Genomic DNA, 72,089 nt, shown 5'->3' with positions numbered 1-72,089 from the left:
ATATCATACGGTGCTCGTTATATCTTGCATGTTGAAAACTTGAACTTTATGTTCTTCGTGATTAGATACTTGGATCACGTACATTACACCTTTTAAAGAGAGATTGCCGCTTACCATAATTCACTGTAATTAGCAGGGATCCATTAGCCACATATATGTAAGTTTATACTTATTGACATGGAAACGTAGATATATGTGGAATGTAAAACGTCATACTGCTTAAATTTGAATTGGTAATCATCGGTAGATTTCTGTTGCAAGAAAGATGTCCGTTGAATTCTGTTTTTCTTTAAATGATTAATAGAAGTTCAACGTCAATATACATACACATACACGCGCGCACGTGCGCGCGCGCGCACACACACACAGTAAATATAATGTATATAGTAAAATAAATATAATGGTAATATTAAATGAGTAATACTTAAGATACGTATGTTAAATAATTGATTTTACGTCTCTAAGAATGAATCCTAAGCAGTTGTCACAAAAGCTGTCAAGGATGCAGACATATTTATAGAGGCTGAAACAAATGCGTACATGTTTGATGGATTGTCAAAGTAGCGATAGATAAGCGTATTTCCATTTTCTTGGACGGGCAACGATGTCTTGTGCAATTTCAATATAAAACTGTGAATAATGCATGCCGAGAGATTTTAAGCCGCCGACATCGTCATGCAGCTCACATCCTCTTGCGATGTACAACTAAGATAGATGAAACGCGGTAAGTTTGAATAATGAGCACTTGTAACGATAATATGTTTGCTCTAAACGCTTTCTAGCGTTTGGTGCGTCGAGTCGAATTGTTCCATTAGCTAGTAGAAAATCCAATAATCTGGAATAATTCATTAAGTCAAATCGGCTGATTTTCTAATCAGTTACATTAATGAAACTCATCTATCATTCAACAACTGATAACGTTCTACGGCGATAGATATTTCTAGATATTACGTCGCTTGTCTAATAGTACCTAATGCTTTAAAACATTTATGTACAGACTAATGAATTTTTTTTATTATTTTTAATTAAGCTAGTAATAATTTAAATGTTTTTGATTTAAAAGATATAAACTGACTGTTATATATTTTAAGCGTACCATTTTAATATTGGCAATGTTTTGTAAAAATATTAATTTGTCAGTTGGCAGACCTTGGAATTATCATTTATTTCCGGAACGTGTACAAATTTCCGATTCTGCTTATTTCGAAGGATTTTCTTATTATGTATAGGTATTGCGATCAAATCTTCGACTTTATTTGACATTTAAAAGAATATTTAGGTCGTAGATGCATATGTATATCGGTAATTAAGTAATATTTTTATTGGAAAATATGCAGATCGAGAGTAAGTAAGTCGAGAATAGAATTTGTAAAAGACGAAATATTTCGAGATTGTCGTGGTTTAGCGTGTGCATGCTTCGAAGATTTTCAGAGGATAAGCAAAGTGAATATTCCATGCACCGTTTCGCGAAAGTAGCCGGCAGCTTATACTAAATATTGAGAGGATAGTCAACAGAGAGACGGAACAAGCACAATGGGTTCGCGCCTTCCTAATCCTATGGAATCTGGCCATATGTAAGGATTACGTTGGTCCGACTCAACATGGTCGCGTTGTCGCGCTAAAGCCGCGGACCAGCCATTAGCCACTGACGCGCACTGGGTAGCCAGGTCCGCAAGCTTAGAGACGCTATCAGCAATGGCTTAGTTGGCTTTCTTTCTATCTCATCTCGTGATCCGACTAGGTGGTACTCGGTCGTAGTTACAACACGGTGTACCCTCGCCACGTTGCCCGAAAGATGTAACGAGCTGATAGTTATCTTCATCGTACTTGGTTGAAAGCGATAGGACAGATCCGAATGAGGATAGCTAGGTAGGTAGACTGCTCTTCAGGCAAGGTAAGATGGTACCATGGAATAGCGTTCAAGTAATAACAAATGCTGTGCACGATTTCACGTCCGTATTCGTTATGAAGGATCTTTGGAAAATCTACTTCTCGCGGTAGAGGAAATCATTTCGCCATTTTATACGATTTAAGTTGTAATTTTCTCAGTATACGTACATAAGTATCAGAAAGTAATAAAGAAAATTTTTCTAAAAATTTGTGATATATTGTTCGGTTTGTGAAATATTGTTGTTCAAATGAGAATGTTCGTGATGTTCGTCTTCGTAAAATTTATTGCTCGTGCGGATTTAATATTGGGAATATTGGAAACATACAGTTCAAAAGTTACAGGCGAATATTAAGATTTTCTGTTGATATCTGTTTCGTTACACATTGTCACTTATATAATTATATGTACGTACAATCTACAAATGTAGATACAAACATATATCGATTAGATAGTATGTGTTCCTTTTCTTGTCTTGGTGGTTGAAGGTCAATTTGAAACGGTAAAGGTAAATTGCTGTAAGATTCAGCATGCTAAGAGGCGAAGTAGCACGTATATATATATATATATATATATATATATATATATATATATATATATATACGTTAATTTGATTTTCTTCGGTGCATTTCGGGGTTGCTAGCTCCACCTATATATTCGAGGTCGCGACGTCGAGCGTTACGTGTCTGCGGAAGACGGGATCGGGCAATTTATCAATCCACAAGCGAGAGAACGACTTCTGGCCGGGCGGGTAATTTAACAAGATTGATGCGAAGCCGACATGCCACAGTTTCGCAGCTCGCGAGAAGGGGTCGGTTGGTGTTGGTGATGTCGGCGGTATGGGGTGACGTCGGAGGGCTCTGAGAGGATGAGAGAGGTAAAACTAGACGTGTGAGCGACTGGTTATTAGGAAGCCTCATCACGCAGACCGGTACAGAATCACGCAGAACATTAAAACAATGCCGGGAGTGATGGAGGTTGCTAACATCACCGTGTCTACTAGTTTCACCACCGTGTAACGTAGAATTTGACAAACATTAGTACAATTGAGTTCGTCGATTGTAATCAGTTTTTCAAAGATATTCAGCTCTCTAGTTATTTTAATTATCAAATTTAAAGCTAGCTTATTCGTTACATCTTAAAGTTAATTTATCCGTTAACATGAAAATATCTACTTAGTACTTTCTTTGTTTTATTCGCTATAGTAAAATACTGTGCTATTTCGAGGAAAACTTTGAATCGATGAAAATTGAAAATTGAAATTTTATACAACATTGCGATAATGTAAGTACCTAAAAACGTGTTTGTTATGGATATGTAAAATATATTAAGTCAACTAATTAATACCTCTTGCATAGAATTCTCGATCCTTAAACTTAAATTAATTTGTTATTGCAAATGTTCGACCATTTAATTGGTTGATCTTGAAGTGAAATATTCTCAAAATGAAAACTTAGTGCATCTTAGTGCATTCAGTGCCTGTCTTGGGGGCGAATTGTGTGAAAATACAGAAATATATTATTGAACTTTCTTTATGAGATTTATTTGCTTGTAATTTATATCTTAATATCTGTTGGTATCTGATAATATAGCTTAAATAGTTAAATCGCTTTTGTGTCCCTCTCCTTCTCTAAATCCATCACTGAGTGCATTATACTTTCTTTACAAATATGTTAGAAAAGGTGTATTTCTATTATTGTCAATTGATAAAGAAAACTTTCTTTTCCACATAACTTAAAAGAAATTCGATCTCGAAAGGGTTAGATAATTTATATTTGTAAAATTAGCAAAGTAGCGTACCGTGTAAATAGTAAGTATTTGGGGGAGATCGTTTATTTTTAACAATTCTCCAACAACTATTTGTGAGTTTGCATAATCGGTAATGACGGTTAACCGTGATCTTTCATCTAGAACGTTCCTCCAATTATTCACATACGCGCAGGGATGATCCAACAAGGCGTGAAGGGCAGTAGCAAGTACAAGAGGGAAGCAATATTAATTGGCTCGTTCATAGCGATGTGGGCGGCCGTAAGTGTCAGATTCTCCGACAACTTTCCGTTAGGGTTAGGTGCTGTAAGGGTTGCAGGGGTAATCTGACAGGCGACACGTCCGGTGCCAATAAATCACCGCTATTTTACTACTTCGCACTATGCAATCCCCCTTTTTAAATCATTTTTAGGTTTACGTAAACTTAAATATAAACATAATCGATACATTTATCAATAAAAGTGTGACAAGTTTTATCTAGTACTTTATTGCATGTATATACGATTATTAATTCATATTAATTGATATATATTATATATATGTCGGAGGCAGGTTGGCACTTGGGCGTTCGACGAACCTTTACTTACTTTACCGTCGCGAACGTAGCCAATCTCTATCAGTACGAATGTGGACACTACCAGAGGCTACGAGTAATGGTAATAGGCTGGTCGGGATGATGGTGACAGCGAATTCAGGTTCGACAACGAATCCACGGTCCACGGGAGGACTCGTATCAACGTGCTACTCGATTCGGGTAACTTCCCGATAACTCAATCGTCCAACGACTCACTAACTAACTGACTAACTCTAACTCTCACTCTGACTCCTTCAATCCAAAAGAGGCTGCCCTTATATACTCCCGTCCCCGCTTCTCAGGTTAATCTTTGTTTTAAGGAGAGCCATATAATCATTTCATACCTCTGTCAGGTACATGTCCCTCCCGTGACCGTGGCTACGTCCGGTGACCTGCCATGTCACTTCGAGCCCAAACCCATCGTCATAAAGTTAGATTGAAACATTAAGACTATTTCTTATTTTTATTACTTAAGGGCGGCTATAGTAAAAGTCTGGACTAGTGTATTGGGGTTTGTCCCAACATTCCGGACGGGAAATCCCGCTGTCTTTCCTTCTCCGACATATACAATTAATGTAAACATAAGAAATTGTTCGGAAAACTTATAAATTCATAAATATTTACTACATATAAACATGAACCAATGAAAACTTTTTCTCTTTAGTTATACCTACTTAAGATTTGAGGTTTGAAAACAATCTCATTGTGATAAATAAATAATAACTTATTTTTAAAGTATGAGTTACGTAAGTGTGAGTTATTAATTTCCTAATTTCATTATATAGATACATAATTAATATTCAATTTTCAAGAACCAAGTGACTTATTTTGACATGTTCATTCGCAAATAATGGTAAATTCTAAGATAAATGATAGAAATAACGTTTATAATATCACAGATGAGGTACAGGTAGTTGATGGTAATACCGTTATCTCTTTATAACTATTTTCGGAAAGCTGCTTGAAATTTATGCGGAGTAAGCATTACATCATTACACAAGTAAAGTGCAAGCGTTGATAGGTTATCTGGAATATTTTCGTTTGTTAAATTGAACTTTCTCCGTGCAACGGCATAAAGAGAACGCATAAAGGAGGTTCGGAAACAGTTGTGCAAAGAGGTGCATCGCTACCGTAGCTACATCTTAAACGTATTCAGGAAATTGGCCGCGATATCGACGCCAATTTATCGCCGTGGGATACTCGAAAGTTGCGGCAATGCCATCCGCGGATGACTCCGCAAACGCGCCAGTTGTCGTCGCCACGGTAACGCAGAACCACTTGCAACCGCGAACATTTGAATAATTCGGCCGTTTGCAAGCGAACTTACAACGCCATGCGCATACAGCCGGATCATGGCCGCTACTTACTGTGCTGTACACCGATCTCCGGGTAGTTTTCGAGCCCGTTTTCGTGTCCCGTGAAAGTGGACATGTTTTTGAAGGCACATCGCCTCACTGCGTCGCTTCTTTCCACCGTTTTATGACGATCGTGCACCCAGCAAATGGCCTAGAAACAGGATCGATTGTTACCGTTTGGTGAACTCTAGTGATTGAAACACGATAGACTAAGAACTGTCTGTTCGGCAATCGTTTCCTCATATCGATTTTAAGTTTCTTCAATTATTTTCAATATAGGCTTTTATCAGGTAGTAATACTATTGTTTATTTGCATGTTTCGGAAATATTCGCTTACACTCATGGAAAATTACGAAAAAAATTTTATCATTCGCAAATCTTTGCTTAATGAATGTATTTATCTGAAACTATGTGCGTCGCAAACAAATATTATGACTGTTATATATACCGTTATGTGAGTATATTTAAGTCACGTGTTTCAATATTACATATCAGTGTAAATTTTTAACATTTTAACTCGAGATATATAATCTTGTGTGGCTCAAAGACGCGATGCTAAGGAATCCAAAATTCCTTTGTTAGAGAAATTTATATTTACGTTTTAAAATTTTCAACAACGAAATTTATTAATCATTTGTGCAAATTTAGTATTATGTCCTAACTTTAAAAAATTTTGCAAATAAACTGTAAAAATTACTTGGCTTATTTATATCATTAATCAAACTTAATCCTCAGTGTAATTTAAACAAAACAATACTTACGTTATTTCATGAATGTTCACATAATGTTTGGTTTACCAACAAATCTGTTAAATACTCAATTCGTAAAAGGACGCAGATAAACAAAAGCTGTGTGATAAACTGATTGCAGATTGTACGGATGTTTGATATATAATTGCTTATTATGTGTATTCTGTATATTTTTGCATCTTTAAATTTCCCAATGAATGCATACAAATTCTCCATTTAGCTGTAAGTTGAGTTGTTTCCAATATTAAGTTGTCTTTTTACAGAAAGAATTATTTAAAAATTATCTCCTCGACATTTTATGCACAAATTAATAGATACGTATAAAAAAATAAGGGGGAAAAGTATGTAATTTTAGAAGATATTATTTTAAGTGAAAGATGGTCAGATCATTAAATGAATGAAAAACATATAGAAATAGGTTTAAGTCGCCGTTGGCTAAATAGATCAGGGGTGCAGTCCAAAAGTATTTATCTTATGTAAATGATGCGCACTGGCGTAAAGTCTGAAGCATAAAAGGCTGAAACTCCATTATAAACGGAAAATAAAGTTTTGTCCAGTAACCGTAGCTGGCACAGTTTTGTCAGGATGAATTTACATTCAGATGGCGCTATCTAATCCACAGTAAGTTAAAAAATTTACGACTTTCGGTAAATCATGACTCTAGCCTGCTTACCCCGCAAGCGAATGGTGCCGTGCGTCTGAATTGTTTATGGTTCCGCCATAAAACAATGATATGAGAGATTATAACTCAGCGAGTAGTGAAGTTCTTTGTGCGTGAGGCATTACCTGCACGATTTCACCTACGTAGAGTTATGACACCTCCGTTTATCAAATATGATTTGCAATCATTCTTCGTCTGGGAAAGTTGAAATGTTACAATTTTAAACCACTAACCTATAAAATTATTAACGAATGTTTTTACATAAGTTTTGCAATCTGTATGGTTAATATTTACAATTTCAGTTACTACGTCAGTTATTAATAATAAAAAATTAATTAAATAATAAATTTAGAAATCTTTAGAGATAATTTTTTAGTCAGCTTCATCCTGTTTGTTTCTCTAGATTTCTCTATAAATATTTAACTTTGTGTTTGCAGATATTTTCTTTAACGGCAACTGTGTATGAATACGTAAAGCTAAATACGGGATCAATAACAGATATTGTCACAAAGTTCATACGCGTATAAATGATAGCTGTCCACGCGATAGGTATTCAATTTCCTACATCGTATCCAATATTACATCAAACGTTCAGTCAATAAACAATGTGTTCGTAACAACGCGAGGCTATTTCCAAAGTTTTGTAAAAGAAATAATTTATGTTGCGTTATACATATTAATCTTTTTAAGTCATTTCGTCTTTTCATATTTTTACCTCCAAACGGTATTAAATATTAAATAACGAAAGATAACGTTTAAGATTACGGTATTATGGAATGTACCGTTGGTTGATTTAATATTTTCCAAACGTTTAAAGCACCAACATGTTTAAGTTTATCCGGCGAGCGTTCTTCCTTTCCAGCGTTGTTACGCCACTGAGTCGTAATTTAACCGGAGCGTTTATGGCATTGTTGTGAAGCAGTGCTTGGCGTCGTCTTATAAAACCAATTTCGCGGGTATTATGCAAGCTGTCACTCCCATAAGTGAGTTATGGCAAACGTAGCCTACAGCACAAACACGTATTACCGTGTGCCAGCATTTTTTATATTTACAACAATGCTCGTTATGACGCGAAATTAATAGCTCTTGTTTATGCCGTATCGTATACGTGATCAATTTATTTTTGTTAAACATTTATGAAGAGTTAGGATACCTATTATCTTATACGTAGATATTTCACTCATATAACACCGCTTTGTAGCATAACAACATCGCTATATAGAAATATTTTACATTTACGAGTATTAAACAATTGTTTTTTGATTAAATACGTAATCATAATATTTATACGGATAACCAGTGTACAATATTTCGTACGGGAATATCGTAGGGAATTAGTCGTAATGATTTGATATTTAAAAACTATTTCAAACTCGCTAATTATAACATTTACGTAGTTGCGTTGAATGAAAATATTTGAGACTACATATCGGTAGATAATTTACTTTTCTATGTTATGGATCTCTGCTATATTATGCTGGTTTTCTATGAAATGATCTTCTCGAAAGATACGTGAATATCGAAATTTATTAATCGCCCATGCGTAAATATTGTTCACTGCTACATGTCTTTTATTGCAAAAGACATACGTTATGGGTTATATCGTTTTGCGAAAGAATTCATGAATACGTATAAAACAGGTCTGTCGATGGGATACTGCCATTTCTCGGATGTATTGAACAATAAAGCAGCATGTACACTCTTCACAGCAGCGAGTAGAAAACTAGTATCTGAACGTCGTGTTTAACTCCATTGGAATATACTGCGCTGTATCCGGAATTTCGTTCCAGACCGTTAAGACACTAGATTCCACTTTATCGGCACCGTAATGGTTATATAGCTGTTAAAGTTGCCCCTCATACAACTTTTCCAATCTTATCTTCACGTATGGCTTCTTCCTCCCTGTCCTTTCCTGTCCTACACATCCTTCTCGCTTACGCCCGTTCCCTCGTCGAGGAAAAGCGGAAAGGATTTAGTTAAATTGGACTGCATGCGAGGAGTTGTCTGTGAGATTTGTTCGGGCATCAGAGAGCGCTGACCGTTGTAAAAGCGTTCATACGGGGTTTGCTAAAGAAGAAAAGAGTAGAGAAGAGAAAGGGAAAGAAGAAATCAAGAGGCTGCGAGTCAGGATACGGAGAAGGTAACGTCTTTCTCCTTTCTTTCTATTTGGGGTTGCCATTGAACGCGTTGGTGACCAGCTTGTCGATACGTGCTTGGCATCCCCATTCGATTTTCTCGTCCTATTCCACGGTAAAACTCGAAATTATATGCTATTTCCTATTGGATCGCTAGAATCTGCCTAACTCGATTCCTTTTTCTCTTTTCTAAAATCGCTTTTTGATTTCGGGTTTTATCGGTGTTGTCGTATTTATCGACAAGCCTGTCGAATACAGCTAGATAAAGATTAATAATGCTAGTTTACTATTTGATGCCTTTTTCAGGAATTCATTTTTATCTATTAATTTATTGTTTAGAATGCCGCAATATCAGCGAATCAAATATTATTTGAACAATAAAGCGTAATCCAAAATGAATTTTCTCGAAATACCTGTGCCGAGTTAAATAATAATTTATTTACTGACTTAGTTAGAAATGAAACGGAAATAAATATATGGGAACATGTATGTATAAAATGGATAACAGATTAAATACTGGTTTGTTGAAATAAATAGTGGATAATAAAATTTAATTATCCAAAACTGAGTATTGTGTTTCTCATTAGTCGCTGTACATTATCTTTTCAAGCATGAAATCAGTAAAAAATCAGAAGGATTAAGTATATCATGATAGAAATCAGTAATCTAAGGCGATATAATGCGTAAATGAGACATCTAATTCTAGCCCATGAACAAAGTTGAAGTGAGATATTGAAACAAATAATCCCAATCGAGTTCAACATGACAAGATAATGCGAATGTCGCTAGCAATAACGTACCGACTTATGCTGTTTCTAGTCGGTAAATTTGATAAATATATACAAGTACAAGAAATTAATACAAGTTTTTATTTATTACATTTGGTTATTAATTAATTTAGGTCACTTGTATTTACGCATCTCTTACATTGTCCGATATTATGTGCCCTACATTAATACAATGCAAAATGGGACGTTACAACATCTAAAATAATGAAAATAAACGGTTTCTGAACCAAGACACTAAATTCAAAAAGTGTCAGAATATTACAAACGATATGTTTGTCATTGTACATGGTATTTGAAATGTTTTGCGCAATCTTAAATAACACAATAACGTGAAAAAGAGTTTTGACTGATTTATAAGATAAAATGAAACGTTGGACGGTTTGCATAAACCAGTAATGTTGCCAAATACCCACGATCGTAGGTCTATGCCAATAAGGTTGGCAATAATTTCACGAAGTTGATTAAAACTAGTCGACGTATCTAATTGCCTGTCATACAATCACTTTGCAATTTATTTTCTCTACGTTGAAAACTGCAATCGTGATAGTCGATAATTTTTCACGTGTCAAGAACTCAGTCCACTAACATAAGGTAAATTAGCATGAATAATGTCTAGCTTAAGACAACGTATTTTAAATGAACCAAAACATGATCTCGGAGAAAAATATTCAGAAGTTACATGCATATGTTAAGAAAATAAAGTGTACCTATTTAATAAATGCTAATAGTCGAAATCAGCAAGTATTTAAGATCGTATGTAGTAAGCTATTAATTTTGATTGAAATTATATTCAGCTTCATTTTCTATGGAACGGTTGCACATTTGTGTTTTGTTATTAATACTTCATTAGTGCTGAATGTAGTATTAATATTAGGTAGCAATTAATTTCCTTTATGTCAGTTATGATTGGAACACGATAGCATCCATAAATTAATTGCCTTTTATACTTGCATTACAGGTTTTAACTATGAACGTAATCAGCATCAGTTTATTTCTCTCCGATTTGGATTTTTGATTAACTTTTTGAGATCTCAAATTAGTCAGATTTTTTAATTTCAAGTTTTCGAATATTGTAATGATAGGAAGAGGGAAAAAGAGTGAAATTAATTTGCAAGGTGGAATAACGTGTTTTAGTTAATGGAGTGAAAATGACATAAACTTTTATAGGTATAACCTCTGTATACGATACACAATATCTGATCAAGGATAACGATAGAACGGCTGAATTACTGTGATTGCTTCAACGGAGTCAGATAATGGGTAATACAATTCATATTAAAATAAAATGATACTTTCTTCGTAGTCACAGAAAATGTGGTTAATAGTTCAGGAAATATACGAGTATGCAGTTTAGGGGTTTGAACAAATTGCGCAATCCGTATAGGTAGAAAGTTATTATCACAGGAATGACGAATAACGGTGGATAACAGCAGTTAATAGCCGAGAGAAATATCGGCAGCGTTGTGATTTCGGTGCGCTGGCAAAGACAGTTAAAAGATCAGCTAATGGGGCGAAAATCACTTAACCCCTGGTCGATGCGAGGCGAATGCGCGTTATTCAATTCGCGCTTAAGCCAACGATAATAACATCAGCCAACGGCCAGGCAGCAGGAGGCAGGAGGTAGAGGCAAGCGGTAGGCGGCAAGCGGCAAGCGGTGAACGGCGAGCGGCGTGCAAAGTCAAGGGCTGACGTAGCGGTGAAGATTTACGGGCACGGGCCGGGGCATGCATCCTGTATGAATGTCGGGGCAGCTTGTAATAATTCAACTCCGCGGCCACACCTCGGCCACTTCCCGTCTGCAGTCTGGCAGGGCACGACCACCGAGCGGACTGCTGCTCCGCTGCGGAGGGGTTTCCGGTAACTGCGCGGTCGACATCTCTCCTCTTCTCTTCTCTCCTCTCTTTCTCTATCTACTCTTCTCTCTTTCTCTCTGTCTCCGAATCTATTCTTCTCTGTCCGTCAGCTTCTTCCTTCCTCTCACTTCTCCACACCCACGCCCCGGACAACCACCCTTATCCGAGAGAGCCCGACCCGAGAGAGCGAAGAGCTCTGATATATCGGCCGCACACATTGCACTGGATGGAACGCAATATGTCCGCCGAGAAAGGCAATAACCATTAGGTCCCGAGAAAACTGCCCCATTTCAAACGACACGAACGGTCGAATATCAGGAAATTTATATCTGGTAGCCTTCGCTCTCTTCCGCCCTCCTACCCTCTCTCTTTGCTCCTGTCGACCCACCACCTTCTTCGTCCCATTCGTCGAACCCAAGCGCGAGTCCTGGAGATCGAGCCGACTAGGAGCCTCTGAGACATATCGTGCAAAGTGGAAAAGGTTATAAACGTGGAAGCAACTCGCTGGGTAGGTCGGGCAAACTTTTCGTGAAGGACCTTATAATAGTGAAACTGTAGGTTATGTTCGCGTTCTGCTTTATACGATCGGATATGAAGTGGTGGTCACGTGCTCGCGGCCAACCGGCGCTGTTACCTACTCGATTACACCAATTTGTTCGGTTACGTTCAAAAGTCATCACTTTCGTTTCTCTCGTTCTTTGTCTTTCTTATTTTTTTCTCTCTACTTATTTTATTAGAAATTCCGTTCTATTTTCAAACATAATGGGACATTGTTTCTTTTTTAACATTTCGAAGGAACAGCTTTATTTTGTTGATAGAAGTAACGTACGCGTATATACAATGTTTGAGGTATTTAATTTGTTTTCTATTGAGATTTATTCTTTATCAATATGAATATATTTCTTACAACGATAACGAGATTTTTTTAACAAATTTGTCTACTTTTATTTTTAATGAACTTGCGATTGGGAGGTTTTCGTTGCATTGAAAGGCAATGAGTTGCATCTGCAAAATTTGAATATTTATATTGTCGATAAAAGATAAACACATTATCTACACGATATAAACGACAAATTTATGGCGGAAACCAAAGCGTAGGCGTCGTACCGTCGACTGCAAGAGAAATATTACGCATTGCTCTTTCCGTGCGACGACGGCCGAGAGCTGTCGCGTAACAAATGTTTGTATGGACACTCGTAAACTAGACTCACGCTAAAAGCTTTCGTCGTCTTTCTGCGCCCTTTCTTTCCTATTGAAGGGTACCAGATTTATTTCACGTTTCACCGGTGCCAAGTCACTTTTTCGGCTACATCGACGGTAATCGAATTTCAAGAAGCATGCCTCATACTGTTTGAGGGGTAGGGCCTTACTCGATAATAAAATCGGGGGCACGTGTCGAACGCGTTAAATATGTTTGCAGCTTTCTTTTTTAGATAACAGACCACTAATCGCTAGATGGCCACAAAATTGGAGAAAGAGGAACTGGCTGGAATATTAGACGTTCCGTTAAGAGGTGAGAATCGACGTATCCGCGGCATGTCGTAACGTACATCGAGCACGAAGCTTGAGGCAAGCGGGCACAGCACAGGTCTGCAGGCAGAAATTGCTTTTCCCCTATAAGGCGCCATTATCACGCACCATCTTGTTCGAATGGCTTCGTAAAATGCCAAACTGGGAACTCGGTATTGCTGTGTCCAGCGCTGCGGTCAGCTTTGGCCGTCGCAAAAACTCTCCCTCCCCCTCCTCTAGGACGTTCCTACCTCCTCTTCTGCCGCAGTAACACGATTGTGCGGCGAAATTGTGGTTGCTCTTTCTCCTCGTGTCCTCTTTACATCGACTATGCCCGGCACCTTCGTCTTTTCTTTTTCTAACGCCAAGTAGAAGCACTTTTCTTCGAGGGTGTTGGAGTACATATATGGCGAACATCGTTTGGCGAATACGGGGCAGCAGTTGGTGGTGGAACAGAGAAAGACCGGATAGCTCGACGTAATATCACCAGACTACCTTACACATGCCGGCCAAACGTAACGGTACAACTTTTGCCAAATGATGCCATTCGTTTAATTTCTTGGAACGACTGAGCGGACATTTTCCGGCCGAAATATTAATAACGTACCACGCCCACGGCAAAATTCCACGACTGCTATTCTACGAAACTTTGTAATACTTTTACATGACTTTGTCTGAGAATCTGTGAACGCTATTTCGAAAGCCACTTTTCACTAGATCGTATTGAAATGAAATCCTCATTTTGGTTATTATAGAATTAATTACAATGCCATTGTATTGATAATAGAAGTTATAAAATATCGTCTTTCGATTTTTCATGCTGCTCAAGATTTGAACCCTGAACATTGAACATTATCTTAACTATTAACCGTTCTATGAAAATTTAGTTTGTTAAGAATTGTCATACTCCCACGTGAAATGTTATATTGTTAATTCTTAGTACTTTGTTCTTGTCAAATGTTTTGCGAAATGTTGACGATATTTTTCTTTCTCCTCATGTCCTTCCTGCCCGCGAAATGTTCAACTGGAATAAAAATTATATTATTTACTTGTTAATACGACGTAACTTCTATTAATAACTGTTGTTTTTAAAAAGATTCGATGTTATGTTATATGTTCCTAAATAAGATTTGATATTTTTATAATAAATCATAATATTATAAACAATTAATATACATATATATTCCATTTTGTTTATTTTATATATATTGTTACACCGAGTATGATTTATCTAATTATTTTAATAATTATATAATGTATGATAAGTATGTATGATAAGTTACTTATAGTATAGTTAAACTTACAATGTATGATAAGTTGTTAACTTACCTCAATGCTTTTTCTTTGTAACTTTATTTTATGAATGATGATAATAAAACGTAATTTGTTATAATAAAAGATATATAATTCTTGCTGTTATGTAGGAAACTATTTAGTGTCTGCAACTCTAATTTCAGGTTACATTGTTAATAGAGCAGATATTTAAGAAGTATGATGTTCTACATTAATAATTGAAACCAGAAAAATCAAAGTCAGCATTCGTTGCATTAATCTATAGTAGAATCATTCTAAGCAATATTATTTTACAATTATATTATCGTATTGTATGCGTATAGTAATAATCATATTGTAGAACTGGAATATGCCTTTGTATGTACGTATGTATATCAACTAATATGTTTTCGGAAAACAAATTATATTAAATCATTATACAATATGTATGAAAGATCCCCAAAGCATTATATGAAAAACAAAACACTTTTTTCGCACATTTAAGGAAAAAAAAAATACGAAATAAATAAGAGGGTAGGATGAAACGGTGCTATTAATGATAGGGTTGGGATTATGTGCGAGGAAACACAAATATTTGTTTCTTCTTTAGGCGTAACTGGTAGCACATGGACCACATAAATCCATTCATCTTTTCAGCTATGCTTTACGGATACCGAAGTGTCATTGTCGTTGCAGGGGATGCGTTCAATACATATTGTCTTTCACCCTACGTCAAGACTTATCTAACTAAAATTAATTATCCGCCCAGTAGGTCTGTCGTTGTTATATGAAACCTTTGCCCTACACGTGAGTTCATAATCCTTTAGGAGATTAGGTACACGAATTCTACTATAACCTATTCTAGTGCAGTGAGATCCTTTATGCGACTTTTACCATATTTCTTTTCTACCATTTTGATTTTAAAGCAGAAAATGATATACGAGATTTAGAAAGCTCATTCTGTATAAAAAGATATATACACACACATATATATATGCTTCATACACGTAATGTAATAAAAAGAGGATTGATTTACGCCATCGTTGTATATCGTTAAAGACTCTCTGAACAATATTTTGCGACATTTATCTTAAAGGTCAAAGGAATTAGAAATTTTACATTATTAATAACTATATTTAAAATATATTAAAAGTAATTTTAAAAGTATACGATCAAAGTAATAATACGTAATAGAAGCCATTTGTCTATTACGTCCATTTACATAGTCTGCGACACAAGTATTCTTAATGTTTCTTAATGTTTTCATCATGGTACTTATAATTATTAAATGTATTATCTACAAAATGCAAAATTTTACAAATACTTGTCCAATAATATTTATAATTAAGTGTAATACAACTTTCAATAAATGGAAGATTACGATTATAACTAAAAGTTGTGTAATTTTTTTTTCTTCCAACTTCTTCTTTCTAGTTCACATATCTCCGAAAGATTCCGAATATATATTTTCTTCCGTTGTTGTACCGAGCCAAGAAGCAATATCGCCTATGATGGTACATCCGAACGAAATCGAAAAACTTTCAATCCTCGAAGGAGCTATTGTAACAAACGTGGGCAATAAACGCCACGTATGCCGCTAGACATGGTATCGCAGTAGAAACGCACCCTTGAGATGCACTCTAGCGTTGAAACTTAAGGGATGGTAGTATCCTTGCTCTTTTGCTTTTATTGTTGAGTATCGTCAATCCTGAATACCTAGGCTGGATGAAACTACTTTTCTTTTTAAATTATTTACATGTATAATACAAATAGTTAATTCCTAATACATACATATATATATATATATATATATATATAATAATATAATAATATAAAAGTATATAATCAGAATGTGGTGCATATTTTATGTAAAAAGATATATATTTAAATAATTTTAATATTAAGAAATTTTGTGACAGATAATTTACAGTTGGTAATCTAATGAAATTTCATACGCTTCTTCTTAAATGTAACTATTATAGAAGTTTGAAAATAGTAAACAACTGACAAAGTTTGAAATTACTATTCAACTATTCAACTCGTTACCGTTTTATGCTAATCATTCATAGTACGAATCTTTTTCGAACATCGGTTTAAGAGTATAATGAAGCAAAATTTATCATAGCAATGATCGTTCATAAACATGAAATAAACATGATCGTTCGAACGAAGAGAGACCGTAAAAGAAAGAAGTTAAAATGAGAGCGATGACAGGGTCTAAAAATGATTAACCACCGCACGTTACACGGTACTAAACTAGACTGATGTTCATGGGGTGCGTGGTTCGAAAGATGGAGGTGCTCAGCATGGGTATTGAGACGTTCATTAGCGGCGGGTATGCTCTCAGCGTGAGTCAATAGGGACGATGGCGTTACGTGTGGTCATGTGAGAGAACGGGGAAGAGAACCACCATTGATGGTTGATGAAAGGTTGTCCCCTGTGGTGACTTTACGTACACATGGTATCGTTCCACCAAGTGATATTCAAGCTTGTTGAATCTTACCAAAGGTCAAGTTTATTTTCTCTTATATTACGTGCGACGTTTCTCTTTTTATTCTATAGTTTTGTCTTATTTGTAGATTGAGTACGTACAACTTTCATTATTCATATAAATCATGTTTGTTCGAATAATCGAATGATTTTCTTTTCATATGACAAATAGTTATTTAGTTCGATCTGTTTATTAATATTAACAGTAAATAGAAATAAAAATATTTGAATAAGGATGTAATAATTCTTCGTTTCTGTTCCTCTTTCAGAATTCTTTTTTTATAAGAGGATACATAAAATTTTTCGTTAATCGATGTTCCAATGAAATCGATACTTTTATTAATCGCTGGTCTAATAATTAAAATACTGATATACTTGCAATTAACTTATTTAACCACTTGGGTTGGAATTATTTACAGTCCACGATTGTACAAGCCATAGACGCCTATTCAATTTTTCAGTAATTAATGGAAGAAAATATTGAATAAAATAATAAAATTAAATGTTTGTTGTTTTTGTTATTATAATAGCATAAAAGCGAACATTTTATTACTTAGAATTAATCGTTCACATTACATAAGATAGAAATCCGTGGCTCACACAAATTATTTGAATAAATTGAAAGGAATACAAAATATAAAAGTCTACTATTTAAATAATAAAAAATATTTATTTAAGACAAATTATCACAATAAAAAAGTATTCATTCGATCGACATTTGAGTATCATTATCAAACAAATATGGTTTACTGAAATTCAACACTATATAATGTGTAAGTATTTATACTAGAAGAACAAATACGAATAGAAAAAAAGTTTAGATGCTTTAGTAGGTATTTTGGTAGGTATTTTTTAGTGTTAAGGTATTTTTTCTGGCGTTCGGAAATATGTAAGGCCAGTAACTAAAGTACTCTAAAGTAAAAGGGTCATACCACGAGGGGGACACGTCTGAATTAGTTATTACGTGCAAGAAACATTATTTCAAATCTAATGATTATTTAACCAGTTAATAATGATTATAATTGGATTTAATTTTAGTCTTTTTAATTTCACGCGATTGCTCTTTATGTCCAAGATTTTGTTCCTCTATTTTTTGCTTTATTGTTGCATGTTATTTTGGAATCCTTCGCATTGACCGAAAATTTCGATTCTATTTGTCCACCATGGCATATACATATATCTTTTTCTGGGACTTAAGTACAAGAGTCTTTACTTTATCAAAGTTACAAGTCGACATTTCCTTATCAACGATCATTAAGTATGTCTTTCATTTATGCGGTTAATACGACGTTAAGCTGTACATTTTTGCGTGTTCATCGAACTTGATCCGGTGTTGTTTTGTCTGGGTGTTAAGCCGCGACACGTTGTCTGTTCGGTTTCCTCGTTGGTCGCACCGCATCGCTTCGAGTCGACTTGAGTCGCGTCGATCCCCGTTCGACTTGGTGGTTCATCCGTCTTCGTCCATAGTGGCTCGGTCTCTTTTTGCGGTTCCATCGGAGTCGTTGTGTGTTCGGTCGGTCGCTCCACATACCGGCGTCGAGGCATCATTAGCCGGCATTGTACTCGCAACACGCATACCCACTTGAGGTAAGAGTTACCGCGACACCCGCTGCGCCACGGAGATCTGCGATAGAGTTAATGATGCTGGGACCGCGGCGATTTAACAATAAGCCGCATTATTTACAGTCGGCTCTTGGCTCCATTACCACCGGTTGTCCGACTCACCTGGTCGTGCTTCGTGCTCCTTTCTTTTTTCCTTCTCATTCTTTCTCTCCTCCTCTCTTAGTCGTTTGTTCACCATCTATCTTTCCCATTCTCGCGGTCAGCCTCGTACGTCTTACGCGGCGGCTTGCATTACTTTACTGCAAATGCCCGAGGAGCAATATTAAACCTTTATAATCAGTCGGCACCTACGCCGCGTAAACATATTTATGTTCAAGCCTGTATACGTCTAGGTCATTATAGTACCGGATGGACCTCTGTATAGATATGCTTCCACATCCGACGAATTAAAATCCGGATATTCTAACTTTCAGCATTTTGCCGTTTTCAACATTTTCTTCTATTTCAGCCTTATATAACGCGTTACGTTAAAGGAACTCGTTTCATTTACAACGCAAATTATGTAATTGTAAGATACATATCATACACAAAAACTTTATTTATATCTCTTATTTCATATATATACATATACACAGATAAATTAAGTTGTTTCAAATAAATAAATTATGTAGTTATTATTAATAATATATACATATATGTATAATCTTTTGTATATATATATATATATATATATATATATATATATACAATATGTATAATGGGATATGTATATTTATTGCTAGCATGAAGGTATATTAGAGCTTAACATATTCAGAACTTATAATTTTTATTTAACTTGGCTTCGAAAAATATGGAAAATATATATGGTTACTTTACTGAACGGCAGTCAGAATTTATAAAAAACAAAAAGGAAAATAAATAATCGAAAAATGCCATTACACTCACTCGTTTAATCGTTATTCTGTTAAATATTTATCCCTAATTGGGGTTTATGATAGAAAATAACGTGTTAATAACACACTAATATTTAACTTTATATAAAGATACCGAGGAAAGGAATAATGTGAAAATCCTTGGAGTTTGGTATTTTTTATGGTTTTTAATTAATTATTTATTATATTTACGATTAGATCTTCACGTTATTTATTTATCTTTTGCTTTGCATCTCTTAAATTTACAAAATCTTTAAAAACAGTTCTAGGTAGTTCAATATTAATTCAAGTGTTACTTCAAGTTAATCAGTTAATGTAACTGTTCGTCTCAGTGTCTTGACTTGAATGACAAATTGTAAAATATCTTCAAATGTAGTGAAGGTAATTAAGAGAAATCAACGATAAGTTCTCCTTGAACGATTCATTAACTGTCAGCAATAATTGTTGGGCGGAGCATTTGTGAAAGTGGCAACTTTAAGGAAAGCCTCTGGGGGGCGCGGAAACACTCGAAGTGAAAGGGGCGTGTTGAAATCTTCAGGAAGAACGTAAATCTTATTGTTTTAACCTATATTATCGCTTTTTACAATTATCCATTATGAACTTCTGTAAACATTAAAAATATAATGCAAAACGTAGCTATTAACGTAGAGATTTTAAGTATTGTAGTTATCAATTTTGTATTTTAAAATATGTATTGTATTTTTTTTTATATAAAACAGAAAATTGTGACATCATGAATACCAATTTTCCGACGTGCACTTTGGGATATTTTAATAATCTTTTAACCTTTGTAGTATTATTTTATGAGAAATGTACAGGGCATGATGAAAGTCTACTATAAAATGAATTATTAATTGAATAAACATTCAGCAGGCGTTTTAAATGGAAGAAGCAAATTATTTAGTGTAAGCAGACTTATAGTACATACGAACTTAGTAAGAGCAACGGTGCGATAATAACTGTTGGGGTTTCAAGTTCAGTAAGGTTTAATTTTGGGTAAAGCTTGATAGTCGCTAAGGGAGGTTGCTCGTTACACCTTCAGCAAACCGGTGGCTAAAACGGTACACGCGACAACACACTTGGGAAATATGTGCCCGAGTTTCAATCAAAACCGCAATCCTAAGGATTTCTCGATTTCTCATTGTACCCATGTAACTCCGTCTATACCACTACAACTTTCCTTCCTTCCATGAAGTGAGATTAAATCGGAGTTATGCTCAATCAATTTTGTATCCTCTACATTAATCTAATTGACAGCCATGCAATTAAATTCTTTTTCCTGTTTTAAAAGTAAACAGTTCCATGAACATGTGTTGTTTCTAAAGAATAAGATAGTTAGATCGGGAAAATCATATAAAATTTCCCGTATAGGATAGACACAAGTCACTGAAGGCCCAGCAGCTGTTTCTGACAAAAACCATGCGGCATTACAGTGCTTGGAACAGCAACCATTGCTAACCGGATCTAAACTTATCTGTTAGCATTGGCATTTAAGATAAATCCATCTGAAGTCGCGCAGCGTGCAAAAGTATACCATAAATTTTAACTAATTACCAACAGGATCTCGTAAACACACGAAAACTTCTGACTTTTCATCGAAATTCTAAGAAGGTAGGAACTCGGTAATAGTTAATGAAAGCTAATCGTTTTTTCTAGAAGTTGCTATAAGATTTTTGTTGCGATTTAATCTTTCCGATAAATAGTATTAAAATGTAGTATTTAAATTTACGGACGTAGTCACGGTATATCACTACATTAAATGCATTTTAAATACTTTTTACTTTAAATATGATTGTTTCTTAACATGTTTTGTTTTTTAACATTATTTCATAGCAAAATGTGATAATTAGAAAAATTTAACAAGGATACGAGAGACAGATTGATGATTCATAATCCAAACTTTCTATGTAGAAAAAAATTAGTTTTTAATATTGTATCACTGTTTTTATTCGTTTCATACACAAATATCTCGAAATATTTGATTTTTGTGTAACTTACTAGAGAAATTAATATTTATTTTGAACCTAGAAATCGTTTTGTAAAACACATTTTTTATTGTTGTTTATGTTTCGTTTTCCCGCTTTCAAATATAAAAACAGAAAAAAGATGGTAAGATTATAATATCAGATAAAATTCCAGTTCGTTAAAAATATCGCAATCAAAAATTCTATTTCTTCTTTTTTTTTTTTTAAGATATGTGCTATAACTGTTATATAATTATCTTATTCAATTTGTTTAAAAGGACGAAATATAGTGATTGTTTTTTTATTTAAATTCGAAGTCGATGCAGCAAGTGGAATAAATTTCCAATAAAATTATTTAAATTCTAATATTAAGCAAGTAACAGCAGGATGACTGGTGAATTTAATTGACACAAGAAATCTGACTCGACATCGCCAGCTATGACTTAGCTGGCAGACATTCGCTGGACAGATTAAAATACAGCCATTTGCTGGCGTCGAATTCGATTTAATAAATACGTTGCATCTGTCCCCTCCCTTAATGAATTCCTGATTTATCATCCATTAAGGTGTCAGGACGCGCTCGGGTTTCGTTGCTCGGCTCGGACTGGCGGAAATTTATGTGGATAGGTGTGATTAATGCGATGTTCGCGGAAACACACGGACATCTGTGTTAATGGTGACGGATGGCTGCGCTAATGGTGTCAGCCAGCGTCAGGCGTTCTCGTCGCGTTCTCCTCCGCTGACTATAGACTCCTGACCGGCTCTTTCGCTAGATTGAAACTACACTTACATCGCGTCCATCCACTTTCCTCGGGATTAGAAGATTTCACGGATTAATCACACGCTTCGTTGCATCGCTCCGTTACTTTGACAGTTCGTGCAGAGCTTTCGAGAACACTGTCAATCAAAGAAACTTTCTTCGATAATTTCAAACATATGTCTATGAAAAATACCAGGAAATAATGAATCAAAAGTTTTATAATACCCGTTTTTAGCAGTAATACGTACGTAACAGTATATATTTCGTTCGATAACACCTATCTATGAAATTCCTCTTTGTACAGCATTAACAATTACATGAATTAATCACGTATAATTATTCATTTGAATGTATGTATAAATTTAAATAGGTAAAGCCGTTTTTCGAGTTACAGGGTTTAGGGTATAGTGTACGTATATAAGTGTTCAAACGTAAGTAAAGGTGTTGGAAGAAAGATCTATCTGATTTAATGCTTGGTGATTATGTTAGCGGCAAGTTGAGCTTACAATCATTGACATAGACAGTGGTTAATGGTAATTAATGTTAATGAGTGCTAGATTGGAGATTTCATTGATTAATTGCTTGTGTTCTGTTGTATCCGTTGAATAACATTAGACATATCTGAAAGTAATAAGTTAATTTGTCCGATGTTAAGTACAAGCCTATTACAAACAACCAACGATCGTACGTGTAAAAATGAGTGATAATAGGAATCAATAGTACGTTAATAACATATATAGATACACGTAGTTCGTGTTATAGTGCTGATAAACGAATCTAATCTATAATAAACTAAGTGAATGTTCGTCCATATATGACAATAACGACGCACCTAAAAGAAAAAAAATTGCAATATTTTATTACAGAAAACACGGAGCTATAATTTGAAACGTTCCTGACATTTGTCGATGCTTTTTGGTAGGAACGATTTCTTTTATAACTTTACGAATAGTAAGAGGTGTAGAAAGGAACATAACAAAGACACGGAGTACATGGGAACGGAAGGTTGAACTGCGCAATAGGCGTAACAACGATCTTAAGAAAGAAAAAATTATATCTTCCGGGACATAGGATGGAAAAAGAAGTAAATTTCATAACACGTCAAAGTTGCTTCGCAACGAGGGGTGTCGAGAAAGTAAAAATAATTTTTCCAGGCAAGATATGCGATTACCAACGAGCTGAACGAAAACTACCCCGACATACACCGACACCGACACCGACACCGACACCGACACCGACACCGACACCGACACCGACACCGACATCGACATCGGATGGTCCTTGAATGGAAAGGGAAGGAAAGCTGCGGAACGCGTTGGGTAGGCAGGTAGGCAGGCAGGCAGGCAGATATTGAGCTCTATATTTCCATAAGCTGATATTTACGCGGCAATATACGCGGCCGTGCCCGCTACTTTATGGTCCTCGTAAATATAGCGGGCCGCCGGGAATTGGCTGGCAAGGCGGCCGCGTTCTCTCTCTCGTTCTCTATCCTGTCTCCCTATCACCCTCTCCCTTCCCCTCTCTTTCTTCCTGTCTCTTGGTCACTCTCTTTCTCTCTTTCTACATTCCCCATGCCTGCTTGCCTGCCCTCATCCGGCGCAAAGACATAAATCGCCGCCAATTGTAAATAATACGCGACATATGCTGATCTCCGTTTCTACGTACCAACGCCGCGGCGCGGTGCGGCACGATGTACGTACGCGCGTACAGCCGGCGTGTAGACGTTAAGAATTCAGCCCTGCAGAAGATCGGTAAATTCAGTTGCTGCCATCCAAGAAATGAGTACTTCATCCAATCGGCCACGTTACATCAACTTTGCGCTTTCTAATGTTTATACCTTTCCAAAATTGTTGCCCGCTATTTTTACCTTATTATCGTAGTCATAAAATTGGACAAGGTGCAGGAAAGCCTCTTGTCAGAAGAACCAATCTGCAGTTAAACGTTAAACGCTCTGAACCAAGCTGGTTTGACTTGGTATTTAAAATGTGCAATTACTGCGTACTAAGGTAATTGTTAGAACGCAGGAAAATTATTATAAAAGAATCGTATAACTTTAGAAGGTGTCACGGCGAAAACAAAAACTTGGTTTGTACATACGTACGTATATACGTTGAGATAAAAATTGGTGTTTGTATGCGAGTAACATTTTTATGGAAATTTTGCCGGATCAGACGTACAACTCGATGTTGCAGCAATGTCAGATATGAAATTTTTCTATCTTTTACCCTCTACGACCAGGTGACATACGACCATAAGTTATAACCAAGATTAAAAAAAGCTGCAGTATAAGAATTAGTACGGTTCTTCTACGGATCGAGTGTCAGTAATATTAATGAAAGTTGACAGTGATCAAAAGTAACCAAAATGACAATCCGAAATGTCTCATCATCGACAATGGTTATCAGTGTCGCAAAAAAATTCTGTTGTTAACAACAGCTATCGGCAACTAAAAGAATTTCAATATTGATAATTGTTGTTAGTAACAAGAAAATGAATGGTTATTTAAAATCAGAATATCAAAAAATTAATACTCTTTAATCATTTAATTATCTGAAATATTTCTTTAAGGTTTAGTGATCATTGTCTTCCATTTAGACAAAAATTACTTTCTTCTCAATGACCTTTCTCATAAAATTTCTACAAATAACTGTTATTTTTGGTTCCTGCATATTGCCGTGGTGTTGAAAGCATTTGGATTTCACGTACATACCATAACGGTATACGTTCCCCACTTTCCCCACGCGATCGTATACTCTAAGCACAAGCGAATGCACACCTTCGAGGATGATGGATGACACTGCATCTGTGTTCAGATACAATCCGATCGCTTCTATGTACCAATACATTTCCAAAACGTAGCATATATTTTATTTTATATGTAGATAAGTCATACAGATATTTATGACAAGATAACTTAATAAAAAAGATTAACTTTTTGATATGAAAGTGGCTTGCAGAAAACAAATATTTTAATTCTTTATTTTAGTATCTAATATTTTAATGGAATATCTTGATAGAGTTGGATGATAGGGTTTTAAAACTGTAAACACTTTCTATATGTTATACTTGTAAAATAATTTCATTTATCTACGTTCCTAAAATATTACTTGTTATTTGTGAGATAGTAGAAATTCTTTTGATTCGATCTCCTATTTTTCTTACGCGATAACATCTTCGATACAACACGATGTAATCTTTTTAGATCGGCCAAAGTAGACTTAGATCACGCTGTAAGATCTTACTTGTAGTCTGACTTTGGTTGGCAGCCGGTGATTATCCGTGAAGTGGAAAGGGGCTGATAGATGGGGGTGCTTCCCGTCGATATGCTCTACCACACGCTACTACTTTATCATCCCTCGGCACCCGACCGTCCATCATTCGCAATCACTTCCTTGCGCATTTACTCTCCGTGAGGTGAGGCGATCAATTCAAATTTCGTTTCGCTGCACATCTTCCAAGTTGCAACCATTTTCAATTTTCTGAAAGCTCCTTGACAATCAGAATCGCGTAACATCCTTATTGAAATCTAACAATAATTATTGAAGTTTAGATTTACAATACTCAAATGAAACGTACGTTTGCAAAATATATGTACAATTTTGAAAATAATGTTTACAAGATTGATACAACTGTCATATTTATAATCTACATAAAGATTTGATTGTTATAATGATTTATGTAAACAAACTATTTTTGGATAACTAATGCAAATAAAGTTGATCATATACAGAGTGAGACGTAGAAATCTGACGAATAATTTAATAAACGAATGTCGAATAAATCTAAAAAATTTTTGAGGTTTAGATTTGTTTTCGTTAAAGGATGCAGAGAATTGTGTAGCAGTAGTTATAAATAAAATATATTTTGTAGTAGTCTACCTATGAAATGATATAGATGTTTTAAATCAATACGCATATTTTATTAGCATATAAAGAAACTTAGAGCATATATACGTTACATTGTCTATATTTCAACTTTTATCTTATATATTTTTGAAACTTTGAATATATAAATGCTTATTTATAATGTTTAGTTCAGTAGTTTCACCATTAAATTTTATAGATGGTGTTCTTAACTAAAATATGCTAAGACAAATGAAATTCATTTACATCAGATTGATAAATTCTGACTGCGTTGGTGACGTCTCTGTGGGAAATTATGTATATCGCTGCTAACTGACACATTAATTAACTCGGATCATTTTCTATGCTATTATTTCCTCTATTTAAGACTTCTGACACGTAAAGTGTTGTTTCAGAAATAGATACGATGTAACTTTTACGTTTGATACCTTTATAGATTTATTCACTGCATAGTTTTGTTTAAGTATCTTCTTTATATAAGAAAGTTAAGAATAGATTAAACAGTATTACTACTATTATTATTAAGCTTACAAAGAAGTATTTATATTGCAGCTTACATAAGTATCTTCTCTCTGATATATTTAAATCATTACAGTTAACATGATGCAGTAATAACATTAAAATGTAGCTAATTAAGTAAGAGAAACGTCTTGCGATAATTTACTGAAGGTAAATATATAAGTATTTTATTAATAATTAATTTTAATTCTTTAGCATATGCAATAAAGTCGCAAAGATAAAAACATATCCGTGTATATTTCAATTTTCCATGGAATATAATTTTACTATTAGTTGCTAAATTATATAAATACTTTCTTTAAATAATATGCACTTAAAGACATATTACTTAATAATTATATAGATATTAGCGTCAAACATTAAGAGAAAAAAGCAATATGTTAAATATTAACATATGTTAAATAATAAAATATAATAATTAAATAATAATATAATAATAAATAAAATATAATAATTATCTTATGTTGAATTGCTGTAATTGATAACTATTTGATATTTCGTAAACAATGTAATCAGTTGTAATCAATTTTTATACAAATAAACAAGCATGCATTAAAATTTGCTACGTAATGTGCTATGTTATGAAAGTAATAAAATATCAATTACTTATCAATAGTAATATATGTTAACAGTTAAAATTATATTGTTAACAGTAATGAATATACATATATATAAATGTAATCAATGTTTTACTTCTTCTTTAAAGAAACCTCAATTTGTTGGTTCGGAGAAATGATTAAATGATAATTTGAAATCTTTCAACAAACCTGATTCGTCAAGCTTTTGTAAAAGGCAATACCATTCTTCGACAAACCAAGCATCATTTATCTCACAGTTTCTTGTCTTCTTTCTACTCCATTTACCGTTACGTCCGGAACATTAATTTCCTCTTATAGCCGCGAAGAGTCGTGTTTATCATTAGTTCCCCGCCACTTAGTCCTGGAAAATGTACATATATAAGGCTTCCTCTGACAGCAGGTTATACCTATATCGTAAGTGTAAAGCCTACATGGTACATAATAATTTTGAGCCTGGAAACCAAATGATCGAAAAAAGCGCGCAGCTGCTTGCCATAATTTCATCGAGTAAAGTATCTTCAAACGTTGCAATAACTGTCAAGAGGGGACATGGTGGAAAGCCTGATATAAGAGGTATAAGAGGTACGTCTGTTTCGATTTGTCTTGAAAATCTCTTGTTTTTATAAAAAAGTGTATAAGTAATTACCAATTTTTCAGTTACAATTAATTCGATTTCTATTTCTACTACGTATTATAGTAACTGCAAATGGTAAATGCAAAGCTTTAAAGTATTATGGTTTGTAATATTCCTGAAGATATATAAAATATACTTATATTGTTTTAAACTTATGGTCGAACGGTGATTTATATATATAAATGTTTTGCTTGCATGTTTTTATAGTATACCACTACAAATTGTTAGATCGTTGTAAATCTTATGGTTGCTAAGGATGACAATTTATTATGCTACATGCTACATATTTCTAGTCTTCGCTATACTTCCTGTCAGATTTTCTTTCCCTTTTCAACTTAGTTGATACGTGACCTCGTGGTGTATTAACGGTACTAAATAAATTCCACGATATAATCTACGGCAAGCCAAAGTTAATAACCCAGAGAGTTTACGATGAAGTACATCGTTAGCTTAATTTTATTCGCTGTAAGTAACGATGCGTGACTGGCTGATGGTTAGAGTTAGAAACGAGAATGTATTTAGTTGACACAGAAGTATCTAGATACATAATAGAATTTATTTCCTCCTTTGTCTTATTTAATACCGATGGTGAGCGCCAATTAATTTAAAAATAACGAGGAATAATGTAATGCAATATGTTAACAGTTTTGTGCGTGACCTGTTGAAACTCCTTGCGTTGACTAAAATTTTTAATTTTACGTTTTATTATTGTCCTGTGTTCAATTTTACTTGCGACTACTTTCAAATGTTATAGTCATGTGAATATCTTTCGCAACATAGTTTTTGGAAGAAAATGAAATTCAATTACTATGGCAAATTATGTCTCAGCTCACTTCCTGTACATTAATTAACGGAAAATGTTCAAATTCATGGTTCTTCTTCGTAAATACAATTAGTCTAATTGTCTCAAATTATACAGGGTGTCACAGGAATCGTATGATTGGTAATAAGGTGATTCTACGTGAAGAAATAAGTCAAAAATATGGGATAGAATTTTTCGCTTTCGATAAAATCGAGTTTGTAGTCAAATAGACTTAAACTTGGCCAATTCTGAATTGAACAGAAATAAATAATAGACAATAATGTAGAATTTGTGAGATGTTGTGTATTTGATAAAAATAAATTTGAGAACTTATCGTGCCTGCATACCAGGGCAGTTCTCAATCGAAATGTGTAAGCTTTATTTTCTTATAAATGAAGCCCTAAACAGAGAAATTTGTTTCAAACTCGATTTTCTCGAAAATGAAGCGAGGTATGAAAATATTTTATTCTATATTCTGAACTTGTTTTTTCACGAACAATTATGCCTGTTAAACACCCTGCATATATTACGTGTATTTTTAAAAGTAAGCGAACTAAATATGAAATCGTGACTCTAGTCTTCAAATATAATTTAAATATATAGTATTCGGAAACGCGTACTTCCTAATGAAAGTAGTAAATATTGTACATCTACAACGATATGAATTATCATTAAATAATGAAAATATGCTGCATCGCATCCGTTTGAATGGTTGAAACGATGCGTACGGTTGCCTCGAAGGAAGGCAGCTGGTAATCCCTTGGAATAAACGTAGTAGCCGATAGCTGGATATGCCGCAACACTTTTCGTCCGCGTGGAAGATATTTTCGTGGTGCTCTAACGATGTGTCACGAGATCTACGAGGCTGTTTGTCGGTGAGCACAAAAATAGGCCTCACTCTGCACTCACTTCATCACTCGAACGAGCCGCGATAGCAGCAATGCGCCTCCCCTTCTTCTTGTCGTTAGACAGAACGGATGCTCGACGACTGGTTGGCTGAAAATGTTGGCGACGTCGTGCATGCCATTAGCCCGGCGTCGCGACGTTACCGTCGGATTAACCCCAGTCGAGGGTTACGCACGTGAACTTTGCGATTTCATCGAAGCTATGCGTTTTCAAAATTTTATGGTATCTTGGCGTCGCGTCGTTAGGTTCTCGCTATTTGACTACAGGAATGTTTCTCGCGGATAGATACGTCTGTGTATTTTATTTACTGATTCACTACAATTGATGTCAAGTTTTTTTATATGTATACATATATTATCATGTTTAGAATTTATACTTAATTTTCGGTTATCATTGAATTCGTATAAAGTTCCGAAATATTATATACGTATTATAATAAATAACGAGCTAAAAGGATAACCATTTATTTTATTACATGTCTATCTAGTAGCAAAGAATTTCTGTAGGACGCTATACGAGTACGTTATTCGAACCGGTAGAATCGTTTTACATTGGTGATATTTGTTAAATCGTATGTATAAATGTCGTAATTATTCAATCTTTTGAGTCACAGCTTGGAACGATGATAAATGTCACTGGATGCCGAATAAGCGAACCAGCGACGAAGATCTAGCGCTAACTATATTCACCTTGTCAAGTCATTCTGACTTAGTAAACACCACGACAAGTAATGCCCAAGATTTTACGGTGACTTGACTTACGACAGAAGCGGCTGTTTATCACGGTGTCAGAGTGACGCTCGTGCCGTTCAAGACGATAAAACGAATGAGCTATGCGAGGAACACTCTGAGAAATGGTGTGCCGCTTTCGAGGACCTTTTGTTGCGACACTGATTTTAAATTAGAATTTATAGGGTGCCTGAAAACGTTTCGACGAGGCCACTGTATTTACTTGGAGAATCCGTTTATCAAGATAATCTCTTAGCTCTCTGCTTTCGTCAACCAAACGATATGTATAATGCTTTTCAGTATACTGTAAAGACACATTATTACCTTTTTTATCGAATAGATAATAGGGATAATCGTTGTAGAACAACAGAGACAACGGAAATGTTAATGTGATCAACGTTAATATGTATTTTATAGCAGTTAAACTCTGCAGAATGTCAAATATTAATATGTTTCGAGGTATGTTCGATGCAAAATGTGAATTCCGTGATGTATTCATTTTATCGATTACGTTCTATCGTTTTTGATAGGTAATTTCTGTAAAAGAACTATTCTCTGCTAGATATAAATAAATCTTAATTCAATTATTCAACGCGTTTTCCAGAGTTTTGCTATTCAGCGCGAGCTCTGAATAGAATTTACGGAGTCGTTGCGTTGGAGCTTTATTTTTGTCCACGCATATCACTCGACGATAACACAACGATCGAAACAACTGGCAGCCGTTTGGCAGCGATTTGGGTCGTGAAAATTTCAATCATGCTACACATTAGGGGCATTCAAATCATCCAGATCAGTCGTCGACGTGTTTTAAGCCGCGCATCAATCTGTTCGGTTCAATCGAGGTGCGTCGCGATGAAAAGACGAATGCTTACGCGGATAGGTGCTTTGGCGATCCGCCAACCTATGATCACTACGTTTATTCCGGCCAACTGGTTTGTGCAACGCATCGTATCGAGGATCCGCTTTAGTCGCAGCTAGCATACGTCTCCGGCTTTTATTCTCAAACGGTTTCAGGTTTATATGTATCGTATAAAAGCTGGTTGCGTCTCAAACGAATCGTTTCTAACAAAGCGCATTTCGCATTATACCCATCGATTTGATTTGTACTAGTACGATCAGTGAAAATCCGATCGCTTCCTTTCGTCTGTATTTAATGTTGCAGTCTAGCGTATTACGTGTCGATGAACATTGGGAAAGTAATATATTTCGAAATATCGTGATTAAAATAATTATAATAGAGATTAATATAATAAATAATTATTATAATACTATAATTAATGTATTATCAAATTGATAAAATGTGAAAATGTGCCACATTTTTACAATTATGTAATTGTTATATTAGAAAGATTGAGTGGGTATTTCGATTTCAGAGACCAATAATGCACTTAATTCAAAATTGACAACCTTGTAGTTGTGCTATTATTCTTTCGGCCCGCGATGTGTATTGTACATTGTATATGAAAGGTAATTATTACAAAGCACAACGTTTAATACTCTGTAAAACAATACTTAGCTGTGCGGAGAAAACAGCGAATGTACAAAATGTAGAGCTTCCGAAAATCCGTATCACTTATTTTAAAAATAATTAAAACAATATGAGAGGAATTTGAATGTTGAAAAACTGACGGATTTGTCTTCCTTTGAATATCGGCAAAGTAATTTCAAGCTATCTTTTGTTACCACGTAATTCTACTGGTCATGGTGAAATATGAGATGAAATTTGTAGGACGTATTAATGTAAACGACCTAAATATGACAGTTAACTGTTTATAGGACACAATAAATAATGGTCATTTGTTAACGCGACAACATGAACATTATATGCAAGGATCGATGTTCAGTTAGCTTAGCGTTCATTTCTCTCCATTAATCACATTCATGAAATCCAAGTGTGCCTATGTAATGGCCTATTAATAGGATATAATAGCCATTACGTTCGCTGACATGCCACTTATTGTCGGCGACTGAGTAATGCATTGATGTAGAATGTAGAACCAAACAGTTCGAAGTATCACTTTTGCATATTATTGATAAAAAATGCGCTATTACGAAGTTATGAATAATACAGTAGGAATGTATGCAGGTCATTAACAATAAGATTAAATTAAAAATGAACTGACACACTCTATACTTTCCGACTGCAGCAAGATACTGGTAAATATTCACAAAAAGGGAGCCACCTCCGATTTCAATAATTTTTTCATATGGTCAAGGTCATTACTATGTTAAAGTTATTACCAAAAAAGTTTTATGATAAAATTATTTTAATACCTACTAACTAAAGAAACACACTAAATATACATACACACACATACCACATACGAAGTACAAACCCGACTGTGCACATATTTGTATTATTCCAATACCCACGACTCACTATTCATTTAAAGTGCGATAAAATGGCGCTAAAAAATCGTACATTAACTTTTGAGAGGTCGTTGTAAAATGGAAACTTCCCTTTAAAAGGTCATCTTTATACGAATCCCAAAAATAATTTTTTAAATTCCGTAGAATTGTTTGAATTTGTAAAACTTGAAAAGAGGGAAAGTAACTTCAGTTTCCTACTTCGTATTGCAGCAGAAAAGGATCTTTGGAAAAACTAAGTTGAAAGGTGTTAAACTAGAGGCTTCATCCTTTAAAATGAACCTAAGTAGAAAGTCGTACGATTTTTTTTCACGAAGTTACAGCAGTTTAAATATGGACGATTTTTCGGTCAAAATTTAGTAGTCCTTTAATTTTATGACGTAATGTATAAACTGTTTATCTCCTGACAAATTCAGACAAATGAAATTCTATTATATTATGATATCAAAGAATGTAAATGTAAGCAAGTATACCAGTATGTATATACTTTGCAATACTGAATATACAATATTACTTAAATTAATGATTCTTGTCATAAATGGCCTAGCATCCTATTAAGAACATATGATTTCGGTTGAGAAAACAAAGTTAATTTGCGTATAGTCTGTAGCATGCTGTACGGGATCATCTATCAGAACCCTAACCATACTAAATTGTGTACTCTTTGAAACTATTTCTGAAAGATATTTCATCAATAGATTCATAGATCATCGAGGAGACTGAGTCAGATAGGACATCTGTATAATTAATAGTCAATTCTAAGTTCCTAATCATTGGATATAGACAAGCATCTGTCACTCTGTATTATCACGGAAACGACATAGAACACGACAAGGTGCGACACGAATTTATGTTTATGAAGTACTCAACGTATAATTTTCGAAACAAAATTCATATAAATGACGCAAGTAAAATATTAATGAAACGAGAACGAATAGGTAATATCGATTAGTTTATAGATTAGGTAAAATATTTAAATATTTAAATCGACACATACCGGGTGCGTTACGTAATTGGACAAGGTTATATCTTGAAATCGTTAAGAGATGGAAAAAAGTTGCAGAGGGAAGAATTGAGTGATATGATAAGATGTATAATTTTGCAGGTATTCATTTTTTTAATATGCAACGATGCACAGAATGGAAAGTACAATTGCTCTCTTTTCTTGATATGGGACTCTATAAGTTTCTGTTAATCATTAGATGAATTTTTCAATTTCCCACGAAAAAGTATTAAAGATACTTCAATTTTAAATTTGTACAATTTTGGTATATAGATAACTTAAAACATATAAGAAACAAGCATATTTGCTTTATCTTTTATGCACTAAATTTGATGAAATTGAAATTTAAATATGTTTTGAGCCAAGCAGTTTTCGACTCAAGTACCTTAATACATTTTTGTAGAGAATTAAGAAATGTATCAAATAGTTAATAGGAACCTACAGAACAGCTATTATAAACTTCTATTTAATAAAAGAGTGCAATTACACTTGCCGTTGCATTGTTACGTAGTGAAAAAAAGTGAGCACTTACGAATATAGATTTTGTCATACCATTCAACCTTTTCCTCTATAGCCTCTTTTGGGTTTCTTATCGGCTTTGAGATATAACCCGGCTCAAATATGTATCGCAACCTGTATAATGCTTATCGCGAAATATCGTTTTTTTCGTTTGCTTCATCGTAAAATCTAAATGCACCTGAGAATGATAGAATGACACGACACATCTTTGAAGTTTCTTCTTGTGGCCTTATCGGGTCTCCGCTTTTCTCAGTGCTTCTATTCCAGCGTCAAAAATAACTTTAGCCAACAAACTGCAAACACGTTATGCAGTCGAAATGCAGTATCGAGATCGCGATACATTTTTTCGGCTAGTAGATGCCGCTGAGGGTGGCGGGTGTATCTTCTTTCAGAAAATTGTACGGCCGCTCGTAAAGATAAGTACTTAATTCCCTGTTTTACACGAAATTGTTTTTCTCCACAAAGGAGTCCATTTCGCCTTATGAATCACTCAACGAACTATATGCAACGCGTAGGTAAAACTCAACACCATCGTAAAAAGCTGTTTGTTGCTCACTAACACTAGGTTGTGAAATTCGACGAGCTCTATGATCTGTCTTTTCTCCGTCCAAGGCTACATTTTTAAATGTTTAATATTTTATTTGAGAAATTTCTGCACTTACTCAGAAACGATCAATTTTATGTAATCAGTTCCATAACTTATCGTGCAAATGTTTCTCTTAATTTTTAATATATTAAGTAAAAAGTTAAAATATATATGTTATACTATCGAAATTAATAGTATTTTCACAAATAATGCATATTGAAGATACAGATATATATCAGCTGTAAGTCTTAAATAATATTCTATAGTCTTGAGGAATATTCTACTCGCTTGTATATGTATACCGATTGGGGTATTAGCTTTTATCTTGAATATTTCTGTTACTCTCAGAGATATAGAGAAATTTTACTTGTGAATGTTGTAGTCGGAGGGTCCATAATATGGTAGTAATAATTTTCGTGGAGGTGAAGAATTTTCGAAGATTTCACGGTCACTTACATGTTTTTAAATTGCCTGTCGTACTGTTTTATTACTGGTAGAATAGAGAATATTTAGATCATTTCAACGACCCCTAATACATATTATGCTGTTTATATCTATTTACATTATTGTAGTTAGGTGAAATTTGAGTTTAACAACGTCATATTTCTACTGACAATAGCATCTATATTTAAGTTTAAAAATTGTTATATGTATACTCTTAACATATATGTCAGCATTAGTTCATTAAAATTGAAATTCCGTACAAATTTCAAATTGTAGTCTGCTTCATATTCTCTTTGACTTATTTCATATTCTTCACATTCTGTTTCACTTACAGTGTATTGGTTAGCAGAAGTTGCTAGTTGTTGAGAGGAAAAAATGTTGAAACTTGAAAAATGTTAATTTCTTATGCGTTAATGAGAATACTGTAGAGTGGTGAGACTGTAAGAAAGCGTGCAGAATATTTCTACACAGGTTATTTCCCGCAGGGTTTTGAAATGCTTCCCCGTAAAACCGGCAATCAGTCAGTGACTAATGCTACAAGACTACGGTAGAAAGGCCTCAGTTCTTTGACGCGAGTACGCATAGAAATAAAGTGTCGATGGAAACGATGCTTGGCGTTGCACCGAGACATTAATAGCCTTTAGACACGGAGTATTTTATTGCCGGTAACCTTTCAGTACATGCAATCCAGCAGTTCTGCAGCGTTGGCAACCGTTACCGTCAGAAGGTGCACAGTTCCTTAGAGGGAAACGTCGGACGATGCATACTTAATGAGCGGTTCAATACCACGGTTTCTTAATGCATGTCGATTGGAGCAATTAATTATTATGCTCGACACACGTGAAATAAATGTTTGACGTCGGTATAAAATTCATCTAAATCACTCACGATTGATTTCTATGCGTCACGCATCGCCAATGATACTACATCATTTGAGATTTACCACTTTCGGTATATAGAAATTAAATGTTTATTCGATTACTAGATGCAAACCATTCTTTCCTCGTGTTTGTCCTCCATTAAAATATGCAAAATACCAATGTATCAGGTATGATGAAACTTGTATAATTACTTACACTTTTATAAATATTATTATAATTTTGTAGAAAATGCCGTTTTAATTCTACGTTACTTTATACTGTATATTCAACAAATTGATAATCTGTAAAATTTATATTTTTTAGTTCTATAAATATTTTAAAGCAACATACATATAAACGAAAATATAATCAAAATAATGATATCGTATTAAAAATTGTATGTAAATGATACATAACTAAATAGAGTAAAGAGGAACAATATAGTGAATTTTGAAACTTAAAATAAAGGTAATCATACCGTATTTTTATTCAACGTTTGTATCAATTGAATCATTTAAGGTATAATAATTATCATGTATATATTTACTTAGTGAAATGATTGAAAGTAAAGAAAGAACCTACACATTGTCGATGCAATCTCTTTACATTAAATCCTGATTTTCTATATCATTTCTTTATTTTTATTATACGATGTGTAAAATTCCAGTTGTGGAGTTGAACTTTGGAAATGATATAATAGTGATCGATATTTCTTAAAATGAACTCAAGTTTATCTAGCACAATATCTTCTGGCATCTGTTGCAATAGGAAAGGCAGTGAGCGAATATTCTTGCAAATATGTACATATATCATTCATTGAATTATAGACTCTATTCATAAATAAATATAAAGTGATATCTTGCATCAAGCCATCGATTTAACGTCTTTTTCCATTTATCAGCTTTAAAGGATTAAAAAAATATATGATCGTTTGACATAAAGGTAAATTTTATCTGCGCCAATTAATTTGTAAAATCAGTGCAGATGGTTCTTCACAATATATTTTGATATAGCTGTATAACATTATATAAAGAATACATTACGACATCTTACATTATTAACAAGGCAGCAATTACTATGATACGTGTGGAATTAACAATGTATTCTGTCCATTAAGGTAACAATAATTTATGTTCGCTTGTTCACGTAAAGATTGAAAATATGATCTACATGAAATCGTTACTCGCAGCATAGAGGCGTTACAAAGCGATAATTATATGTCAGATGGTAAGTAACTCTAGTTTTATAACCAACGATAAGGTATTCCATGATAGCGATAAGTTAAACACATGGAAGGCAAGGTAATCGGTGTAGATTTGATTTTTTCTGTTTCTATGTTCTTTTTCTTTCTTGAATATTTTTCAAATTACAAGAAATAGTCATATTTATGTTGTAAACTTGAATTAAATCGCGTTTCCGATGCTTGTTTGAAAACAAAATTCCTAACTATGTATAAAATGGCACGGGACTTTCCGATTTCCTTTGTTACATGCTGAAGAAGACACCTACATATTTCTATATTTTAACTTTTTCCATAAATTTAGATACTCTACATATTACGCAATATTTGATACTTAAGAGATATTAAGATATTACGAACATCGGCAAGTTAAAACCAGTAACGTAATTGCAAGGCTTGAATTGGTGATCAATGATAAAATCATCTTTTTTCGTTCTGTATAAATATTTAATTAGAAATGTTTGCACTATGTCGAAATAATAAAAATTTACATGCAGTAGTGTAGAGTGATGTTTTGTTGTTGCTTCAAATGTAAGGAAGAAATACTTAATTACATGTTCGCAAGTATATTACATATATACGTATAGCATATAGTATCTTTAATTAAAACCTGTCTTTGCAGCTTGTTATTTGCTATTATCATTTTGTATTGTTGTAAAATATTTTATGTGACGTGTCTTATATTTTACACTCTATTAATTCTGAAAAGATAGCTTGTCTTGTATTACATGACTCATAATGATATATCTGCCCGATATGTGCTAAAAGCAGTAATTCATTTCCACAATTGTTTTTTTCTCTTGAAAATCTTCATTAAGCACACCAGTTTTCTCGTATACGAGAACTATAAATAAATAGATCATCATACATTTATGCTGCCAACCATGACAGGAATTATGAATAAATTTTAAAATAACCTGTTATTAACTACTATTAATCACTGGCTTCCGTGACGTCGATTCATTCGTACTAACATAATTGCACAAGGAATACATTTAACGGAAAGATAAAGATCGAGAAACATTACATAATGTTCATTATTTTCACCATAATTCCTTTATATTATTAGAATTCTATTCTTCTTTGTGATCAAAAAGTTAAAACGCGAAGAATTCCTTCTGTGAATTTGTTATTATTTATCGTGATTGGGGTTATTGTAATACTCATATATATGTTATTGTAATTTATATTGTTATATCAATAAATTAAATACAAAAAGGAACAGTTTCAATAGTCGCATGCAAAACAAATAAAATAATCGCATAGAGGAAAACAGAATTGTTTCTTTTGTTTATAAATCATTATAATAGAAAGGAAAACATATATGCATAAATAATTAGATGGTATTATAACGTAAAAACGAAGATAAAATCATATTAGACGGTAGTGCATATATAAGATGTTCAAGTTGTATGTTCATTTCTAATAACATCATATAACACACTTTTACAAATACGATTCGTAAATGAAATAACCTTCACATATTTCTGTAAACTACGTTACAACATCATATCGTACGTGGTTTGTAGTATAAGCTGGAGATTATCACACGCATGAAGTTAGTGCTAAACTCTGGGTAACAACTAATCTACAGTCTGGGATAATGTGCCAGGTTAGACCTGCATACAAGTTGCTTCATGAAACAGATACATGTATATACAAGGTCTAATCCAGTTCATACATATAACGGATACCATGCTTTGAAAAACTAATTTTTCAATATTACTCGTAGGAATATTCAACTTCGTTCAAGGTCTATTTAATTTTATTTTATCTGCGTATATATCAAACACATGTACCTCTCTGTCTTTTTAATGTTTCCTCAAGAAAACGATTTCATTATAGAATTGCAAATGTACACGTATAAAATTAATACAACTTACATAATTATTATGATATCGAATTATGAACAATAATCAGTGTAGTTTTTAATTATATGTAGATATTTATACACAAGTTATATGTTAATTAATAGGAATTTAGAAATTTAGACACAATATATTTATAACATTTAATTATAATATTTAGAAACAATAAACACAATACAATAAAAAAATAAAGCTTACAAAATCCTCAAAATTTAACATAATAAAATGTGCATACTGCCATTTATTGTTGCTTATTCATATGCATACCGTATCCTAAATTTTATAAAAAGAGTTTTCATGTAACAATCCATAAATATCTTTGAACCAAATGTAACATTGCGAATTAATATTTGTACAAATATTTAAGAACGTAAATAAATTGGATATAGTAATTCGAAGCATTATTTGTAATATTTTCATTGACAACTTTTACTGTTCCTAAAACTATGATTTCAAAATTCACAGAAGCATGTAATTAATATTAGATGCTATAGTAATTACTAAAGATAAGAAATAGAAGCTATATTAATTATAAATTATGAAAGATTACTACTGTTAAAAACCTAATTGATTTCACAATAGATACCTTGACAGAATTTTATTTTCTAAACAATACTCTTCTAGATACAGTGTATTTGTTCTTGCCAACATTGATGTATTACATATGGCCATTAATGGTGAAAATGTCACAAAGAGATTTATCGAACGTTATTTACCATTATTGTTTGATATAGTTGTCGTGGACAGATAGTGTCGATGGTATCACGACGAAAACCTCGTGGCTCCATCACTCATTTCGTGCTATGCGTCATACGTGTTACAAAATCTTTCGTAAACATTTATCCTCGTAACATGGCGGTTTTTCCGATTGGAAATTTTATTACTATTAATTAGAAATGCCTGTTACTGATTAAAAATACCCATATCTAAAGAGATAGAAATTTCAGTATGAATATATTACAATAATTAGACATGCAACAACTACATTGGTGTGTTGCTATTACCAAGAATGACTTAGTAATATAAAAGCAGTTTTGAGGAATCTGTGGTATGGTATTATGCCCAAATATAATAATCTTTATGTTTTCATAATACAATACTTTTGCATATTAATCATATTTTGCAATTTATTATAAATTATCATAAAATTCTTACGGATTCAATAATTATAATTTCTTAGCATTGAAAAAAGATATACAAATACAAAAATAAAAAATACAAAAATTGTATTTCAGATTACATATGTAGGAAGACTCAGGATTTATATACCAAACGATGCCAACATAATCTACAAGTAGGAACAGCAAAGAATATTATATTAAATATAGCTGCATAAATGATCTATGAAATCGCATCAGTAGAAATAGGAAATAATAACGAAGTAGTATTTCGACCGATACAATGGTTAACTAATTATGTGTTTTGATCTCTTCGATCTATAAGTCATTAAAGAGCAATTTTTGGGGCCACAAAGTCATATATTGTGACACTGAATTTTTACTTCTAGGGCATTATATAAGAAAAGTCTTGACGTGGCGAGCGAGGATTAACCCTACAGGACACACGTTGAGCTTAACAGGCCTATGCCCCTATGTTTTATGTTGTCAAATATACATTTCTTTAATTACACCCTTTTACTACAGTACTTTGAATTGTTAATATTAATACAAATATACACATCTTTGAATCTTGATGATTATTTTCCACATGAAAGCTGATGAAATAATAATTATACTGAGGAGAAAGGGAAATAGGCCTGCCAGGTCCAAGGTACACACTGTAGGATTAAAGAGTACGGCCACTGGAATGGTAGAACATCAAACATAGTCCGATAGATTCAACATTTTATCGATATCAATCAGTGTTCGTAAAAATTCTGAAATAACATTAGAGTGAGCGTGATTAATCTATTTCCATGATGTATCGAATGAAAAAGGAGTATATTACTATCTCGTTTTCCTATTATAACTTTTTAATAATATATATAGCATTATTTATATATTATATACATACTATATTTATATATAATATATATTATTTTAATAATATACAATAAGGCATTTATGAACTTGCATACTTACACAATATTTTCTTTTTTGTTTTTATTTATAGGATATGTTAACACGGTTTAACGAGAAAGACTTGAGACATCCTATGTATAACAATTACTTATTCATAATAATATTAAATATGTTAGTCATATCAGAACACTAGATCAGAGGATTCGTTCATTATCTTTGTTGTGTTGCTTCAAAATCATAATTTATTAAAATATCAATTAAAGTTTCTCCTGAATCAATTCTCTTTTGGCATGGACGACTTGATATTTTTCTGTATGAATAATGAGATGAACATATAAGGAAATGTGATTCTATTTTTAAAAAACATACTTTATTTAGTGAGTATTCTATGTATCCACTTGCAAAAAGTCTAATGGCATCAAGTCGTATCTTCGATGCCGTTCAATTTTTGTTTGGAAAGTTACACCATATAGTAAGTAATTTTGTAATATTTTGAAATCATGAAGTTAATTGCTTCATTATTGTATTTGGGGTAAACTACCTCGTGTGCTAAGGAATAATTTGCTGCGTTCTCATTAATATCATGGTATTTACTTTTCATCTGGCTGCAAAATGTAAACATATTGCAAATACATAATGTCAATGTAAAAGGCAATAGAACTTTAGCACCATTTGAGGAGAATGGTAGAATTACAACTCATAGTTCCTTTGACAAGTTTGGTCTTCGTGATGAGTAAAATAGAATGCAAGCAAACAAATTGGATCTTGAATTTTAATGTCAAGAACAATTTTGCGACAACTTTTTAAACAGATTTCTATTAATTTAAAAGCGTAGAATTCTGCTACGGTGATCGTGACACTACCTGTCCTTGCATCTAGTATTTACATTTGTCTAATTAATTCATTTAACTAGCAAACAAATTAAATACGCATTTAATTTTCCTTATAAACAATTTGCATTACAGCATTGAAAATGCATAATAAGATATTTACAAGTAGGTAGCTGAGGTGTAATGATTGCAGGACTCAACGAATGATAAAGCTCTTCTATCGATAGAGTGTAAATTCATTTGAAACTCATACAAATTGGTGTTCATTAATAAATATCGAAGGAACAAAAAGGAAAAAGGGAATAATGAAACTCGCGAGAGTCGAACGATAATCTGATGTTGTGTAGATGGAGAAAGAGAAAGGTTCGGTGTCTCCATTTAGGCGTGTAATAAAACACGTACAACGAGAAAAGGTACAACGAAAATGGCATCAACACGAAAAACTCGTTGACGGGAGCCCTAGTTTCGTCGTGTTGCGCCGTGCGATAAATTAATGGTCGGTCATCATTGCGCTCATACGTGCTTGTACAGGCATGCGGACACATCGTAACGCATCATTTGTCTTCTCATTATAAATGTGAGCCACCGCTCTACCGCACCGTGACAGTCGGCCAAAATAAATTGCCATGCGTTACGTTTGTACTTTCATTTTATATTTAAAATGACTACACCGGAGAAGGCTCGTGCGGCCCTACCGCCCAGAGACAAATTGCTCATTTGCATAATGCCGTTATTTATTAATGATTGCGATACAGGTACTTCTGATGCTGTATAAATATCCACCTGCGGCGTCCGCCAATCGACAACCTTCTAATTCGACACTTGTTTGCCGTTCTCCACAGAACGATTTATATATGCTTCGTATCTGATATTATTTTAAGCCGTAAAACGAGTATGTATTATCAACCCTTTTGAAATTAATTCTTGTGTTCGAAATTCCGTGTAACGAATTTGCCCGGACATTTTGACAAACATCATTTTGCAATTATTTACTTTATCGCTACATTAAATTGACAGATTAATAATATACCTATTTGGTATATTATTGTAACTTTAAATCTGCGATTTAGATAAGAGATATAAAAGAAGAGCGCTACTTTTTTATTATCTTCGCATACTATAACAATATTTTACTGAAAAAATTGTCAATTTTTATATTTAATAAATTTTGTTATCTTTATATGAATATTGTATTATTAATTGCTAAAAAATACGTATTTTTATTGTACATTTTTGTGTTGACAATTATAATTCTCTTATTGCTACTTACACATATGATTCTTAATTAGGAACTCCGTACCCACACATATTATTAGCTACTACTTATAATCAACAAAAAGTTGATTGGCTTGGCATTTAGTTGTAATTATTTATTTTTAATGCGGTGCATATGATTTCATTGGAAACGCAGTTAGACTATTACAACATGGTGAAGAAAGTTTTTTTAATATCTGTATATGAATCGTCACATTTTGCACTTTATGCACGAATGCTTGCAATTAAAAAAATGAATAGTCATGCTTGGCAGTTAAATAGCAATCGTGGTCAACTTAATGCGACAAATTTACCATATAACTAATTGTAATTTGCAAATCCCGTATGATGCCTTAAGATTATAGTAGGTACTTTATATGCAAAGCAGAGGATTCATGTTAATTTTCAGTAAGTGTTTAAAGAAGTAATTTTTATATTCGTTTTGGCAAATAAAAGTTATTATTTTGTATACTACGCTATTTAGCGCTAGAATATTTTATAGTCATACGAAAATTTAAAAACACCATTTAGAATAGAAACAAATTCTTTCAAACTCAATGAATAAAATTGCGGTAAAAATTACAATTTCATTGAATAAAATTGTTGTAAAAATTGAAATTTGAGACAGATCATATGTGTACATAGAATACATTTTCACTTGTAATAAAAATGGTATCTATGAAATATTTTAGTCCATACATTCTTTTATTTCTATTTTTTCTAATGCTCCTATTTCTTATATGATAAATGATTTTTCCATTTTTTCCATTATGTATTACGAAACGATATATGTCAACGAGTTTAATATGTATACGGGTTTTCGCACGAATATCGTGCATCAGCTTCCTGGTTACGCAAATTATATATCGATATCAGAAACAGCCATTTATCTTAGTACATGGAAAAGGAAGATTGCAACTATAAACACGAAAACCTGTTCATGAATATAACGTATCGCGTGTCACTTTATCTGTGAGATTCCTTATTTGTGAACAGCGTACAGAAACTGGGTAAGCCATGAATCATTGGATCAAGCAAGAAATATCGAAATCGGATATTGGATATTTATATTAAGCATAATGTATGGTTAATGTATCTCAAGAGACAAAAGAGCGACGTTACGGTAAAAAGATCATGGGATGACAAGCGTTACACCTTTTAACGGTGCCACAGATCGTTCTAGCCGCTAAGGAACAACGAAACGGTGGTTCCAAAACGGTACAGCGTAAAGCCTAAATCAAACCGAGAGCCGAGCAAATCCAAAGAGGAACGGCGAATATAAAATATCGGAGAAAGATACAGCAAGAGTCGGAATTGCTGGTACGAGTGTGCCAGGCGTTGGAGTTCGCGCGACTTGGTGGCGTAACCAAGATATATGAGCGCTTTTCCCCAAAAAAGTGTTAAGGAATTATGCTTCGCAGAGTAAATGAGATGTGTCTGCGCCGAGACATAGATCACGGGAACGCTATCCATTCTCACCACCGTGGAAATAAATACGATCTTCTTGGCGAAAGAGACTGCTGAGCAACGCGTTGGAGAAAGAAGACGAAGAGAAGGAATAGGTGGTAGAGGGGCGAGAGGAAAAGGTGACGGCAGTAGGAACGGAAGAAGAAGATGCTGAGAAGTGAGGGTCGGAAAGAGATAGGAAAATCGTCTCCTAGCGGCCCGCATCCCGCAGCACATCTTTCTACCCGACACACGGGGGATCCAACGTAGCCATTTCTCTGGCCTGTTATACGCCGCCTATATACGTATCTACTACCCCCGGTAGGTACCTACAGCCAGCAAATAAATTGATCCATTACTCAACCGAGCAGTCATCTTCCTTCCTTTGCTTCTGTTCACTCGCCTCACCCGCTGCCGCGTCCTTCCGCGAGCCTTTTTCCTTCAGACTTTTCCGGGAATGCTGCCAGAGATTCGGTAAAGCCCCTTTCACGCCCTGTTGCAGAGACGATGATACGCTGCGATTTACTCAGCCGAGTTCGTCTACCTAGCTACCGGGAAACCGAGAAATTGATGGCACTTCGAAGGGATTCGCTGCATCCTACCGTATAAGTATGCCGAAAGTGTCTGCACTTGACTTCTTGACAGTCAATGCTTGCCTTTCGGTTCATAGAGGACATCCATTTTCTATTTTGAGCAACATCACAATAATGCGTCCAACGATAAATATGTAGGTATATTCCATATTAGTCAATATCAATTTCATATCTATTCAAGCTAAGATAATAATCCATGTATTACCATAGATATCAGCTTTTTAAGCAAGCTTAAAAATCAACAATATACGATATGTTTCACACATACAGAAACTGTTAACTTATTTTAATAATTATGTACTTTTTAATATCAATAACAATATAAAACAATAGTTTGTATCATAATTAATTATTTCCGAACAATTTACTAATTTTCGATATATGAAGATTCTATGTTATTTCAAATTATCTTTAATCAAATATTATTCAAATAAAGTTATTACATTGATTAAAAACATAAAATTAATTTTGTCCTTTGCGAAAATCGATTTATTACTCAACTAAGTAGTTATTTTACTTTCTTGGTATTACTCGACCACTTTACTGCTTTCAAGGTTGTACTACTACGGATCATTCTCCTTCAGACTTCCTTGGGAATTCTGCCAGAGATTTGGTAAAGCTCTTTTCACGCCCTGTTGCAGCGATGGTGATATGTATTTCGCGATCTCTCACTGATTTACTCTGCCATGTCTGCTTCCTTTATTGAAGCTAAAAGCATTTACTATACGTATACTGTTGATCTAAATATGTAATAAATATTCTCTTTTCGTTTGTTGTATATTGAATTTTTTAAATCATTCAATTCAGTTATTTGAAAGAAGAAATGGAAGAAACTTTAATAGGGGTATATTATAGGGGACACTATTATACAAATAGTAGGAAAATGAAAATAGTATTATGTTTCCAAATGTATAAACTCTATTCTTAATCAGTTTTCAAATATTTAACAGAAGATTCAATAAAACATTTTTTGGCAGAAACAAGAAAGAGGTTATGAAGCATTTCTGAAAAATATGAACTCGTTAAAACTGATAATTACGCAAGACTGATAAATAATTCTGTCAAATCTTACAAAAAAATTAGTGTACTCAACGCCTAGGCCATTAAGAACTACAGTCAGATTTAATTATTCTACTAAATTTTAACATAATATTAATCTAGCGATCATTATTCTATCAAATTTTATGTTTAACAATTTTTACTTGGGACTGTAAGTTATTTAATTTGTAGGTAGACAAATGTTTTGTGTATGATTATTCCAATGTTATGATGTAAGTCATTAAATTTTATGAACGATTTCTCTTTTATAAGAATTACATATTCCTGTGGAGTATTTCCTCATTCTACATTAATAAAATTAATGAAAATCTATTTTCTTATGTAGATACTTTTTATTGACATTTTGTATACGGATTTTTTTTATTTATATGCGTAGATCTAATTACGATAATTAGGTAAACAAATTATAGATAATTAAACTTTTTTTTCAAAACTGATGAAACTCATGAAGCAATCTAATCAAAGATTGCGTCATTTGCCCCTTATACAAAAATTATGTCAACTTTACGTCTACTTTAATATAGTTTGCTTCATGTTATTTTATGTCATTTATAACGGTGGTAATAAACATAGCTACAGCATCGAAAACAAAGATAATAACCATTATCAAGTAATAATATACGAGACATAAATTAAACCTCTTAAGTTCTATTTAAAATCATGTACAAAGAGAGAAGTAAGGAACAATCTAAAGATAAACAGTTTGTCGTGTAAGTACGTGTCAAAGATTCAGCAGGCACTGAAAATGGTTGATTTTTGTGCTGTAATGAAGGTTATAAAAGAAAATGGACGGAATCGTTAGTCGTTACGAGTTCCGCTTCTTCGCATCTTTTTCTTTGTAGCGTCTGTTTCCAGCTATCATTGAGACTTCGTCAATGTCCTCAAATGCACCGTGTTTTATTATCTACAATATATGTATTTTTAAGTCCTGTGCATTCAACATCCGGATCATGTTTTAATGACTATTTCGCGTGTGTAAATTGGTATAATTCAGTTTCGCTACATGATTTTCCTTGTGCTGAAATGACTTACTGCTCTCATTGTTAGATACCTCCATCCGCGTTGGTTAATTAAACAAGAGATTAATTAACGCGCCTGAGATTTCCTGTTTTATACAATTACGAATTTGTACAGTACCAAGCTGAAACTCATTACCTCTTCTATAACATGCTCCCAACACTGTTATTAGAAATATAATAACATAGTACAAATATAATAAAAAAGTACAGACTTTGTTGAAAGAAGATTTGGTTAAACGAAGATATTCCTAATAAAATAATTATTTATAGTGATTTATTGGTTTTCGTTCTTTCAATATTGTTTTTATGATATGTAATATGATACATTGTGTACGATTTTATGGTTATGCCTTTTCTTACAATATGTTTTTATCTCATTGAATATAATTTTCTTCGTATCTTTTACTCTCACTTTAGAGTTTCACAAAGAGCACAAATGTATATTTGCATATTGATTTATATATTCAAATATCAAGCAAATTTAATTATTTCCTCGCGAAACCAATTATCAGTATTTTTTGTTTTTCTGGAATTCCACAATCTCATATTGTGTATACTTGGTTTGGAATAATTTAATAATAAGTAGAAAGCGAATGATGTAGAATAATAATTTTTGCATCAATTCGTGTGTAAAATTACTTTTTTTATCGAGCACTATCGAACGATTAAACCTGTAGTTGTTTGCATATCCGGTTTATGTTTCAATCTGGTTCCATCAATATGAATAAACACCCGTATGTGAGGTAGTTTGCTGCTGCATTAATATGTATTGGCAATAAATCGATATCGATAATTAAAATCTGTGCCTGCCATAAGGCCTTTGGACGTGAGCGCGTTTATATAAAAGTTCAATTTGTTATATGTAACTGTGCGAGATGACTATAAATATTGCGTTACCCTTTTTAACTGAGGCCGTAAATCCGCGTGATTTATATCCAAACCGTCTGTAAGTGTGTGAAGGGGTCGAGATTCTGTGTATCGTTGCATTGTGTCGCAAAATTTTCATATTTCTTCCTGCTAGACAAAAGCCAGTTCCGTTTTCCGTTTAATTTACGTAATCGATGATGACGAACGTCCAGATACATTTACCACTGCAATAAATATTGAGAAATGTAATTACGATATTAATTCATATGTTATTGTGCCTTCATATGTTCTAAATTGAAAAATAATTACATTCAAATGACTTGTATAACCTAAAAATCGACAAGAATTACGGACGTAGTATCAACTAAATCAGGATCAGAATTAGGAAGTGTTAACTGTTTAATTTAATTACATCTGTTCTCCTTGATCTCTTTTGATAAAAATTCCAACTCTTACTTTAACGAAAATGATCCCGTTTTTTTTTTTTTCGATACGAACTACAAATAAATGAATAAGGAACGAAAAATTCGATTAATTCGTTTAAATACTAAATCCTGAAAATCTTTTACAATTTTGTGACCGATTTTATTTCATCTTATTGATCTTTTAAAAATATTCAATGCTAATTAATATGACAGGATGATTATTGGTTTGGCAGAGTAGCGAAAACAATTTCGGACCACAGTGAGTGCGTCGCGCATCTGGAATGAATTTTTCGCAGGACAACGCGGCTGGATATCGTTGGAGGTTGGCTTAGCACGAGCCGAAAAAATATTTTCGCAGGCAGATGCGTACGGGCGGCGTTGTAACGGGGCCAACGAGTTTGAACATCAGTCACGAAAAAGAGAGATTAAAAAAAAGAGGTAGGAGAACGCCAAAAAAGTCCGGGAGATGGGTTGTCCGAATGAGTGGGTTGAGTGAGTGAATGACAGATAGACAGCAACCAGACAGGAGACTGACAGCACGGCGGCGGGCTGACAGCTTGCCACTCTGCCGGGCGTTCGCAACATCGAGTATTACCGACTACCGTACGTGTTGATCCTTGTCCCATTCATCGACAAAAAGCGAACGAACCCCCGATTTTGTTCTATCTCAACTGACAGGATCGATGATCATTTTTGAAAGAACAAGAGTCACTGGTCCTTACCCTTTCACTTTAGTTTTATCAATAATAGTCGCTCTAGCCAATTTTCTTTTCTTTCTTCTTCCCACTTCCTCTGTTTTCTTTCTTTCTTCTTTTTTTATGTCAGCATTTGTTTACGAATTTTCGAAAATATCTATCATTCTAATGTTTGTTTCCAGTGACATTTCACCGTTTATGTGTTATAAGCGATTTATATATGTACATATCTGTTTGAAACAAAATTGATTGTATCGTCCTTCAAATAAAATATCGTCTTATTTTTGTTGAGTAGTGATGCATCATTGATCAAATTCTATAAAACAAATTGAAATTATAAATGCTAACCTTTTCGTTTTGTACACTAATTTTAATCGTCTTAAAATGGAAGTCGTTTCATAGTTTCATAATTTTGTAAATACGAGAGAAGTATATTTAACACTAAAATGACGCAAATATGTGAATAATATGTTTCTTTCCTGAATTCATGGAAAACAAGAGTGACACTGAATTCAATACTTTCCCTAAAATGCGTAATTAAAATTAGTTCATTACCCAGTTATATGTCAATGTCATCAAATTATTGTGTATGATTTTGCTATTCGTCGTTACAAACACTTTAAAAAAGTAATATTTTTGTTTGAGTTTTTATTTACTTACGTTACCGAATTTAATACTTCAAGATATTTAGTAATTGAAGGGTAATTCTCTTATTTGTAAAAAAAGACAGCCAAAAGAATAAAGTTAAGTTTTCAAATTCTACCTATAGGATTCGAAGCATTATAGTCTACGAGACAAGCGGTAAAAGTTCTTGACGCAATCGTACGAAATGAATTACCGGATTCTTAGGGAGGCGTCATTGTTCAGAATAGGAGCGGCAGTTCCAAGAAAGTACGAATTACTGTCAAAAGTAAACCAAAGTAGGGTATACTTATGACTACAAATTAAGTATAATTCCAGCGGCCGTAATAACGTAACAACGGACCGCTACATAATTATTCTACGTAATCACCAGGACCTTGAAGCACTGTACTGCCTTTTAAAATTGCACTTAAATTACAGTCATACAATATTTGAGGAATATCATTCACGTGTATGGCGTTGAATAAACTCTTAGGCAAGAGATGTTCGGGATATCGATGAAAACGTAATATGTATTGTACAGTTAAAAATTAAATGCGAAGTATTTAAATATTTACAAAATGGATTCGGATTGCTACATTTTGTATAATTCTTGCAATTTTCTGTACTTACGAATAATATAATCTGTATTATAAGCAAGCCGTTTATAAGTTACAAATGTTATTTCTTTCATTTTGAATTATATAGATAAGTTATGAGTAATCTCATACCATTGCAAATTAATATTACGAAAAATTTCTGAGATTATTCGTAATATCTGCTAATGTCATTAAAAAATAAGATCTCATAATTCCACAAATTTAACGGAGTAGAATGTTTGCGCAAACTTTTTTAGTGACTCTGACGGAAGTTCCCTTAATGACGCGAGTGAGAATAATTAATCAATGTTCACTAAAAAGTTATATAATTACGTACGTGGGCAAAGCGTCACACGATTTAATCAGTCCGTGATCACGCTTGTTAGAATTACAAGGAAACGGAAGTACAAAAAACTCGCATATTATAGAGATAAACATGCAGGCCATACGAAACGATACCATCTTTCCTTCCACTCGTGTTTTGGTTTTCGTTAAAAATAGATTTATACTTTCTTTTAGGTATTATGCGAGATTACTATTAGATATCGTAATTTACTCAGTTATTTTTTACTTTATGTAGTTATGTGTTTTAGTATGATAAATATCCTTCCGATCTTTATGTAGATAAAACAAATTTAATACTCATCACGTTCATTAAACAAAAAGAAACTAAAAAATAGTTCATCTTATATTAATTAAAGTGTTAAACACGAACATATGATATATACTTAAAGCCATAATTTAGTTGGATAAACTAGAAGATATACGATTTAGTATAATTTTATATTACACAAGTTATCTATTACCATTTTGACGTGAGTAAAATATTGTAATTAGTTTACAATGATTTGTTTGCATTATTAACATTTTTTACCTTTAACTAATTTTATAGGAGAAGAAAACGATATGTTTATTCTAATTTTTTACCAAGTTCTATTATAAAGTAACAAACATATTGTTTGCAAGCTACTCCTTGTTGAATTTTTCTGAAATTTTATAAAAGATTTATATATGTGAAATAATATAGATGTATATATATAATACGATGTATCAGTGGCGAAAGCAGAAAGTCTTTTTCCGTTAACGGTAGGACTTCAATCTTATCTTATATAAAATAAACGAACGCAGATGACGTATTTCCACTTCGTAGAACATATTCGCGAGCAATAATTCAAATTGAAAAAAGGTCGAGCGTTATGTAGATTGATCGTCAGCTCGGAAAGCAAGGAAATGAGAGTGCAAAGGAAGCAGAAAAATAAACGCAGGAGCGTACAGGTAACAAGAGGCAAAGTGGCCGTCTCCCCACTAGCGAGGTTCCCTCCTTACCCCTGACGTGCACGTTTCTTCCTTCTTCTCCTCTCTTCACTGGGCAGGTGAGCAGCGAGTCCGTGGTGCGGGTTACCATTATGTCTACAACCTTGAATTAAAATGCCGTATAATGACACAGCTAGGCAGCCTGTATAATTTATGTCCATAAAAATAAAATCATAATTACAGAGGCGCGGACTGCGAAAAGACGGTAATAATATGGCTGCCCGCTGTGCTTGTTGCGTGTTCAGCGCGTGTATATCGTGTTCGTCGTTGATGCTTCGCTGTTGTTGTTATTGTTATTGTTGCCGTTATCCTCCTGATGTCACATAGTGGCAGTGCCGCGTTGTATCATATACAACAATGTGCGTTCTACGATTAAACGTACAACGTAAAATTTCATAGATTCTGCATGATCGATAAAATAAATTTGAACTGTTTAAACACACGATTACAATAGAATAAAAAACGATTAAGTGATAACGAATATGTAAGAAAGATAAATTAAGCAGAATTATAAACTTTCTTATTTCATTACCTACGATAAATTTTGAAGAAATAATGTAACTTTTAATTGTAATCGTATATCACACAGTACATGATCCAATCTTATGACTATACGTGTGTTGGAATAAAAAAACGTTGAAAGAAAGATGCAAAAGGAAATAGGAATAAGAAAGACGATTGCTCGTCAGCTTAACGTCAAGATCTTAAACTCTGTGCTGAACGACTGCCGAGTACGGAAAATTAATAAATGTGCCAGAAAAATTAATGGTGCCGAAAACTCCGCTTCGACGACATTAATCTTACGTGGCAAAGTGGCAACGGGTTTTCCAAGACGCGCGCAGAAAGAAATCGTTTCAGCTCCGTTTCTCACCGTCCGTTCGTAGTGCAAATCGTCATGAGACTCTGAAACGCGAACGGAAAGGCGATGTGAGATCGCGTTGATGAATGCCCCCATTACACGAACACCGCTAGTTACTCCTCGGAGATAAACCGCCTTCATTACTCACTTTCTGGCGTGACCTTATTCCCCCCTACGGCCTCGCACTCTCTCTCTTTCTGTCTACACTCCTCTTTCCTCCCGCCCCTCTTCCTTCGCCCTCTCCTTTTCTCTCTTATAGCTATTAAGTTAATGCGAATTAATAACAGTGGCTTTTTCTAGTCAACAGCCGCTTTCTTGCAGCAATACAGGTATTTTAGTGGATAATAAATTTTGACCTCGGGGAATATATTATAACTGTGGTTTGAAAGCGTACACATCAAGGGGTGGCACACTCTTAACAGATTGGATCGTTTGTCTTCAGACTCGAAACTGCATTATGTTAGATACGTAGATATTAATGCGACAATGCAATTATCAGTGTTAGATAGAGCTGACCCACTTGTTTTTTACTTCGTCATGGTTCTGCTATAATTTTCATTTCTAATTTATGGGTTGATTATTGAGAAACGGAAAGTTTATTAGTATTCGTTAACGAGAGGTGTGTATGCCAATAAATTTCAAAACAATCGTGAAACAATCATTCGACTTTCTTGTCAGGCAATAAAATTACAGTAGTTTCTTACCTGGGAGATTGTATATCTTTTTATCATAAAAGTAGGAAATATTCGTACGTGGAACAAGATTATAAATAGATATTTTTTGCGTTTTTCTTTAGCTATTATATCCTTTTGCGATATCTTTTAAAATAGATATTTCTAAGTGTAGATACCTATCCTAGATCTTTATATATACATACACATTCTTAAATACCGTTCATAATCAATGATCAACTGAAAATACTGTATAATTACCGTTCATTATCAATGATCATGAGAGAATAGAATATTTTCTATATTGATACTTTCTTGAAGGCATGTAAAAATGAAACTATTGCTAACAAAGGCAATTTAACATTATTCACATCGTACTTTCTAAATTCGTGAGCATTTGTCAATATCGTTCAAATAAATATCAGGCAATTACACTTAATGGGTCACGGTACGCGTTCAATGAAACCAGTACAAGCTTAATTGGATATTAAATTAATGACCACTACGTGTGAATCAAACAAAATACTGTAAATCCGGTTAGGAGGGAAATTGTAATTTATATTTCGCTAGACGGTGGTGTGTTCCATGATAAATGACAGTATATTTTTAATGCCCCACTGACATGTACGCTTTGAAATACGTATAATTTAATACGTATATATTAATTTCTTTTGTATTAAAACAGTGAAGACCGAAACTATAATTCATCGATATAATGTATATTATTAATATCTCATTGATTTATTACTAATGAGCACCTGCCTTATATCACAATCGGAGATTTTGATTTGGAATCTATTGGTGCTTTGATAAATAGCGTATCGGTTAATAAAGGGATATGGCTTAAATTAATTATTGAAATGTAAATAAAATAACGAAATTTTAAAGCACGACTTCAATGATATACAAGAGAATTTTCTCCGTTCTTTTCCCTTTTTAGATGTTAGATATGTATCAGTTACGTCTTTTGGTATTTAAATTGTTTTTCATATGCAAATTTAATTCAATAAATTTTCATAATTATCCTTGGTGTAATTAATAACAGGGAATTGTTTATAATTCGTGTAGTCAGATAGAGTAATAATCAAAATCTAGAATACATATGCAGTAATATTTAATATACAGAGTACATAAATTGAAAATATTCGTTTCCAATGACGTGTTAGCGCTTTTATTCCAAAAAGTAAGTCAAAAATATTTTGTGTACCTACATTGATCTTTGTTTTTATTACAATTAAATTTATTTCCACTAGAAATAAAGAAATTCATGTATAAAAAATAATTATTTAGGAGTTTCGTCTTCGTCGGCTCTTGCCGATTTCGGTACCCCTGAAATAAGTTGTCAAGATCATCATTTTGAACAATTTTTTCTTATACAAATAACCGCCGCTTGAACTTAATTTCCAAAATATTTTCAATTGAATGTAGATTACGATTACATTTCATAGGTGGTCGCATTTTAATATCATGTAAATAACAAGGAAAAATCAGTGGGTTATGACTTAGGGTAGAATAGTGTAAAATAATTTCCTATGAATCGATTAATATGTGGTATGTTGCATTTTATTCTGATCTTCAATTGCTCAAAAATATCAATATATAAGTATCAATATATCTACCGTCACTCAAAAATTGTTTACAGGACAAAAAATTATAAAATAAATCGTTAAATAATAGTATGTAATATCAAACACAAATTGTTTTATAACTTGAAAAGCAAAGCTGAGCGGTTATTACAAAAAAAAAATTGTTCAGAATGATGACCTTGACAATATATTTCAAGAATACCCAAGTAAGTAAGGAGACTGAATTTCTAGATAATTACCAAAATAATTTTCGTTGTGCAAAAAGAATACAATCAATTTCTGCAGTGAAAGAATAGCTGTATAAATGTTCATAATGCTGGAATTTGTCAATGTGATTGAGTTGAACAGTAATCACATAATAAAATATTTTGAGCACTTTGTGAAGAATAAATAATAATTACTGTTACGGTTTACTGCCATACGATATATTCAATATTTACATCTTTTTGTTTCAGTCTGAATATTAATCTACAAAAACAGAGCAGACGTATCCGTTTGTTAGTTTGATCCGTACCTTCAATCTAGTCAAAGTATCGTGGAGAAATCGTCCTCTTTTATGGAAAATGGATCCTCCGAAAGAAATCTATTTATGTCTGTATAGAAGTAAAAAGAACAAAGAGTCTTGCAGCATTTAGACCATTACATTCAATGAAGATAAAATCGCGGAGCGTCGTTTCTCCATAACGTTGTATTAAGAGTAACATGCGTGCGTGTCGTCGCAACGTGTCTACGGAATATGCAAGAATATTTAACACGGTACGCTGCAACGGCATGCCCGCAGAAAGAATATTTAACACGGCATGCATACCCGTCTATCTTCATACGTCGTAGGTTACACAGTTACATTAGTAGGAATGTCACGATAACGAACGCGCCGGTACACTGTCAGCAGAGACGTCTTCCTGTTTCTGGGGGTGCAGCGCAAATTCTCCAGGCACGTTGGTCTCCTTTCGCCCTACGCCACTGGCTATATCCGATATTCCAGGCACGGCCGCGAAAAACAAAACACAGGGGAATACGTTTCCCGCATATGCGTCTCGCGTGTACTCGCTGGATTCATTTTGGTCGGGACATTCCGCTGTCAGCACGGCGTTATCGCGCATCGCCGAGCAGTAAAACGTTTCGGCTGTGCGCCGATAAACCATGAATCCGCAATTTACAGGAAACGTGAGTGATTCGTTTGTGCGCCCGCACGTACCGCTAGATCTACATAACGCGTAGAAACGCGTCAAGTTTATACCTTTTTTCTTCCTACCGTCCTTTTTTCATAGTACCTTCTCCGATGTAACAATTAAGGCCCGTTTACCCTGCCTGAACTTCCGGCAATATCACTTTCAATGCACGCCTGGCTGTGTAATAAACCTGAAATGTTTTGCAGTACCCAACAAATGTTAACCGCAAACATAAATATCACTGGTAATCACGTGCAATGGTAAATATGCTTTTAGTGTCCACACTGGAACATATATTTCGTTAACAGTTTACAGAGATTGATTCTTATAATTTCATACATATCTTACTTTGCGTTGCCTGCTATTTTCAATGTAATATTTGAACAATAATTACGCGTACTTGACACTTTTTAGTTTAGAAATAGTACTTTTCAAAATAAGCTATGTAATTGATGAAATGAATTGATAAAATGTTTCGATTTCAGTCAAATAAAGAAAATAAAAAGTTACATACTCGTATGTCTGCAATATTCAAAATTGATATTTAAAGATAATATGTAGCTGTACTTTCCAAATTAAAGAAATACAGTTTCCGTTCAAACATCATTTATTAAATCAATATGTAATATGAGCTGATTTGATTTGACTGAAGTTATTGCCAATAATCTTAAACGATGTATTTATCTTCAATAAAACACGATATACAGTTGCTCTTTATTGCACGTTGATTATTATATAGAATATATGAAATGACACAAGTATTGTCGATTAAATATTGATATCGAAATCGCGATACTATATCAGCGAAACAAAATTTATATTAGAAATAGGTACTTAAATGAAATAAATCGCAGTTTTTTGCTATTTAGAAAAACAAAGTGTGAGCTCTGGTTATTTATAAAATTCTAGATTATGGATATGATTCACAATTTTACAGAAACATCACGCAAGTATCATACGGATCTATTAGTAGGTGATTACAAACTATCAAATATTACGAAAATAAGTGTTCCACGAATGGCGCAGTATCAAGAATATAAAACCTGTTGTACATTGGAATTATTTATTCATCTTTTTCACAATCGTTGCGTAATACGAATATTTTTAAATACCTATACCGTAAACAGGTGTTTTCGATTAGCACTAAAATCACATTTACTGCATACAATTTGAAATTAATGGACGTTTAATCAAACGATTCATCGAAATCGTGTATTCTTCAGCACATAAATTACTTGATTCTTCGTTTACATAATTCCTTATATATAACATAATTTCTTATATATTATCTACTCTTAATTATGATTAACGTAGTATAATAATGTGTAAGCAAGATAATGATTAACGATATATAAAAAGTATATAAAATTTTAGGCTTTCACAGTTAACGTTTTTCTTCTAGACTTAAAGTATCGATGCAAAGTTACGACGGATGAGATTCAAGTTCGAATTTCTGATTGTGCATCGGTCATGAATACGAATAGAACGAGTGACTATTTGAAATGAAATAAACTAACCGTCGTTTTCCTGACGACAGGCGATACGTCACTGTGACCAATTCACAATAGGGCATTACACCCCGAGACCAGGACAATAGTTATCTCCGGACTGTATGAACGTGTACGTGGTTATTATTCGCACGCGCACACGTGTCACTGCCGACGGCGACAAGTAGCGCCATTGGTGCTGGTTGAAACGCAGCCCCGTAAACGCGAGTTTCGAGTAGCCGTTGCGGAAGCACCGCGACACACGGCGCTTCACTCAATTACCTTGCCACTTAATGCACTCGCGCAGTGATTCACGAGCGTACCCTCGTCTTCCGTGATGGCTTAGAACGCTTTATGTTATACGCATGCACGTGCGTTTGCCCAATACCACTTTTTGAATAGAATTTTTCATATGCCATTTTTATGTTTCGTTCAATTTGTCAATTCGTTAATTACAATCGTCTTAATTAATACCGCTATCGATATATTATAAATATTGACCGAAAGGAAATGTGTGGAAGTATGAAGTGTAATGCAATTGTTCGCAATGGCAAATAAAATTTAAATCAATAAGCAAAAATTACAAACGCTACTCTCATAACACTGGAACCCTATTTAAATTTAATTTTGTTCTAAATAACGGCCGGAGGATTGTTAAGCGCCCGTGTCGTACTACGTTCTTTGTTGAATAAAATTCAGTTTCTGTTCAGTGAATTTCATTTCGGTATCACGGTGTATCTCTGTGAATTACAACGAAGGGGACAAATATTCATTGGCTGTCATAATGTTCGATGAACATCCGTTGCGTGTAATGGATAACGATCTTTAACGCAACGTTTCGTTGCGTTAACATATTCGCAGTTATGTTACCTGTGTCCATAGGGCTTTGGCTGCATCACTTCTCATTTCTCGTGCAATGCCTAATACACGATCACTATCAATATCAAATAATCGAAGTTTAGAAATTTGATCCTATTTCGCGATTTCGCTCACTACCTTAACTACTTGCTGGATGATTCTATTCGATGCATAAGATAAGTTTGAGATCTTGTGTAATATGACATCCAAGGTTACCTGTTACCAGTTCTTTTACCTCTACACGTTAGATATGTCTTGTAAAATATTCATATTTTACTATGAAGCAATCTTATACGTTTATCTGTTTACAATTAATCATAATGACAATGGACTATTTTGTAGCCGGTATAGATCGGAGTTACTACTTTTATCGAGATTATAAAGACTTTCATTTACGAAAATTATTTCTTATATTCTTATTATTTTCTTATATTCTAAAAATTATTTCTTATATATCTTATAGCCAACTTTGATATTTTCGATCAAATGCAACATGAAGTTTCGTGGTAAATATTAATTTTTGTGTAAGTATTTGAAATAAGTTTTCATTTTAAATATAAGAAATACAAAGTCCAACTAAATAACAAATAAAACGGTTTCATTATGTCGTAATTGTTAAAGCTCCGTAAGAAGTTATATGATAATTACATACAGAAAACATATATGCAAATAATTCTATTAACATGAATGTAATTTTTATTAATGATATTCAAACTTCTTTGTAAAATGTGGTATCCAAAGTGGGCTACATATGTATGTACGTCTATATATAAATATGTACGTTCAAATTCTTGTATGTATACGTATATGTAAATTGTGTATACATTGTATTGATTGTATACTGTTAGATATAAATTATGTTTTGTAAATTATTTCTTAAAATACTTGTTAATTAATGTTGCTGTACACCAATAACACCATTGTAATGTCTTTTACAGATTTATACAAAATGGCATTTTTATATCAAGCAAACAGGGGTCAAAAATATTACTCCTTGAAAAATTCTTCTAGTTCTGAGGGATGAGATGAAAATAAATTCACTGTAGAGAAAAAAGGACGTTTGATAAAATAATCGTTGCGCACGTATCTGGGAACGTGTAAGTTTCGCTACTGTGCGACTGGTAAGGAAGAAAGGTCATAAAAGACTTATCGTCCAATTCAGCGTAATCACTTTCCCGGCGGGGTTGGAAGTGCGCTGAGGCCGTTCGCTGCAAAGTTTTGGGGTGGACGGGAGAGTAAATCAAACTAGAATTACCGGCTGCTTAGCATACGGACCGAAGTCTCGTACGAACAAGATGGGGAGAGGGTACAGTCGACGACGACCGTGGAAGGCAACCAGAAATAATATCGCCATGAATACAAGAGTGAGCGCCATTACACGTAATTGTGATCTATAGGTGTCATATATTACGGCGTCGACGACGTATAAAGGGCGTTCAGGCTTGCACGCGTAAATCCTCGTCCTCTCCCTACCGTCATTTTCCCCTTCGGCTTGTACCCCTCGCGCATGGCCCCTCCACCTAACCTCGTTCACCCCACTCCCAGATCATCACTGGTGAAATATTCACGTATATAATCAGCCCATATACGATAAAGTAACCCCCGACTACTTTCATCTCTTCATGGGCTATGCTTATCGCCTGACATTAGCTTTTTAATATTTTCACGATTCGAATATGGGAAACGTAGAAACGTGGAGTCTTTGCTGTTTGATTACTCGATTCGACTTATGACATTTGCATGGATAAGTAGAATTAAGAAGCGAATTTATGCGATGATTTCCATTACTGTCATAAGCTTCTACGGCTGGATTTCTTACGTTAAAAAGTTATATGAATTATAAATAACTTTTCTTACATGCGAAACTGTGCAGAGTTTCAACTACGTACTTAGACTTCTCGCTTAAAAGAATTCCACGTTTCTTAAAGTATATTTCCGTTACCTAAATCTTGTAGAAAAGGCATTGCAGTTACATTGGTCATTTTGTATAAAAGCTAGAGAAATTGCAATTTTTATCTGTGTTGCGTGACATTCTCTTTCTCACTTAAAAATCACTATCGATGTTGGATATGCGTGGCAACATGGCGTGGATAGGAAATGCATAAATCACGGCAATACAATACACGCAAGAAATCAATCTTCTTTCACGGTTGATAGTTTCTTGTTGGCGTTCCGTGGCAAGAGTGTTTTCACGGTTTGAAAGTGGCGCGCGCGGGAAGATCGATTGACATCGCTCAGGGCGATGCGATGGGGCGATCGGTCGATGGCTCTACGTCGAGCCAGGACAGCTCTCTTCTGTTCTCTTTCTTTGTGGAGCCGAGAGCAATATTACATATCGCGGTGATGTATCGTCCCCAACGTTCGGGGTGCGTCATGGTACGTTACACCCGGACCGCTTGCCGCGAATAAAATCATTGTTGGTAAGTGATTAATGATTGTGTTATAAGGGGCAACCTGAATGCAGTCCCCTGTCTCGGTAATATCGTAAACTTCGCGACACTTTCATGCTGTTCTCGTGATCAATACATACCGCAGTAAACCAATCGGTAATCCATAATTTTGTCGGGATGTCGGCTCGAATGATACGCCATTCAATTATGAAATAGAAATATTACCGATGATATTTTTTAAATACGCTTTCGCTTTCGTTTTACGCTAGTCACGCTTCAAAGTTATTGATCAGTTATATAACGCTATGGACATCGCAAATGTTGAGGAACTTTATAGATGTTCCACATCTGGATTCCTTGTAGAAAAAGTTACGCCATTCTTACGGCCAGTCGCGAATAACTTGCGATCCTCAAGTCTGAAACGAATATATAGTTCGTATAACGGATGCCACCGAACGTTAGGACGACTATGTACGTACATATTTTGATTTCGAAAACTCTGTGTAACTCAATAAGAACCACTGTTACGCGATCAATTTACCAAATGTACGACGATTCTATCAAGGGAAAGAGCATTAATGATTGAATCGTAGAAGGTTCACTGATCGTATCTCAGCAACAGCAACTCCAATCTACACAATTTATCAACACGGTACCGACTCACCCCGCGCTTCTTTCAGATTGATGTTACTATAACAACACGTCAGTTATTCATTGTGCGCCCGGCAGTGCATTAATCAAGCCCTCGCTCTGACATCAAATACAAATGATATTTTATAGCGTCATAAATCTTCGCTGGCTGTCACCGTTCGTGGGCGTTTGCTACGAACACGTCTCTTGGGATGTCCCCTACTCTCCTCTCGTATCCTGCTTTGTCCTGTCGAGTCGTGGCAGCTCCAGTTAGCCGTATGACTTCTCGCTTGTCTTGGCAGTTCGATTTAGCCTAATGATTTCTCTTTCCAATTTCCTTCAACGCTATTGATTCGTGTTGTTCGTCTTATCGTCCAACGATTTACTCTCTTCAACAACGCTATAAAATGTGTTGTCAATAACTTAATCCTACTATAACATTTTATGAGCGTGCATATGAAATTTTATATTGAAGAGTTACTAGCCTTTAAAAATTCATTATTTCTATCTCTCGCTAATGGAACGTTATTTGTAGCGTTATTCTAGGCTTACTTGAAGGTCTTTGTAATTTTATTACGTATATTATACTTTGTGCTATACTACTATATGTGCTATATGCTAAGTATATTATAAAGAGTGAGTTACATAAGAGTTAAAGCTGAAATATTTTCGATACTATCAATTATGTCGGAAGATGTTTCAGATAAAAATCAAATCCGAAAGACGTAAGGTACTACTTTTGTACTTTTGTACCTCGTCTTTCATACGAAGTTTTACAAAGTAAAAATTAAAATTTCTACTAAACTAGTAGCTTCTCGATATTAATAGGTTAATAGTTTTTATGTATTACAAAGATATATGATTCTGCTTTAAAAAATATAATAGACCCTCACATGAACTTTATACTCTCACATATAGAAAAAACCAATAACATCAGCATATGTCCCCCTTCAAACCATTCAACCTTTATTTGAAACATTTCTCGATATAATTAATAGTACAGAAAATATTTCAACTCAAACTCCTAGGAGGAAGTTAAAAAAAATATAACGTCTATTATAATGAATAATAATATTTTACTAAATTTGAATACTCAAGTGGAATTACTGAAAGTAAAATTATTTATAGATTTTTTGTATTTTATAATTTCACGAAGATTTACGTTGTACCAGACTAAATAAATTCCTGAAATTTTAAGATGGAGAATTGTATTTATAATCTTCTAATGTAGTTGAAAAGTTTTACTATAACTTAGCTTACTAATAAAAATTTACCCAACAATCTGTAGATTTATATTTTTTATTTTACGTGTAGTTAATGGTATTTATTCAGAATGCTGTCTTCTTTACTTGCATTGCCATCTGTCGTAGGCAAGGCTAAGTTTCTACTGCGTTGTCGGTAAATCCGTGACAATGCAAACTCCACCTTCCCCCCGAAAGAAAACAAAATAGCGCAAGACGACTTTAATATTAATGCTAGTCGATTATCGTGAGTATCGTGTTTAGCTAATGATTAAACCCCGAAAGTGATAGATGGATTCTTGTCACGAGGCAGTGAATCAGGAAACAATAACCTACATGTTCAGTTAACGCTGTTGCGATCATTTTATAAAAGGAAGCTTACAATGTGTGAACATTAATTTTACGTTACATCGTGTAATCAGCACTCATATGAGAGTATCGATAACGATTAATTACCGTGATAGTATTCGTACGGAAACGCATTTTATTCGCACCTCGCAGATGTTCCCATACACCTTTTCGTGGCTTTCTGGAATCAGCCGACGTAGGTTATTTCCCTCGACCAAAGTGGTAATTTTCAGAAAAAGTTATGGTATCGGTAAAGCAGCACCGATATAACTTGTTCGAAGCGGTATAAGCAAACGAGTGAGCGTACAATTGGACAAGCACCTGGTTCGGACATCAAATGAAATAGTAGAAGCAAGGGAAGGTAGGTTCATGATGTGCTCGTGGGTGAGGAACAGAGAGATAAGGTGCCTCGGGCCGTGTCTGTCATGTCAGCCGGCGTAATAAGTTTGAAATTCACATCAAGCGATTAATAATGCTCGAGCGATTCACAAAAAGGTGCTGCATCGCCAGTAAGAGAGAAGTTGTTAAGCTAGCCCGAGGCTCCCGCGGTGGCGGCCATGTTTGCTGTCAGTAACAACTCTCCCGCATTACTGCTTACCACTGGTTTATATATCTTTTGCAAATAATAATCGCACGATTTTCTCTTCCCTTGTTGGACGCTTTGCGGTTCGTGCTGTATTGTCTATCGGAAATCGAACAATACGTTTGGCGTGCAAAATACTTTATTTGAAGAGTTTTTATTCCTCCATCGTTCTCAATTCCACGTAATCTCTTGAAATTGATGTCGTCACTTTCAAACGTCGTCTAATTATTATACTTCGTATATTTCTACCGAGTATCGAGCTGATTAATAAGATTAGAAAGTAAAATGTTTGCGTTATGTAACGTTCAGATAAAAGGTAATACTTTTCGAGATACGTATGTAATAACTGCTGCGATCGGTATACTGAAAGCATTACGTAAACGCGAAAGTGCCAATAATATGCTATAATTTATTACAAGTTGAAAGTAATAACGATGCCATTCTATCTTCTGCAAAGTAGTTTTAAACTTTGTAATATAAGTGATAAGGGTACTATATGTAATTACTCTAACAAACCGAATATTCCATTAAAAAATTTGAATAGCGCAATATTACTTTCGTTGTAGATGTTTTTAACGTTTAACGTTTAATGGATAGCTTTTTTTCATTTACTCGCATAAAGAAACGCAGTTAAGTCATGTATAATTTCGAAACGTTGTTTGCTTCTCTTATGAAACGCAATTGTCAGAAACGTTACATTTGATATTGATCCAAATAACGATTGAAATAACGATTTGTTTTATCAAATAATACTCGTTGCAACGACCACTAAAGAAATATAAATCAACGAAGTGACTTTAACAAATGTGTACGAAACTCGCGACCACGTGATTCTATTCAAGTGAAACGTTTGCCGATAATGACGAAGATACGGTTAGAAGATTTATTAGTAGTCAGGCGTGTATACCTGTCTACGTGTGTAGGAAGGAAACGAAAGCTCGTTAGTCAGGTTTGGGTTAGGTAGTCGATATGGACGTCAAGCACAATTCGTTTCGTTGCCTAATTATAAAGGCCGAAGCCCTCGAGGCTTAAAGCGGCATCGTTTCAACTTCTGAACCGGGCCATAGACCTCCGTGCAGATTTTATAAATTATTCAGTTCTCCGATGTTGAGATGACGGCACAGCGTGGTGCAAAAAAATTAAATTTGCTGGATAGTTCCTGTCGTTGCCGAACATTATTGTTATTAATGTTTCGCATTAATTATGGACGAAAAAGATGGCGCTAAAGGTCGACAAAAAGATTATTTCATTGAGTCTGATAGAACGGTTAACCTGTCGGTGTAATCAACGAAATCAATTTGCCAGCATTTTTTACGTATTTCACTATTACATTTCTTTTACATCATTTTTCGTGCCCCGAACGCTGAATTCTTTTAAATGCAAAAATTACACTTCTGTTTGTACTTATCATTGGCATGTTATTTAAACATAAATCAATATCAATACAATTTTACGGTAGATGATATACACGAATCATTTGATTAAGTTTTATAGAAGTTTTGGAACTATTACTTATTAGCTGTTTATTAATTACCATTTACTATTATTTATTAGTATATATCAATAATGTTCACTAACAAGGAGATGAAGTGAATGATTTAACATTCAAAGCAAATGAAAATATCGATATGTATCAACAAAAAGTAAATAGGTATCATTTTCAGGAAAAGCATCGTTGTTGGACACAAATCAAATATAAATATTTAAAAGATAAAGAAATTATTTCGAATGGAGAAAGTGTACATGTCGTGTTGGTTATAAAAAAATAATGATTTTTTCCTCTTTTTTCTTTTCTGTTCAAGAAAGCAAATGCTAGTTAGCAATTCAATGCCCTGTATATGATTAGAATACAAACCTCTCTTAAGTATACACAACGCGTATCTAAAATTGCATTTGATGCAATGTGACGAATAAAATACAATTACATACGTTTAATAATGAAAGATATGTCAATAATGATACTAGCAAAGCGAGACGTGCTTATATAACACAAAATGAATAAATTCTATATTTGTAAATTAGCGAATACAGTATAATGACTATGACGAAAAAGGAGTGAGCAAGAAGGGAGCAGTTGCAATTCTATAGAGGAAAAAGCAATTTCCTAAATAATGACTCCAGGATTACAATAATACAAGCCTTGGTATGCAAATCGAGCGTCGTATAACAAATTCTCACATGATAAAGTTTGCTGCTGGGGTTAGTAGGGCTCCGACTGGGTCTCCGAGTACTACGTATAGTGACAAGGTAGCAGATAGCTATCGTAATTTATACTCGGCTAGCGCGTTCAGCATTTCCAATCTAAATGAATGAACACCAATAGATAAGGAGAAGCTAATAAACGGTGCTGCACTAAATCCTTTCGGAACGGATTGCACTACGTGGAATCGATATTCTAGTTTGGAGTTTACGTTGTCTTGTCTCATTTGGTAGGTGTCCAATTATTCGCTGTTACGAGTTGTGTTCATTTATATTTAAATTTACGAAAATGTGCGTCTACGTAAGTATATACACGAATGGCTCGTTTTTATTACACAAAGATAATTAACATTTCGAGGATCTTGTAACTCGATTATAGTTATTTTAATTTAACAGAAATGTTTCGATTTTTACTGCGTTGTATATTTTGCTAGTTAATCCGTTACTGTGCTATGCATTATTTGTAAACTATTTTCTAATAAAAATGTCAATTTACAAGCTGGTATTTAAATAATAGGAATATAGCCATAAGTAATATAATAATAATAAATATACCATCGAAACGCGTGCATAGAACAACTGTTTGGTGCTAAACGGAACATTGAGTGACTAAGTTTGCTTTTGAATACCATTCTCAGCATTTCACTGTTCGCGGAGATATTTTACTTTCTAGTTTGACGAAAAAATCTGTGACGCAACTTTCTCTGAATGTTTCTTCAAGACAAAAGTCCGCTTTATCGCGTGATATCATTCGATTCCTTTCAAAATCACATGTCCCAAAATCTAGATGTGTCGGAGAAGAACGATTTGCAGGTTCGTAATTAGCGTCAGAAACATTATAAGAGACGCATAATAGCGATCGGAACGGCGATTGGCTGTAGGACAGTGATAATAATTTGTGTTAATTATTACCTGTCCCTTGCATATTCTTATTATACATATATGCATACATGTATATAAATTATACTTATATAAATTACGTATTGCATATTTCCAAATTATACATAAATTAACACATAACGGATATTTGTCACCATCTTTTACAGTTTATCAATGTTTATTAATATTTTTGCATGTGTAAGAATCTAATTAAATATCAGCGAGAGCTGTCTAGAGATATTGTTCCGCAATGACCGATGTCATGAGATGAATGAGGTCCAAAAGGAAACTGGGAGTTGACACGCGAAATATAACTTGGTTATCGATAGTCGCTCCCGGGATTAGCAGGATTCCGAGCGGGCATCTGAGTAGTATGGATAGTGACTAGGCTAGAGATAGCGATCGTAATTTATATCGAGCTAGCGTGTTCGACGTTTCCAATCGAAACGAACGAGCCGAACAGCCGGAGATAAGTTCGCGCTAATAAATGACGGAAACTGCCTCCTAGTACTTCCTCATAAATATAGTAAACAACTGGCCCGAGATTTATAAGTAACGTTTCTTTTTAGTAACAGCAACAGCAGCAGCACTAGCAGCAATGCCTATGATATGTACGTACGTACATATGTACATGTACTATATTATTTGCAATAACGCCAGTCGGCGATTTCATTGCTCCTTGCCTTTCGTTTACCAGTCACTAAGAGATGCAACATTTCGCCACGCACTATTTAATTTTATGATACGTGAATATCATTATACGATGTCGTTAAAGCAACCGCATCGTAATAAGATGTAATGTTTTACGATGTTGCATTTTCTCCGGTGCATACATTTGATCGTTTTATGAGTATCATAATTTACCGATATTCCGAAATCATATTTTTCACATGCATACAACTATGTATCGCCAGAATTTAGAGCGTTAGAGATTGGTGCGTCTTTTTGATCACATTGCGTACATGTAAATCGTTCCTGTACATCGCAGATAAATGGTAATGCGAGTGTGTCAATTAACACATCGGTACATTAAAATAAGTCAGAAGTCGTGCGACTAGTCGACGCGGCGGGACCAGGTGAAAACTTCATAAGCGTTTCCTTTTCCTACAAGAGACGGAATGAATTACAGGCCTATAATTTATCCGACATTATTGCAGTCTGCTAGTATAGAACTCGGCATACGGTAAACATATGGTAATCAGGCGATTTGACTCATCAAGGCTCAGCTTTGTAAATGGCACGGATGTCCTCGGTAATTTATGTGATGCATAAGCGTGTAAGTGCGACCGGCAAACAAGCGAACGCTCACCTCGACATGCTATCATTAAATTCAATGCAAACGTATTACATATCCTCCACTTACATTCGTAGTTATAGGAATCGTTGAGAGCAGGAGAAAAACAGTCGAACGGTTTAAAAAGAAGAAAAAGCAACAGCGGAAACAGCGAAACGATAAAATGTGACTTTCACGTGTTGAACAATCACCTTGCCGACTGTGGAGAAGGTTCGCGAGTAACGAAACGTTCGATACAGTTTGATTGATTGCCAGTTATAAATATTCGGCGTCACATACGTATCTCAGACGAACAAAATATCTGCAGGCAGCGCGCATTTCACGAAACTTTCTCCAATAAATTTCCTTTTTACCTTTGTGCAATCGAAGTTAGCGCGTTACATTCTTAAGCCATAATACGAAACTATGCTTTTTCTTTACGTTCCTTCTTAGCGATCTATGAGAAAATGTGACAATAAATTACGAATTTATGAAGTCTTTCGAACATGTTTTAGCTTATCTTGAACATATCTTTTCTGCTTCTTGATGAAAAAGAACCGATTAGAACATTTAATTTTTCCATTTAAATTTTGCATATTATCTTTGTTTCGAATTGTCGATAAGCAATATAATAGTAACGTTTAATCCTGTCGCATTAGTACACCCAATCTTAATCTAAAAACAAACGTTAGACAGTAAACTTATATGTAGGATAAAAAGTACTTAAAAAGTGCTGTTGCGGAAGATAGTTAACACTATATCAATTGAAAATAAGAGTATTATAAGTGTAAAACCTATACATATATCTTTTACTTTTTGTTTTCAATAAATTTCAATAAGAAGATTGGAACTTCCTTTTAATTTTTTCGAATATCATTTGAAATAAACGACTAACTCTAGATAAATATAACAGTTTTTGATGTAAGAACCTTTTAAATGAATAAATTTATACTACTATGAACCTCTTATTATAAATTTGGAAATATTTTTGTAAATATTAATAAATCATCAATCTTTTCATTTTTAATAATATGTTATCTACTTAGTTATATATTATATGGATTTATTTGAATGGAAAATCCTACAATCAAATTTTTCACGCATACAGAGATTTATTTTACAAATGTTTATACATATATATGTTAATAGACATAATGCATATTACAATTTCATTAATTGAACATTATATCACCTTATATATGTCACAGATTTTATATTTCAATGCATTTTATATTAGAATATTATAATACAAACATAATAATAATATAATACAAATATAATATTGTAATACAAATAAGTATTATTCAATTCATTTTTTATAATGAAGTAATGAATACCAATTATGTTATTCTTTGACATGTTATCCCGAATTGAACAGGTTTCGTCGCATTATATTATCAGTACCTCATCTGTAACATCGTTTGTGTATGTAAAAGAATATTTTTAACAAATTTGTGAAATTATATAATTTATCAGTTGCAAGTAATATTGAAAGAAATTTTATCATTAGTAAATAAAAGTACATTTGGCAATTGGTAATGAATGTATCAATTGTTAATAACATATAAATTGTAAGTGGATATAGATTATTAATAATTCACAATCGTGTAACATTTATAATTTTAATGGATAATTTATCCATATCCATATTATGGATAAAGATTAAATACATTAAATAAATTTGTTTTATCATTATAAGTATTACAGAGTTCTATTATATCTTAGATGAATACTGTAGAATGCGGTCGGTAATGGATGCTATTTTTCCTGTATTTGACTGTACCATGTATGCACGTTATAAATAAAATGAATCCGAAAACTAATGGAACATTTGTTTCTAAGAGAACTGCTGAGTTGCGGCCCATGATTCCTTTGAAATTTTTTAGTTCCATGATGAATAGACTACGATGCAATAAAAAAGATTTGACTTTGAATTTCAAAATGAAGGTCAATTGGCTACTTTTTTCCGCAGATCTTTACCGATCTACAGGTATAGAGTAACGCTATATATGTGTCTATTCTGAATATCTGATATATATTGTTATATTATTCTTATAATACTTTGGTAGAGAATAATTTTAAGCCACTTATTTAGGAAATGCTTGGTCAGACCACTATAGCTTACATTATTCATTACGATAATATACAGGGTGGTTGATAATTGGCGGTAAAAGCGGAAAGGGGGTGATTCTACGCGAAAAAAAGAAGTCGAAAATATAGAGTAAAAATTTTTCGTTTGAGGCTTTGTTTTCGAGAAAATCGACTTTGAATTTTCGCTCGGTACGCGTGCACTTTATCACGTCTCGTTATAAAGGATCTCACTGTAGATTTTTAAAAAAATTAAAAAAAAAATTAAAAAAAAATTTTTATTCTATATTTTCGACTTCTTTTTTCGCGTAGAATCACCCCCTTTCCGTTTGTACTACCAGTTACCAATCACCCTGTATACGTACATTACAAACAACAAAGTACGACAATAATTTGAATAGAGCCATGTTGTGCTATCATGTTGTAAACCGTATTTTGCTAGAAATAGTAATTAAAATAATGACATTGTTATAATTATAAAGAGAAGACGTTTGAAATATTTATTAGAATGAATTTCTTTACCTGAGATAGAAACACTTTTATTTATTTTTATATGCTATAGCAAGTATTGTGCTTCTTAAAATAGGATTACAAAGTTTTAATTAACAGCGAAGTTTCTTAAGGATTTAAGCAATTTATACTTTTAGGTTTAAAACGTCAAGAAATGTTTAGGTTAAATGTTAACTTTTAGTAATAATAATTTGATAGAAGGTAAGAAAGTTAAAATTCACTGCAACAATGAAATTTTTATTTTTATTCAACCTCTATGTAATGTTGCATAATGTTCAAGTACGTAATGCTCATACTATGTTTCGTTGTTTAAATATCTAGAAAGTATTTGAGAAATCTAGCAAATTAGAGTTGGAAGAAAATTGTTATTAATCACCCCGAAGAATGGCATCTAGAAACTTTCTTACTGGTTTGTCGAAAAGACAGAAACTGTTCCATTTATTTCGTTGTTCCTTTGTTTCGACCCACTCCAACAGTAATTACTTTGTACTACCACACATACATATCAGAGTAGAAATGAATTTGACAAGGATGAAGGCGGAGATTGGAGAAGGATGAATGCAGTGAATGGTGGTCGATGAATTTCAATTTGTTGCAGGAATTTTTAGAGACAGGTAGGGGGAGTAGACAGTATTCGTTTGCTGATGGATTACAATTGCGAACGATTTAATTGTATTCCACACGCGTGCATGTTAATGCTACAAATTACGCTTTATCGAATTTCAACAAGGACGTTAGCACTAGACAAGAAGATCGCTTCATCTGGAATAACGATGAATTACGACCTGAATTGATTTGTATCTGTATCAGGAATTTTTCCTGAACAAAATATGATAAAATTGTTTTGCGTACATTAATCCTTTGAAAAACTTTTGGAAATTATCATATGGCTTGGTTTAAATTAAACTTAATAGGTTTATTTTTAATGCAATTTATAGTTGCTTTAAACAATATTGTTAGATGAAATGTGCATATCTATATGCATATACAGGATGGTCCTGTTAACTTGTACGAATTGAGTAACTAAAGTATGCGTTGAATGAAATATTGTATACAATAGTTGCATGGCTTCGATTTTTAAGTGGAACAATGTAAACGAATAATTATGTGTTTGGAAGGATATTGAGTTCCGAATAATGACGGATTACCTTTCCTTGATTTGAAACCTAATAATTAACGTGACACCTTGTTTTGGTTTTTGAAAATTGTATTTGTTTCTTTAGTTTGTAACTGAAAATGCAGATAATCGATATGTACTGTAGGATTTTAATTTGTATCGTATTGGTTTCAATTTCAATTTGTAATATCAATATGATATATGATACATGATATATGATATATACTGATAAGATAGGTCTTAAAATAATTTTCTACACAAGTAATGTGTTATACAAT

At 33.8% G+C, this 72,089-nt stretch overlaps 1 long non-coding RNA gene across 2 annotated transcripts; it reads right to left on the bottom strand.

Annotated features, from left to right (window-relative positions):
* Positions 1-51,395: 51,395 nt before the first annotated feature.
* Positions 51,396-52,882, bottom strand: LOC117165840 (uncharacterized). 2 transcript variants are annotated; one of them, XR_013058021.1, is made up of 3 exons: positions 52,792-52,882; positions 52,102-52,286; positions 51,396-52,023 (listed from the first exon to the last, which is right to left on the bottom strand). It is a non-coding gene; the product is annotated as an uncharacterized LOC117165840 (long non-coding RNA). The 2 variants fall into 2 exon arrangements; XR_004466101.2 differs by having other exon boundaries at positions 51,397-52,023; positions 52,725-52,841.
* Positions 52,883-72,089: the final 19,207 nt, after the last annotated feature.

Source organism: Bombus vancouverensis, chromosome 3, assembly GCF_051014615.1.
Source record: "Bombus vancouverensis nearcticus chromosome 3, iyBomVanc1_principal, whole genome shotgun sequence".
Classification (NCBI taxonomy): Eukaryota; Metazoa; Arthropoda; class Insecta; order Hymenoptera; family Apidae; genus Bombus; species Bombus vancouverensis.
Note: the sequence above shows the minus strand (reverse complement) of the source record. Positions and strands in the feature narration are given on the sequence as shown.